Source organism: Peromyscus eremicus, chromosome X (assembly GCF_949786415.1).
Source record: "Peromyscus eremicus chromosome X, PerEre_H2_v1, whole genome shotgun sequence".
NCBI lineage: Eukaryota > Metazoa > Chordata > Mammalia > Rodentia > Cricetidae > Peromyscus > Peromyscus eremicus.
This window is the reverse complement of record NC_081439.1, coordinates 84,517,224-84,589,312: the sequence shown is the minus strand read 5'-3', so window position 1 is coordinate 84,589,312 and position 72,089 is coordinate 84,517,224. Positions and strand designations below refer to the sequence as shown.

General features: G+C 41.5%; 1 protein-coding gene and 4 non-coding genes across 5 annotated transcripts in view; 1 reads left to right on the top strand and 4 right to left on the bottom strand.

The window, feature by feature from the left end:
* Positions 1-2,302: 2,302 nt before the first annotated feature.
* On the bottom strand, positions 2,303-2,374 carry Trnaa-ggc (transfer RNA alanine (anticodon GGC)). Its single transcript has one exon. It is a non-coding gene; the product is annotated as a tRNA-Ala (tRNA).
* A 22,584-nt stretch (positions 2,375-24,958) lies between these two features.
* Positions 24,959-25,030, bottom strand: Trnaa-ggc (transfer RNA alanine (anticodon GGC)). The gene has a single exon. It is a non-coding gene; the product is annotated as a tRNA-Ala (tRNA).
* A 13,428-nt stretch (positions 25,031-38,458) lies between these two features.
* Trnaa-agc (transfer RNA alanine (anticodon AGC)) lies at positions 38,459-38,530 on the bottom strand. The gene has a single exon. It is a non-coding gene; the product is annotated as a tRNA-Ala (tRNA).
* Positions 38,531-67,707: 29,177 nt separating this feature from the next.
* Trnaa-ugc (transfer RNA alanine (anticodon UGC)) lies at positions 67,708-67,779 on the bottom strand. The gene has a single exon. It is a non-coding gene; the product is annotated as a tRNA-Ala (tRNA).
* A 2,597-nt stretch (positions 67,780-70,376) lies between these two features.
* LOC131899922 (transcription elongation factor A protein-like 4) overlaps positions 70,377-72,089 on the top strand; it is a 2,025-nt gene continuing 312 nt past the window's right edge. Inside the window, exons 1-2 of the mRNA XM_059251387.1 lie at positions 70,377-70,459; positions 71,563-72,089. The exon at positions 71,563-72,089 is cut by the window's right edge and continues 312 nt beyond it. Coding sequence (XP_059107370.1) covers positions 71,586-72,089 — 504 coding nt within the window. The 5' untranslated portion in view covers positions 70,377-70,459; positions 71,563-71,585. The remainder of the gene's footprint in view (positions 70,460-71,562) is intronic.

Here is a 72,089-nt window from a genome sequence, read left to right as displayed (position 1 = left end):
CTGTCCATACTTACACCCACACATTTACAGACCATTGCCTACTGTGCGCCAACATTTTCCTAGGTATCCCATGCTGACATCAAGCCTGTGCAGAGTCTGGGCTGAAAAGAACTGACAATATTGCTGCTGCAGCCTCTCAGGCACTGGGAATATTGGCATATGTACCATGCCTGGAATGTTGGAGAACTGGTGTTGGACAAATATGCAGAGGCATCTTGGTGCAGAAAGGATGGTCTTTCAGCAAACAATGCAGAGGCAAGTGTATATCCATATCCACAAATATAAATATAAATCATATCATGTGCAAAGACCACTCAAAATAAATTAGAGAGGTAAAAATATAAAAATAAGCCTATAAATGTCAAAGAGAACACACAGAGGAACATCCTTGTCTCTGGGACTGAGTCAAGATGTCACAGACAAGACACCAAATAAAAGCCATAATTGAAGAACTGGAGAGGGTGAATCCTTACAATTAAAATCTCCGCTCTTCCAGAGGATGGATGAGAACTGAGAAGATAACTCAATGGCTAGGAGAAAAGTTAGAAAAACATATATTCAATAAAGATTTTCTATGAATCATACAGAAAAGCTCACAAAAGTCAGGCAGAAAATAGAAATTGAGAAATGGGAAAGGTTGTAGGTTTGTTGTTCAAGGGGACATTGATAGGACTGTCCTTTTTATAAGAGATTCATTAGAAATATTAGTGCCATATGCAGAGAGTATCATGGCAGGGATTCTGAGTAAAGATCAGGGCCACCTGGAGGGTGGGTATCACAAAAATGGAAATTAAAATCCCAAACTGGTGCCAAGTACACTGTGTTCCACACCTGAAGTCCCTTCAGGAGGCAGCTGAGGCAGGAGAATGACTGAGAGTTTTCAGCCAGGATAGGACACAGGGAATTGCTATCTCAAAGCAAATAAAACCTAAAATTACTAAAAACGAAAAGGAAAATCCTCTAACCAACTGCATATTGAAATAATCATCTGAGACATGCAGGGTAATCATTGACTTCCCTTTAGGCTTTACCACTTACTGTCCCACCGATCCTGAGTGAGCAATCTCATTCCCTTCTCACAGAACAGGAAACTGGGATCAGAGTGTGCTCACACTATCTTGTGTCCCTCCTGCTTCCTCCCCCAGAACACCTAGCCCAGACAATGACTCCAGCACACCCCTGCACAGAACAGCACACTGAAGAGGCACAAGAGTCTCAAGTCTCTCTCCTTCTGGAGACACACTGGCTATAAATCTTGAAGTGGGGGTGAACCTACTTGGGTCTGGGATCCCTGCACCTGCCTCTCCACCCTCAGGAAGATTCCAGTGCTCACCTCCAGGAATCCATTAGCTCACTCAGTCCGAACACTAGGAATGCTCATTTTCCAGGACACCGCCTGGATCGACATTGGAAACAGTCACCATATTGAACCCAGTTTTCTATGACAACAGAAATGCTTCCCCTGTTCAGTAAGCAGGAATGGTTCTGCCCAGCCCTCCCTTCCTTTCTCTCAAAGCAAGAACTCTTCACCCTTGTTATCACCCGAGAAAGCACACCCACTAGAGAAACTGCCACCAGCAGGAAAGCAGAGCTTTGCTGTTTTGTTCTGTAAACCAAACATATCCCTCGAAGTGTGACCATATTCTACTCACCAGAATATGGTGGTCTCCATGGAAATGTCGTCACATTGTTGTCACTGAGAGATGAGCAATGTCTTCCAATAAATAGCTTTGCATATATAACCTCATAGAGGAAGCTAAAGTCTGGGACACCTTGTGCAGTGACATGCTGCAAAAGGAAACCTTGAACCTGGAACCTCACATATACAAAGCATACAAAGCATGCACTCTACTGCTGAGCTCCTTCATTGATGAAAGCACTTAAGAGAGAAAATGATCAGCATTCATATTGACTACAAGGTATTGGGTCAGGTCCTTTCAGGCTATTTTATAGCTTCCAGTTCAGGGTTTTGACAAGATTTTTAGGACATATAAAGAATGAGCAAACAATCTATTTTCAATAAATAATAATAACAATAATAGTACCCATTAGTGAAACTGCCCCCAGCAAGAAAGCTGAGTTTGTTATTTTTTCTGTGAACAAAACATATCCCTGCAGGCACAACCATGTTCAACTCACTAGACTATGGCGGTCTCCATGGAAAAGTAGTCACAGTCATAGATGAACATTGATGTCATGGTGACAGATGAACAATTTCAACCAATAATTAGCTAAAATTTAAAGTCTCTGGCACCTTGTGCAGAATCATCCTGAAAAGCAAAATACGAAAGTTAAAAGTACTAGGAGATGCCGGGAATCGAACCCCGGACCTCATATACGCCAAATATGTGCTCTACCACTGAGCTACACCTCCGAGTTCGAAGCACTGTTGATCAAAGCCCATATAAATGCTGAAAGACTGATCCAGCGTACATATTGACTACAAGGCTCTGCGTCAGGACATTTGAGTATATTTTATGGCTTCCAGTTTAGGGTTTTGATAAGATTTTTAGGACATATAAAGAATGAGAAAACAATCTATTTTCAATAAAAATAATTATAATAAAAATAATAGTACCCATTAGAGACACTGCTACCAGCAACAAAGCTGAGTTTGGTTGTTGTTGTTTTTTTTTTTTTCTGTGAACAAAACATATAACAAGAGGCATGACCTCATTGTACTCACTAGTCTATGGCAGTCTCCATGGAATAGTAGTCAAGGTCATAGATGAAAATTGTTGTCATGGTGACAGATTTCATCCAATAATTTCATCCAATAATTAGCTATGCATATAATTTCCCCTAACAAAAAGATAAAGTCTAGGACACCTTGTGCAGAAACATCCTGAAAAAGAAAATTCAAAAGTTAAAAAAACAAAAACTATTGGAGATGCCGGGAATCGAACCCGCGACCTCACAAATGCGAAATACGCGCTCTGCCGCTGAGCTACATCCCCCTGCCTTAACACAGTTGATTAAAGCCTATATGAATGCAGAGAGACTGAGCTACCATTCATACACACCTCAAGGGTCTCCTTCACCTACTTTGAGTATATTTTACGGCTTCCACTTTAGGGTTTTCATAGGATTTTTTAGCACATTTATTGGATGAGAAAATAATCTAGTTTCAATCAAAGCAAAAAATAATAATAAACCACCTTTATGCTATTTAAAACAAGGCAGGATAACAATAAATAATACTTTAAATTATTCAGGCCCATCAATTTTAATTCAACTTTATGTTGTAGTATTAGTTCAACTTGACACTATCATGTGGAATAAATAATTATGTCTTGCTCACTAGCAATATGATAGGATATCTGAGAGCATGTGAAGTTTCCTGAAACCTTCCTTATCACACTTCTATTCTCTTTTAAAACATGCCTTAGCTTTCATGGCTTAAAGCCGGGCAGTGCTGGCGCACGCCTTTAATCCCAGCATTCGGGAGGCAGAGCCAGGTGGATCTCTGTGAGTTTGAGGCCAGCCTGGGCTCCATAAGCGAGTTCCAGGACAGGAGCAAAGCTACACAGAGAAACCCTGCCTCAAGGAAAAAAAATATACTTTTTTTCTAATTTTGGACAGTCTGGTCACCTTGTTCCTTAACTTTCCCACACACTATTTATCACTTCATTTATTCTAAAAACTAAATTTGAGGAAACTGTTCATAAAACCCTAATGTGCTGTCACTTTCTGTAAGTTTATGTATCTCACCACATGCGCTGTAAGCTTCTGAAATATAAGGTTTGTTACATGTGTTCCCTTTTTCTCACGTCATCTGGTATATTTCTCAACACACAAAATCATTAAATAAATATTTTATATATGTATATATGTGTATATATGTGTATATGCAAGTACTATAGTCAACAAACATGGAAAGAGTGGAAACCTTTTCTTACTCCTGATTTTAGTAGAATTGCTGTGTGTTTCTCTTCCTTTAATTTGATGTTGGCTATTGGCTTGCTATATATTACCTATAATTTGTTTAGTTATGGCACGTGCATCCCTAATATCTACAGTAATTAACCTGAAATGGTGTTGAATCGGTCAAAAGATTTTCCAGAATTTCATAAGATGATCATGTGGTCTTTTTCTTTCAGTTTATTTATATATTGGATTACATTAGCTGTTTTCTGTATGTTGAACTATGCCTGCATCTCTCCAATGAAGCCTACTTAATCATGGTGGATGAACTGTTTGATATGGTATTGGATTTTGTTTGTGAGTATTTTAGTGAGTACTTTTACATCTTTGGTCTAAGGTAAATTGGTCTGTAATTCTCTTTCTTTCTTGATTCTTATGCGGTTTAGGTATATGGGAACTGTAGTCTCTTACATAGAATTGGGCAGTGTTCCATCTATTTCTACTTACTGGAATATTTTGAGGGGTATTGGCATTAACTCTTTTTGAAAGTCTGCTGTAAGTCTGTTCTAAACCTGTCTTCAGAAGATGTCTCGAACCCTCCACAGACACCCTGAGAAAACTGTCCTAAGACCACAAGTGGTTTGTGCTAGTCCTAGGATATGGCTCTAGCCTGTCTGTGTGAAACTGTTTTCACTAGATTTAGTGTTATCACAAGCCTCCGGGAAAATGAGAAGGGCATGGAATCATTTCCAATAAGCTTGAGGGGAGCCCTTTTTGGGATGGCCTAGGAGAGGTACTGTATGTCCGGTGGTCAGACACAAGCTGTGATTGGTTTAAAAGCAAAGCCTCAGTGATTGTGATTGGTGGTAAAAGGCAAGACTGCACTGGGACAAAACACAAACCTGAGTGATGGTGATTGATGCTGAGAGGCAAGGCTGTGATGTCTTCCAGATGGTTGTAGTTGGTATCAATTACAATCAGGTTGCTCAGGCTTGACTGGAAGATGCTCTCCTGTGCTGTGTGACCTGGTGTTGTAGCATTAGACACAAGAACAGGCCTCTCTTGCTTTGTCCTCCCTTACCTATGTTCAGTACCATAGCTGATGGGATGGAGTTAGCACCAGCAGAACCAAGTGTAATGGGTCACCCTTGTAATCACAGCTATCAGCGAGGGCAGCAGCAGGGTCATGTTTCAATGACCACCTGGGCTATGAAGACTGTGTCTCAGGGAAGGAGCATGAGACAGAGGTGAGGGGGAGGACAGAGAGACAGGGACAGGGTGTCAGAGGACAGGGGAATGGCTTTGAGAGTGGAGATGTAAGGCCAAGTAGAAGAGACAAGGAAACCAGCTGTCGGACGGCTGAAGAAGCAACAGCTGTAAAACATCTAGAGTTCAGGAAAGAAAGAAGGGCAAAAGAAGAGGAACGAGGTCAAGAGAGCAAGAGGGTTGATACTGAAGAAGGAGAAGGGCTGTAAGATGACAGGAAAGAGAAAATGAAAGTCCTGGCTGGGGAGGGTTCCAGAAGCCTATCTACATTTCAGTTTGTATTACGGTTTAAGGAGCACTGAGTCCCACACCTACAGAAGAGCTCTGTCAGTGGCTCCTGTTAAGGATTGAGTAGCCCTGGTACATGAACTGCCCTGAAGCTGTGGTGCAAGTTGGAGCCAGGAGCTGAGCAGTCTGCACCCTGTGGGGCCACAAGATCTGTACTATTGGCAGGGCTGAGGGACCTGTTTCTATACCAGCCTGCATATGCTCATGACTGGCAGTTGTCAAGTTCAGTGGGAAAGAAAATGTGACAAATCCAGCACTTGAATATCTCCCCATCTACCCACATTGATTTCTATGTGGGTGAATCAAATGACATCCAGCCAGCCTATTGGCAGCTCTGCCACTGTTTGAAAAAATCCTCCATAGATCGGGAAAATCAACCTTGGCAAAATCAGTGTGCAAACTCTGAACACAAGCACAGCAGTGGATTTTTTTACATGTGATATAAGCTTAAGTATTGAAAGGTATACGACTGTGTTCTTTACAGTGTATGGTGCCTTGTCGAAAAGAGTGCTAAGGTGTGTCCTTTTGTGGAAATATAAACTAGAGCACTAAGCAAACCCCATGTTCATAAAGAGACTTAAGAACTAAGAAGAGATTATGAACCTGTGACTGATGTCTCACTACCTGGCCAGACTTCCCTAACTCTTCCAGGTCAGACCATAATGCATTTTTTAAAATAATCAAATGTTGTTAAACTATGAGGAGAAAAACCCTAAACAAACAAATAATTCATCTCACCCTTATGATACATTTTAAGACATATTGAAGCGTGGCATTAATTATGGCGTGTGGAATTAATCCCAGCACTTGGGAGACAGAGGTGGGCATCTCTGTGAGTTCAGGCTTTGCATGGACTACAAAGTAATTTCTAGGATAACCAAGGATATTCCTCAGAAATTCACTGTCTATAGAAACAGAAACAATTATTAATAAGACATAATTGTTGTGGGTACCTGTTCCACCTATGATCTTGAGGTATCAGCCCACAGGGCAAAGCCTCAGACAGGCTTGAGACATGAGGGGCATGAATGCCTGGCTCTCCTCCTCCCTCTGGGCTTGGGTAGTGTGGACTGACTTAGGCAGCAAGAGGAGCGTGGGACAGGACATCAGCCTTCCAGGACTCTGAGATGATTTTGCCTTATTCTGTTTAGTGAGTTATTTCTCCAATTTATATCCTAATAAATTCCCTGTACCCCTTAAGCAGACTCCCTTGGATTTCTGGCTACATCTGGTGCCTCCAATGTGTGGGTGGGCCATCATTACAGCCCTAGTGGCTCTTTAAGAGCTCACCTGTCCATGTGGGCTTGGGAGCACATTGACGGGCTTAAAGACAAAGGCACAGGGTGACAGGGACCACAGTGTATGTCTGGGGAAGCAGGAAGTTCTGGCCTCTGCAGGTGGCAACTGAGCTGCAATTAGCAGGCCAGGGATATAACACCTGGGTGCCAATTGTAGCCACAAGTTTTCTTGTATCCCGCCTGGTCCTGCAGCCTCTCAGTCCCAAGTAAACACACAGAGGCTTATATTAATTACAGACTGTATGGCATATGGCTCAGGCTTCTTGCCAGCTACTTCTTAGAACTTAACTCAACCCATTCCTATTAACCTATGTTTGGCCACTTGGCTTCATGGCATTACCTGTTCTCTCACATCTTGCTTCTCCTGGAGGCAGCTCCCAGCATTTACTGCAACTACACCCTTCTTCACCTCCATGTTCAATCTGAATGTACTGCCTAACCTTATTCTGCCTCACCATTGGCCGAACAACTTTATTTATCAACCAATGAGACCAACATATATGCATGGCATATAGAACCACATCCCACAGCACATATTGATTCCAGAAATAACAGAAAATCCTTTTGGGTTTCTTGGGCTTATTAATAACATAATTTTAAAAAAGAATCAATGTATTTTTGATGACAATAAAAAGTTAAGATTTGTTTATAATATTATGTGTATGGGTATTTTGCCTGCATGCATACATATACAGACATTGTGTTCTGGTGTTGGAAGAGGCCAGAAGAGGATGTCATGTCCCCAGGAAATGAAGTTACACATGGTATCGATGCTGAGAACTGATCAAGGGTCTTCAACAAGAACAAGGGCTCTTAACTACAGAGACAACTCTCTAGCATCTGGAGGACAATGACATTAGAGTTTAAAAGAGAAACCCAAATGTCTTTAGAGCATTTGTTCTTGCAGAAGACCCAAGTTTGGTTCCCAGCATCCACCAGGAGGCTCCCAACCATGCACAATTCCTATTCCAGGGATCTGATGGCATTTCTGACCTCTTTGCATACCAGGCACCCAAGTGGTTCACAGACATTCATGCAGGCAAAATACTCACGCACATAGAATACAATAAATAAACCTAAGGAAGAAAATAGAGAAAGAAAAACCTGAAAAGCTCCAGGGCAGGTAATTGCAAATCTCGATCAGAAAAAGAGGAAAGCTGTCCCATCTGAATTAAGCCTGCATGGATGACACACAGGGTTCATAAGCAGCCACACGGTAGGGAGGGAGCTTTAGAAAAAGGTCACAGTGTCAGGGAAGAAAAGAGGGTTAGTGAAAGCACACCTAGAAAAGAGAGGAAAGTGGGCAGATTCTAGAGACTGCAAGATTGCAGCTCTGTGGGAGACTGCCAGAGGAGCAGGGCTTATGGAAGGGGAGGCACATTACCTCATGAAGGGATCAGTATGGCCCCTTTTGCTTTTTAGTATGGCTTTGGAGGAAGGATCCCCATTTTTGGACTCCAGGTTGGCTGACCCACCTGGATTAACTCTTACCAGGGAGAGAGTGGCCTGTCTCCATTCAGAAGGCCATTTCTGTCTTTTGGAAGAGAGGCAACATAGTCTATTAATGAGGTTTCAAGACTACTGTAAAGGAACCTCCCCAAGGCCAGGTGAAGCCAGAGAGAGGGGCATCCCACATAACAACAGGGACTCCTTGTTTACAACTTGTTAAAGTAATGGAGTCACACAACATCATTTGTTTGTCAGAGATGCAAGTGAGAGAGCTTTGTGATGGAGATCTTTTTAAAGCACCTAAGACTTCAGGAATTTCTTGAGATGATGTAACTGGAAATAAGGCATCTAGACACTAAATATGTCACAGAGTAGGGGGCATATTCAGATGGATTTAAAGGCAAGTTGGGCAGAGAAGTCAGAACTCCCTAAGTACAACTGCCTGCCTTCCACACCACACCAACATATCCAGCCTGCCCTCTGTGCCTCTTCTCTGCCACACTTGAGAGTCCTAGTCTCAGACCCAATCATGGAGAAGCCCTGGAAGAGAGGGCATGGAAAATCTCATTTCGCACCCCAGGGAGATGTTAATCTTCAAGGTGGGGTCTAGAGTTGCTGTCAGAACTGAGAAAGCCACAGACTCCAAAAGAGCATCCACATTTGGAGCCCAAGACAGGAGAAGAAATGGTGGCTGAGGAGCAGGGAGGGTGGTGGAGGAGAAGGTGGAGGCCGGTGCTGGATTCAGGACAGGTACCCAGTCACGGCCTTCCACTGAGTGCACAGACCCTGCTTGTGTGCCCAGTCTGCATATCTGAACCTGCTCTTCCCAGCTCATCTTGACACTTGAAAAGGAGGGGGACCAGAGTTGTATTCTTGCAGGTCAGTACACAGCAGCAGAATTGGTAGAAAAAATATGTTTCCATATAGTCCACATTTCCTTGTCCCTTTAACATCTCTCACTTCTGTGTGATTTTTGAAGCAACAAGTATAAGTGATGTAATATGATACAGTCCTCTATACACATAAAGAAAATGTATTGGAGACTGTCCTTACAAGGGGTATTTGTGAATGAACGATATTAACAATAACATCAAAAAGAGTTAGACATGCAGGCACACATCATGTTTAAGTACAAATAATCAAAACCTACCATGCAGTTCTGGGACAGCTGATGTAATATACTTACTCCAGAGTGCCTTGGTCCTTCCATCCATCTGAGATGACCGTGCATTTTTGCACATGGGAACACATTTACCCTGAAAGCATTGTAAATGAAGACAGGATGGGATATTGTTAGCATACTGATGGAGAAGGATGGGGGAAGGGAAATAAGTTACCCATAATACCTCTTATTCTTTTCACCCTGTCTGTCAGGCACATGTCACAGCACATGTCATGGATTCTTCTCTAGGACTTCCTGCTTCTGGGATGCAGAGAATAAACCCTTCCCTTTTAGACTAGAGGTAGCATAGGGGGAAAGAAAACACATGAAATAGAGGAATCCAGAATGAGAAAGCAATAAAACCCAGGGGATGGAATGGCGGTGCCTTACCTGTGCAGACTCCATCAGTGGAAGGTATGCAATGACGCTTTTCCTCTTCCCAGCTCATCACAACACCATGGACACACACAGTGATACCTAGGACTGGGTACACATAATGGAAGTGAGAGCTTGTTCATTTGCCATTACCTTGCCAAGTGCTCTCTCTTGTGTGTACTCATGGACTACTTCCATGCCAGAGTCATCACACTGACTGCATGAAAGAGGCAAGGGAAATTTGACTTACTGACACACACAACATGTGTCTGCTTTCTGTCTCTTCAGGCCTCAAAATGATTCTTTGAGGTGGGCATCAGTAATTCCTTTCTATACAAGGGCTCAGACAGTGCAATGTTTAGACTCAGGAAATGCTCCAGAGGCATCTTTAATGGACTCCTCTGGCCAATAGTGGGACAAATTGAGCATCAAAACACAGAATGCCAGTATGACAGGGTAATTGTATTAGGTATTCTCAGACATTCTGAGATAAATCCATACATGAATAAATAACTATGGAGAATAAGTAAGCAATATATTAAACACCAGATCATCATGAAGAGGCAGTAGTAGAATTATAACACATCAAACCCATCACAGTAATAATAGATTTAACTAACTTTAACGAATATATTATTAGTATCTGCTATATCACACAGAAATCATTTAGGCACTGGGGTAATGATGTTAGCTAAGCAATAACTAGAAAAATACACACCACACTTGAGCTTAATATGCTCTTTTTTTTTTTTTTTTTTTTTTTTTTTTTTTTTTTTTTGGTTTTTCGAGACAGGGTTTCTCTGTGTAGCTTTGCGCCTTTCCTGGAACTCACTTGGTAGCCCAGGCTGGCCTCGAACTCACAGAGATCCGCCTGGCTCTGCCTCCCGAGTGCTGGGATTAAAGGCGTGCGCCACCACCGCCCGGCCCCTTAATATGCTCTTAATCAATGAATGACATGAGCACATTATTTAACATTCAGTGATAACTATGCCTGGCAACTTCAGAGACATATTCACACATGTATAACAGTATACACTGTGGGAGCCCGTTTTCAGGTTCCTCGTGGCTTTACCCAGCAGGTCCGCATAGAGAGGATGATTAGGATCATGGGCCTGAGTTCAGGTGTCTGAGATGGTATACACTTGGCTGTGCTGGGGGGAGGTCTTTTGCTCCACCCCTTGTCATTTCTATAAATGCCCTAGGGAAGAGACTGTCGGGGCCCATTGAAATAGGTTCCCGGTCCTCTCAAAGCTATCCAATATTTTCTGTTTACTTCCACAATATAAATCCTTCTATCTAACATTTCCTGCTACTCTCACTCAAGATAACTCTTGTGGTGTTGGTGAGTAGTTGTCTCCCAATACACAAATTCACACTTACATATGTCAATGCAAAAACGCAGCTCTCACCCCAAAGGAAGAAAAGAGAGTTTATTCTGGAATCAAATATGGGTGAGAAAATATGAGTGGGACAGATTTAGGTTAGAACAAATTTCATGTCACAATGTGGAAACAGTTGCGTGCAGTTTGTCTAGTAACAGAATGAAGAAAATTATGAATCAAGGCACTCCTTAAGTGCATTGGTGGAGATATTAAGTAGGCTACTATGGTAAAGCAGAGAAACCTCAGCTACAGGCATTAGTTGCCTTGTGATGACACTCAGTCCTTTGGAAGAAAATTAAAGCTTTGTTAAATTGATATTTTCTGACTTTTATTAAATGTCAGGTCCAACTTCATCTGTTAGTGACAAGATGCTAGGTCAGTCCAACACAGAGGGGCCGAGTTAGAGAACAGAATTGCCTAATAGGAGTACTCCATTTGAACCTACAGTAATTGGACCAGCATGCTATTAGTATCAACATTGGCAAGTAAAAGACCAAAATCTACTGTCCGTGCTTACACCCACACATTTACAGACCATTGCCTACTGTGCACCAACATTTTCCTATGTATCCCATGCTGACATCAAGCCTGTGCAGAGTCTGGGCTGAAAAGAACTGACAATAATGCTGCTGCAGCCTCTCAGGCACTGGGAATATTGGCATATGTACCATGCCTGGAATGTTGGAGAACTGGTGTTGGACAAATATGCAGAGGCATCTTGGTACAGAAAGGATGGTCTTTCAGCAAACAATGCAGAGGCAAGTGTATATCCATATCCACAAACATAAATATAAATCATATCATGTGCAAAGATCATTCAAAATAGATTAGAGAAGTAAAAATATAAAAAAATAAGCCTATAAATGTGAAAGAGAACACACAGAAGAACATCCTTGTCTCTGGGACTGAGAGAAGATTTCACAGACAAGACACCAAATAAAAACCACAACTGAAGAACTGGAGATGGTGAATCCTTACAATTTAAAATCTCACAGAAAAGCTCACAAAAGTCAGGCAGAAAATAGAAATTGAGGAATGGGAAAGGTTTCAGGTGTATTGTTCAAGGGGACATTGATAGGACTGTCCTTTTTATAAGAGATTCATTAGAAATATTAATGCCATGTGCAGAGAGCATCATGGCAGGGATTCTGAGTAAAGATCATTGCCACCTGGAGGGTGGGTATCACAAAAATGGAAATTAAAATCCCAAACTGGTGCCAAGCACACTGTGTTCCACACCTGAAGTCCCTTCAGGAGGCAGCTGAGGCAGGAGAATGACTGAGAGTTTTCAGCCAGGATAGGACACAGTGAATTGCTGTCTCAAAAGCAAATAAAACCTCAAATTACTAAAAACGAAAAAGAAAATCCTCTAACCAACTGCATATTGAAATAATCATCTGAGACATGCAGGGTAATCATTGACTTCCCTTTTGGCTTTACCACTTAATGTCCCACCGATCCTGAGTGAGCAATCTCATCCCCTTTTCACAGAACAGGAAACTGGGATCAGAGTGTGCTCACAATGTCTTATGTCCCTCCTGCTTCCTCCCCCAGAACACCTAGCCCGGACAATGACTCCAGCACACCCCTGCACAGAACAGCACACTGAAGAGGCACAATAGTCTCAAGTCTCTCTCCTTCTGGAGACACACTGGCTACAAATCCTGATGTGGTGGTGAACCTACTTGGGTCTGGTATTCCTGCATCTGCCTCTCCACCCTCAGGAAGATTCCAGTGCTCACCTCTAGGAATCCATATGCTCAGCTTAGTCCAAACACCAACAATGCTCATTTTCCAGGACATCACCAGAGTCGCCATTGAAAACAGTCTTCATAATGAACCCAGGTTTCTATGACAACAGCAATGCTTCCCCTGTTCAGTAAGCAGGAATGGTTCTGCCCAGCCCTCCCTTCCTTTCTCTCAAAGCAAGTACTCTTCACCCTTGTTATCACCCGAGAAAGCACACCCACTAGAGAAACTGCCACCCGCGGGAAAGCAGAGCTTTGCTTTTTTGTCTATAAACCGAACATATCCCTCGAAGCGTGACCATATTCTACTCACCAGAATATGGTGGTCTCCATGGAAATGTCGTCACATTGTTGTCACAGTGAGAGATTAGAAATTTCATCCAATAATTAGCTATGCATATATAACCTCATAGAGGAAGATAAAGTCTGGGACAACTTTGCAGAGACATGCTGCAAAAGGAAACCTTGAACTTCGCACATATAAAGCATGTACTCTACTGCTGAGCTACATCCCCATGTTCTCAGGTTGGTTGTTGAAAGCACATGTGAATGCAGAGAGAATGATCACCATTCATATTGACTGCAAGGTACTGCGTCAGGTCCTTTGAGTGTATTTTATGGCTTCCAGTTTAACGTTTTGATAAGATTTTTAGGACATATAAAGAATGAGAAAACAATCTATTTTCAATAAATAATAATAATAACAACAATAATAGTACCCATTAGTGAAACTGACACCAGCAAGAAAGCTGAGTTTGCTATTTTTTCTGTGAACAAAACATATCCCTGCAGGCATGACCTCGTTCTACTCACCAGACTATGGCAGTCTCCATGGAAGTCACAGTCATAGATGAACATTGATGTCATAGTGACAGATGAACAATTTCATCCAATAATTAACTATGCATATATGATCTCCTAAAAAAAATTTAAAGTCTGTGATACTTTGTGCAGAAACATCCAGAAAAGGAAAACTCGAAGGTTAAAAGTACTTGGAGATGCCAAGAATCAAGCCCAAGACCTCATATATGCCAAATATTCGCTCTACCTCTGAGCTACATCCCTGCCTTCCCAGTTTTGTTGATCAAAGCACATATGAATGCAGAGAAACTGATCCAGCATTCATAGAGACTGCGAGGGTCTGCCTTAGGATTTTTTAGTATATTTATGGCATCCACTTTAGGGTTTGATAAGATTTTTAGGACATATAAAGAATGAGAAAACAATCTATTTTCAATAAAAAATAATAATAACAATAATAGTAGCCATTAGTGAAACCACCACCAGCAAGAAAGCTGAGTTTGCTTTTTCTTATATGAACAAAACCTATCCCTGCATGCACAACCACATTCTACTCACCACATTATGGTGGTCTCCATGGAAAAGTAGTCACAGTCAGAGATGAACATTGATGTCATGGTGACAGATGAACAATTTCATCCAATAATTAGCTATGCATATATGATCTCCTAAAAAAAAAAGTTGAAGTCTCTGACACCTTGTGCAGAAACATCCTGAAAAGCAAAATACAAAAGTTAAAAGTACTAGGAGATGCCGAGAATCGCAAAATACGAAAGTTAAAAGTATAGGAGATGCCGAGAATCGAACCCGGGACCTCATACACGCTAAATAGTTGCTCTACCACTGAGCTACATCCCCACGCTCTAAGCTCTGTTGATCAAAGCCTATATGAATGCTGGAAGACTGATCTGGCATGCATATTGACTTCAAGGTTCTGCGTCGGGCTTTTGAGTATATTTTATGGCTTCCACTTTGGGTTTTGATAAGATTTTTTTTTGGTTTTTTTTTTTTGGTTTTTTGAGACAGAGTTTCTCTGTGTAGCTTTGCGCCTTTCCTGGAACTCACTTGGTAGCCCAGGTTGGCCTCGGACTCACAGAGATCCGCCTGGCTCTGCCTCCCGAGTGCTGGGATTAAAGGCGTGCGCCACCACCGCCCGGCAGGATTTTTATGACATATAAAGAATGAGAAAACAATCTATTTTCAATAAAAATAATAATAGTAACAATAATAGTATTAGAGACACTGCTACCAGCAAGAAAGCTGAGTTTGCTTTTATTTTGTGAACAAAACATACACCAGGAGGCATGACCTCATTCTACTCACCAGTCTATGGCGGTCTCCATGGAAAAGTAGTCACAGTCATAGATGAACATTGTTGTCATGGTGACAGATTTCATCCAATAATTAGCTATGCACATAATTTCCCCTAACAAAAAGTTAAAGTCTAGGACACCTTGTGCAGAAACATCCTGAAAAAGAAAATTCAAAAGTTAAAAAAACAAAAACTGTTGGAGATGCCGGGAATCGAACCCCGGACCTCATAAATGCGAGCTATGAGCTCTACCGCGGAGCTACATCCCCTTCGCCTTAGCATAGTTGATCAAAGCCTAGATGAATGCAGAGAGACTGAGCTACCATTCATAGAGACTGCAAGTGTCTGCTTTACGTACTTTAAGTATATTTTACAGCTTCCACTTTAGAGTTTTGATAGGATTTTCATGTCATTTAATGGATGAGAAAATAATCTATATTTTTAATCATAGGAAAATAATAATAAACCACCTTATGCTCTTTAAAACAAGGCAAGCTAACAATAAATAATACTTTGAATTATTCAGGCCCTTCAATTTTAATTCAACTTTATGTTGTAGTATTAGTTCAACTTTACACTATCATGTGGAATTAATAATTATGTCTTGCTGACTAGCAATATGCTAGGATATCTGAGAGCATGGATAGTTTCCTGAAGCATTCCCTATCATACCTCTATTCTCTTTTAAAACATGCCTTAGCTTTCATGGCTAAAAACGTATTTTTTTCTAATTTTGAACAGACTGGTCATCTTGTTCCATAACTTTCCCACCCACTATTTACCACTTCATTATTCAAATAAATTTGAGGGAACTGTTTGTTCATAAAACCCTAATGTGCTGTCACTTTCTGTATGTTTATGTATCTCTCTACATGCTCTGTAAGCTTCTGAAATGAGAGGTTTGTTACATTGTTTCCCCTTTTTCTCATGTCATCTGGTATATGTCTCAACACACAAAATCATTAAATAAATATTTTATATGTGCAGGTGAGTGAAAAGTAATAAATACAACCAGAGAAGATGCCAGATTATAGATGACCAAGTCTACAATTAAGGACATTGCACAACCTCAACAATTATTGGAATACTACAAAGTATGTGATCAAAATAAGACTTTACTATATAACTCCTAGATAAAGACAAAGAGTAATAGCAAACAAGTAAAAGTAGCATAGGAGAATGAGAGCAACCTAAATAAAATGAAGACAAAATCAAAAAGAGAGGGGAGGAAGGAAGGAACAAAAAGTCAGATGAGGGGAAGGGGAGAAGCAATAACATTTCACTGCTGATTGTGGTCTAGCTTTGGGGCATTGGTGGATAAGTACTGAAGTGACCTACTAGTAACAAAATAAGAGTCAGTATATCTCTGTGAACCATGATTCCTTTGTGTTATACTTCAGTCTGGGAAGCTTCCTTCCATGATTTTTATTCACAATAGGCTTTTCTCCGTAATAGATCCTGATTAGAGTTTCCCTCCCCTCTACTCCTCCCTGTTCCACTCCACCTCCCCTCCCATCCGGATCCACTGTGGTTCTGTCTCTCATTAGAAAAGAACAGACTTCTAGGAGATAACAGCGAAACACAGCTAAATAAATCAGAATAAGACGAAACACAACTATCAAATACAATTGGACCAGGCAAACCAACAGGAGGAACAGAGCCCACAAGGAGACACAAGAATCAGAGACCACTGGTTCATTCACTCAGGAGTCCCATAAAAATATGAATAAAAGGCCCCCCAAAATACGGAAAGGTAGAATATATACATAGAGGACATGGTGAAGACCCATGGACCCAAAGTGCTTGCTACTTTACTCTCTGTGAGTTTCTGTGAGTTGATTTAAAAGGACTTGTACTCCAGATGGAAATTACTCTACCTCAAATTCCAGAAATACCACTCTTGGGCTTATACCCCAAGCAAGCTTCATCCTATCATAAGGACACTTGCTTGGGCACAAAGCTAATTAATCTTTTTTTTTTAACTTTACTGAGTTTATTTCACACGTATATTTGTCTCCCTACCATTTCCACATCTGACCACCACTATTACTAGTATACTATCATAACATTCCATACATACTTAAAACCAAGTAAAGGGTGGAGTTCGATCCTTGAAAACTAAACAGGCATTTTAGACAACACATTCTTGGCAATGGAACCTGGACATTTATCAAACACAGTAGGGAAACTTTTCACTTTGCATTATAAAAAGGACAGCCAGATATATCAACTGTTACAGAAATTAAGTAAGACGAAATTATTTCAAACTGTTTAAACCATTTTCTTAAAGAGACTTCCTCCACTTCCAGAGATCTTGAATAGTCTCCTGGTCAGTCATCCAGAATCAATTCTTCACATAATTAATCAACTTGGCTTCGACTTTGGGAAGAGAACCACCTTTTTCTATACTTGCTTGCATTTTCGCCTTAATGTCTTCTACAGAACTAGGTTCTTTTGGTGTTTTAGGAGTTTTCTCCTGTTTTTTTTTAAAGACTCTTGACGCTTTGATCTTGGTGTTGATGGTTTTAAGGTTTTTCCATTTTGGTTTGATTTTTGTGCATTTTTGGCTGGGGTATCTCGTACAGATTTCTTCTTAAAACCAGAGTCAGATATCAGGGTGAAAGCTGAGAGATCAGAAAAGCCATTGAGCAGGCACAATCAACTCTTACCTCTCTAACTATTCAGACTGAAAAGGGAGAAGCTCCTGTCCCCTCCCTGCCTCATCACTTCCTCTCTCTGTCCAGCCATAGCATTTCCTGTCTTCTCTCTGTACAGACCTCCAGACCTCTATGGTTAACTAGTGGATGGTTCCACCCTCTGATCTTCAGGCAAGCTTTATTTGTCAGAACAAAAACAAAATATCAAAACACTTGCTCAACCATGTTCATTGTTACTCTCTTCATAAGAGCCAGAAACTGGAAACAACCTAGATGTCCCTCAACAGAAAAATGCAGAAAGAAAACCGGGTACAATTATACAATAGAACATTACTCAGCTACTTAAAAAATGACATCATGAAATTTGCAGAAGAATGGGTGGAGCCAGAAAAAAATCCTGAGTGAGGTAATTCAGACTCAGAAAGATAAATATGGTATACATTCACTTGTATGTGGATATTATAGGTTGAATAAATGATAACCTAGCTACAATCCACAGTCCCAGAGAGATTAGGTATACTGGGAGGGACTGGGGGGAAACTATAATAGATTTTATGGGAGGACTGGAGGAGTCTAGAGCAGCAGGATCAGCTTGAGAGAGGGAGGGGAAATGGGGTTGAGTAAGAGAATGCAAGGAGACACAGGTAGAATTGAGGGTCATCTGAGGGGTGGTATGGACACCTAGTGCAGTGGAAACTTTCTAAAATATATGAAGGCAAGCCTAATGAAGTCTCCTATAATGAGGGAGACAGAGTCCCAACTGGCAATCTCTTGTCATCAAACAACACTTCCGTTACCAGGACTGGGTCACATGCATTGGAGATGTTAGAAAAAGGGGTCCCATGGAAATCCCCAAACAACCCAGGCTGTTGTCAAGACAATAGGTTGCTCTCCACAAACTGAAAGCAAGGCCCCATTGCTGAAGGATACTCACACACAACTCATTGAATATGGAGAAGTCAAGCTGGTGCCTACATAGAACCTTCATTCCTACATCCTAGTGTCTTTAGAGTAGGAAGGTACTCTGTGGGCTACCAAAAGACAAATAGAACATTAATCCAGCCAAAAGTCCTCTTATCTACACTGCTCTCCTGCTTGCAAAATATGGTAGGGCAATAGTGGCACAAAGCTTGTGGGAGTAACCAATCAAGATTTGATTTGACTGAAGCAGAGAACAAGCTGGAAGTAGAACAAGTCTGTAACCTGTCAAGGGTGCTCCCTGTGATGCACATCCTCCAGGAGGGCTGCATCTTTCCATGACCTCCCAAAACAAAGTTATCAACTGGAGAGCAAGTGTTCAAATACCTGAGCCTACTACAGAAATTCTCTTCTAGTCCACCTCAGAAAGGTTGATAAAGGGCTAGAGAGATGGCTCAGTGATTAGGAGTACTTTGTGCTCTCCCAGAGGACCCAAGTTCAGTTCCTAGCACCCATGTCAGGTGGCTTACAACCACCTGTAACTCCAGCTCTAGGGTGTGTGACCACTCCCTTCTGCCTTCTGTAGATACATTCATGTACAAGTAATTGATAAAGTATCCAAAAGTCACAACCACATAATCAGACAATGGATCATATTCTATAGATGGAAATGAGTCTTGCTGCAAGTGGCAGAGATCTTATGTCTTTCCCAAAAACATGACTAAATCTTCACTGCATCTTCAAGTACTATATTCAACAGACACGGAGAGAGTGGAAACCTTTTCTTACTCCTGATTTTAGTAGAAATGCTTGGTGTTTTAGGTCACTTAATTTGATGCTGTCTATTGGCTTGCTGTATATTGCCCTTTTTATGTTTAGATATGGGCTTGGATCAAGAATATCTCTAGTACTTTTATCATGAATGTGTGCTGGGTTTTGTTAAAAGGTTTTCCAGAATTTCCTAAGATGATCATGTGGTCTTTTTCTTTCAGTTTATTTATATATTGGATTACATTCACTGTTTTCTGTATGTTGAACTATGCCTGCATCTCTCCAATGAAGCCTACTTAATCATGGTGGATGAACTGTTTGATATGGTATTGGATTTTGTTCGTGAGTATTTTAGTGAGTACATTTACATCTTTATTCTAAGGGAAATTGGTGTGTAATACTCTCTCCTTCTTGATTCTTATGCAGTTTGGGTATCTGGATAACTGTAGTCTCTTAAATAGAGTTGGGCAATGTTCCATCTTTTTCTACTTACTGGAATATTTTGAGGGGTATTGGCATTAACTCTTTTTGAAAGTCTGCTATAACTCTGTTCTAAAACTGTCTTGCCCTGTGTTGTGAAATATTACTTAAAGATGTGCTACACTTGTTTATGCTGTGGAACATTTGTTTAATGATGTATAGATGGGTTGCATTCTTTTAGGTTGTATTTGTTTAACTCCACGAAGCTGTGTTACTGTGCCTGTCTAAAGCACCTGATTGCTCTACTGTAGAGCTGAAGGGCCAGTAGCTACGCAGGAGAGATAATAGGCTGGACATCCAGGGAGCGAAAATACATAGAAGAGAGCAGAATGAGGGTAGCCAGGGGAGAGCAAAGGAGAAGGACAGGAGGATGCCAGGGGCCAGCCACCCAGCTACCCCGCCACACAGCCAGACACAGAATAAGAAAGAAACAAAAGACATACAGAAATAGAGAAGGGTAAAATCTCAGAGGAAAAAGGGAGATGGGACAATTTCAGTTTAAAAAGCTGGCTAGAATAAGCTGAGCTAAGGCAGGGCATTTATAAGTAATAATAAGTCTCTGCGAGATTATTTGGGAACTGGGTGGTGGGCCCCCTAAAGTGTAAATAGTAAAATAACGAACTACAGACCTCAGCTTTTTAGTTGGCAGACTTTTAGTGACTCCTTCTATTTCTCTAGTGATTATAGGTCTATTTGAATTATTTATATGATTTTGATTTAACTTTACTATAGAAAATTCAGGACAAATGAGAGCTTCCTGAGCTCTACACCAGTTTGAGGATACCATTTGAGAAGCAGCATTGCAGAGGAAACCGCCACTATTCAACCCAGTGTGTTAGTTTGAAGGACACTGGCCCTGATGGACACGTCATTTTGAATATTTGGTCTCCAGGTGGTGGTAAGGTTTAGGAAGGATTAAGAAGTTTGGACATTTGGGGGATGTGTGTCACTGTGCATGGTCTTGAGGTTTCAAAAGACTTGTGCCATTCCCAGGGTTTCTCTGTTTCTGCCTTCTGTTTGTGGGTCAAATTGTGAATTGTTCTCAGCTGTTCCTACTGCCATGCCTTTACTCAGACATCATCGGCTGTAACCCTCTGGATGTGTAAGTTCAATTAAACATGCTTTTTTATAATTTGCTTTCTTTGTGGTGTTTTATCATGGCAGTATAAGAGTAACTAAGACACCCAGGGGATAGAATGGCGGTGCCTTACCTGTGCAGACTCCATCAGTGGAAGGTATACAATGACGCTTTTCCTTTTCCCAGCTCATCACATCACCATGGACACTCACAGTGATACCTAGGGCTGTGCACACATAATGGAAGTGAGAGCTTGATCATTTGCCATTACCTTGCCAAGTGCTCTCCCTTGTGTGTACTCATGAACTACTTCCATGCCAGAGTCATCACACTGACTGCATGAAAGAGGCAAGGGAAATTTGCCTTACTAGACACACACAACATGTGTCTGCTTTCTGTCTCTTCAGGCCTCAAAATGATTCTTTGAGGTGGGCATCAGTAATTCCTTTCTATACAAGGGCTCAGACAGTGCAATGTTTAGACTCAGGAAATGCTCCACAGGCATCTTTAATGGACTCTTCTGGGCAATAGTGGGACAAATTGAGCATCAAAACACAGAATGCCAATATAACAGGGTAATTGTATTAGGTATTCTCAGACATTCTGAGATAAATCCATACATGAATAAATAACTATAGAGAATAAGTAAGCAATATATTAAACACCAGATCATCATGAAGAAGCAGTAGTAGAATTATAACACATCAAACCCATCACAGTAATAATAGATTTAATTAACTTTCACAATATATTATTAGTATCTGCTATAGCACACAGAAATCATTTAGGCACTGGGGTAATGATGTTGGCTAAGCAATAACTAGAAAAATACACACCATACTTGAGCCTAATATGCTCTTAATCTATGAATGACATGAGCACATTATTTAACATTCAGTGATAACTATGCCTGGCAACTTCAGAGACATATTCATACATGTATAACAATATACACTGTGGGAGCCCGTTTTCAGGTTCCTCGTGGCTTTACCCAGCAGGTTCACATAGAGAGGATGATTGGACCATGGGCCTGAGTTCAGGTGTCTGAGATGGTCTGCATTTGGCTGTGCTGGGGGGAGGTCTTTTGCTCCACCCCTTGTCATTTCTATAAATACCCTAGGGAAGAGATTGTCAGGGCCCATTGAAATAGGTTCCCAGTCCTCTCAAGGCTATCCAATATTTTCTGTTTACCTCCACAATGTAAATCCTTCTATCTAACATTTCCTGCTACTCTCACTCAAGAAAACTCTTGTGGTGTTGGTGGGTAGCTGTCTTCCAATACACAAATACATGCTTACAAATGTCAATACAAAAACACAGCTCTCACCTCAAAGGAAGAAGAGAGAGTTTATTCTGGAATCAAATATGAGTGTGAAAATATGAGTGGGACAGATTTAGATTAGAACAAATTTCATGTCACAATGTGGAAACAGTTGCGTGCAGTTTGTCTAGTAACAGAATGAAGAGAACTATGAATCAAGGCACTCCTTAAGTGCATTGGTGGAGATATTAAGTAGGCTACTATGGTAAAGCAGAGAAACCTCAGCTACAGGCATTAGCTGCCTTGTGATGACACTCAGTCCTTTGGCAGAAAATTAAAGCTTTCTTAAAGTGATATTTTCTGATTTTTATTAAATGTCAGGTCCAACTTCATCTGTTAGTGACAAGATGCTAGGTCAGTCCAACACAGAGGGGCCGAGTTAGAGAACAGAATTGCCTAATAGGAGTACTCCATTTGAACCTAGAGTAATTGGACCAGCATGCTATTAGAATCAACATTGGCAAGTAAAAGACCAAAATCTACTGTCCATGCTTACACCCACACATTTACAGACCATTGCCTACTGTGCGCCAATATTTTCCTATGTATCCCATGCTGACATCAAGCCTGTGCAGAGTCTGGGCTGAAAAGAACTGACAATATTGCTGCTGCAGCCTCTCAGGCACTGGGAATATTGGCATATGTATCATGCCTGGAATGTTGGAGAACTGGTGTTGGACAAATATGCAGAGGCAATTTGGTGCAGAAAGGATGGTCTTTCAGCAAACAATGCAGAGGCAAGTGTATATCCATATCCACAAATATAAATATAAATCATATCATGTGCAAAGACCACTCAAAATAAATTAGAGAAGTTAAATATATAAAAATAAGCCTATAAATGTCAAAGAGAACACACAGAAGAAAATCCTTGTCTCTGGGACTGAGTGAAGATTTCACAGACAAGACACCAAATAAAAACCATAATTGAAGAACTGGAGAAGGTGAATCCTTACAATTTAAAAACTCTTGCTCTTCCAGAGGATGGATGAGAACTGAGAAGATAACTCTATGGCTAGGAGAAAAGTTAGAAAAACATATATTCAATAAAGAATTTCTATGAATCATACAGAAAAGCTCACAAAAGTCAGGCAGGAAATAGAAATTGAGAAATGGGAAAGGTTTCAGGTATGTTGTTCAAGGGGACATTGATAGAACTGTCCTTTTTATAAGAGATTCATTAGAAATATTAGTGCCATATGCAGAGAGTATCATGGCAGGGATTCTGAGTAAAGATCAGGGCCACCTGGAGGGTGGGTATCACAAAAATGGAAATTAAAATCCCAAACTGGTGCCAAGTACACTGTGTTCCACACCTGAAGTCCCTTCAGGAGGCAGCTGAGGCAGGAGAATGACTGAGAGTTTTCAGCCAGGATAGGACACAGGGAATTGCTATCTCAAAAGCAAATAAAACCTCAAATTACTAAAAACGAAAAGGAAAATCCTCTAACCAACTGCATATTGAAATAATCATCTGAGACATGCAGGGTAATCATTGACTTCCCTTTAGGCTTTACCACTTACTGTCCCACCGATCCTGAGTGAGCAATCTCATTCCCTTCTCACAGAACAGGAAACTGGGATCAGAGTGTGCTCACACTATCTTGTGTCCCTCCTGCTTCCTCCCCCAGAACACCTAGCCCAGACAATGACTCCAGCACACCCCTGCACAGAACAGCACACTGAAGAGGCACAAGAGTCTCAAGTCTCTCTCCTTCTGGAGACACACTGGCTATAAATCTTGAAGTGGGGGTGAACCTACTTGGGTCTGGGATCCCTGCACCTGCCTCTCCACCCTCAGGAAGATTCCAGTGCTCACCTCCAGGAATCCATTAGCTCACTCAGTCCAAACACTAGGAATGCTCATTTTCCAGGACACCTCCTGGATCGACATTGGAAACAGTCACCATATTGAACCCCGTTTTCTATGACAACAGAAATGCTTCCCCTGTTCAGTAAGCAGGAATGGTTCTGCCCAGCCCTCCCTTCCTTCCTCTCAAAGCAAGAACTCTTCACCCTTGTTATCACCCGAGAAAGCACACCCACTAGAGAAACTGCCACCAGCAGGAAAGCAGAGCTTTGCTGTTTTGTTCTGTAAACCAAACATATCCCTCGAAGTGTGACCATATTCTACTCACCAGAATATGGTGGTCTCCATGGAAATGTCGTCACATTGTTGTCACTGAGAGATGAGCAATGTCTTCCAATAAATAGCTTTGCATATATAACCTCATAGAGGAAGATAAAGTCTGGGACACCTTGTGCAGTGACATGCTGCAAAAGGAAACCTTGAACCTGGAACCTCACATATACAAAGCATACAAAGCATGCACTCTACTGCTGAGCTCCTTCATTGATGAAAGCACTTAAGAGAGAAAATGATCAGCATTCATATTGACTACAAGGTATTGTGTCAGGTCCTTTCAGGCTATTTTACAGCTTCCAGTTCAGGGTTTTGACAAGATTTTTAGGACATATAAAGAATGAGAAAACAATCTATTTTCAATAAATAATAATAACAATAATAGTACCCATTAGTGAAACTGCCCCCAGCAAGAAAGCTGAGTTTGTTATTTTTTCTGTGAACAAAACATATCCCTGCAGGCACAACCATGTTCAACTCACTAGACTATGGCGGTCTCCATGGAAAAGTAGTCACAGTCATAGATGAACATTGATGTCATGGTGACAGATGAACAATTTCAACCAATAATTAGCTAAAATTTAAAGTCTCTGGCACCTTGTGCAGAATCATCCTGAAAAGCAAAATACGAAAGTTAAAAGTACTAGGAGATGCCGGGAATCGAACCCGGGACCTCATATACGCCAAATATGTGCTCTACCACTGAGCTACACCTCCACGTTCAAAGCACTGTTGATCAAAGCCCATATAAATGCTGAAAGACTGATCCAGCATACATATTGACTACAAGGCTCTGCGTCAGGACATTTGAGTATATTTTATGGCTTCCAGTTTAGGGTTTTGATAAGATTTTTAGGACATATAAAGAATGAGAAAACAATCTATTTTCAATAAAAATAATTATAATAAAAATAATAGTACCCATTAGAGACACTGCTACCAGCAACAAAGCTGAGTTTGGTTGTTGTTGTTGTTGTTTTTCTGTAAACAAAACATATAACAAGAGGCATGACCTCATTGTACTCACAAGTCTATGGCAGTCTCCATGGAAAAGTAGTCAAGGTCATAGATGAACATTGTTGTCATGGTGACAGATTTCATCCAATAATTTCATCCAATAATTAGCTATGCATATAATTTCCCCTAACAAAAAGATAAAGTCTAGGACACCTTGTGCAGAAACATCCTGAAAAAGAAAATTCAAAAGTTAAAAAACAAAAACTATTGGAGATGCCGGGAATCGAACCCGCGACCTCACAAATGCGAAATACGCGCTCTACCGCTGAGCTACATCCCCCTGCCTTAACACAGTTGATTAAAGCCTATATGAATGAAGAGAGACTGAGCTACCATTCATACAGACCTCAAGGGTCTCCTTCACCTACTTTGAGTATATTTTACGGCTTCCACTTTAGGGTTTTCATAGGATTTTTTAGCACATTTATTGGATGAGAAAATAATCTAGTTTCAATCAAAGGAAAAAATAATAATAAACCACCTTTATGCTATTTAAAACAAGGCAGGATAACAATAAATAATACTTTAAATTATTCAGGCCCATCAATTTTAATTCAACTTTATGTTGTAGTATTAGTTCAACTTGACACTATCATGTGGAATAAATAATTATGTCTTGCTCACTAGCAATATGATAGGATATCTGAGAGCATGGATAGTTTCCTGAAACCTTCCTTATCATACCTCTATTCTCTTTTAAAACATGCCTTAGCTTTCACGGCTTAAAGCCGGGCAGTGCTGGCGCACGCCTTTAATCCCAGCATTCGGGAGGCAGAGCCAGGTGGATCTCTGTGAGTTTGAGGCCAGCCTGGGCTCCATAAGCGAGTTCCAGGACAGGAGCAAAGCTACACAGAGAAACCCTGCCTCAAGGAAAAAAAATATACTTTTTTTCTAATTTTGGACAGTCTGGTCATCTTGTTCCATAACTTTCCCACACACTATTTATCACTTCATTTATTCTAAAAACTAAATTTGAGGAAACTGTTCATAAAATCCTAATGTGCTGTCACTTTCTGTAAGTTTATGTATCTCACCACATGCGCTGTAAGCTTCTGAAATATAAGGTTTGTTACATGTGTTCCCTTTTTCTCACGTCATCTGGTATATTTCTCAACACATGAAATCATTAAATAAATATTTTATATATATATGTATATATATATATGTGTATATGCAAGTACTATAGTCAACAAACATGGAAAGAGTGGAAACCTTTTCTTACTCCTGATTTTAGTAGAATTGCTGTGTATTTCTCTTCCTTTAATTTGATGTTGTCTATTGGCTTGCTATACATTACCTATAATTTGTTTAGTTATGGCACATGCAAGATGATCATGTGGTCTTTTTCTTTGAGTTTATTTATATATTGGATTACATTCACAGTTTTCTGTATGTTGAACTATGCCTGCATCTCTCCAATGAAGCCTACTTAATCATGGTGGATGAACTGTTTGATATGGTATTGGATTTTGTTTGTGAGTATTTTAGTGAGTACTTTTTACATCTTTGGTCTAAGGGAAATTGGTCTGTAATTCTCTTTCTTTCTTGATTCTTATGCGGTTTGGGTATATGGGAACTGTATTCTCTTAAATAGAGTTGGGCAATGTTCCATCTTTTTCTACTTACTGGAATATTTTGAGGGGTACTGGCATTAACTCTTTCTGAAAGTCTGCTGTAAGTCTGTTCTAAACCTGTCTTCAGAAGATGTCTCCAACCCTCCACAGACACCCTGAGAAAACTGTCCTAAGACCACAACTGGTTTGTGCTAGTCCTAGGATATGGCTCTAGCCTGTCTGTGTGAAACTGTTTTCACTAGATTTAGTGTTATCACAAGCCTCAAGGAAAGTGAGAAGGGCATGGAATCATTTCCAATAAGCCTGAGGGGAGCCCTTTTTGGGATGGCCTAGGAGAGGTACTGTATGTCTGGTGGTCAGACACAAGCTGTGATTGATTTAAAAGCAAAGCCTCAGTGATTGTGATTGGTGGTAAAAGGCAAGACTGCACTGGGACAAAACACAAACCTGAGTGATGCTGATTGATGCTGAGAGGCAAGGCTGTGATTGTCTTCCAGATGGCTGTAGTTGGTACCAATTACAATCAGGTTGCTCAGGCTTGAGTGGAAGATGCTCTCCTGTGCTGTGTGACCTGGTGTTGTAGCATTAGACTCAAGAACAGGCCTCTCTTGCTTTATTCTCCCTTACCTCTGTTCAGTACCATAGCTGATGGGATGGAGTTAGCACCAGCAGAACCAAGTGTAATGGGTCACCCTTGTAATCACAGCTCTCAGCGAGGGCAGCAGCAGGGTCATGTTTCAATGACCACCTGGGCTATGAAGACTGTGTCTCAGGTAAGGAGCATGAGATAGAGGTGAGGGGGAGGACAGAGAGACAGGGACAGGGAGACATAGAGGACAGGGGAATGGCATTGACAGTGCGGATGTAAGGCCAAGTAGGAGAAGAGACAAGAAAAACAGCTGTCGGACGGCTGAAGAAGCAACAGCTGTGAAACATCTTGAGTTCAGGAAAGAAAGAAGGGCAAAAGAAGAGGAACGAGGTCAAGAGAGCAAGAGGGTTGATACTGAAGAAGGAGAAGGGCTGTAAGATGACAGGAAAGAGAAAATGAAAGTCCTGGCTGGGGAGGGTTCCAGAAGTCTATCTACATTTCAGTTGGTATTAAGGGTTAAGGAACACTGAGTCCCACACCTACCGAAGAGCTCTGTCAGTGGCTCCTGTTAAGGATTGAGTAGCCCTGGTACTTGAACTGCTCTGAAGCTGTGGTGCAAGTTGGAGCCAGGAGCTGAGCAATCTGCACCCTGTGGGGGCACAAGATCTGTAACATTGGCAGGGCTGAGGGGCCGGTTTCTATACCAGCCTGCATATGCTCATGACTGGAAGTTGTCAAGTTCAGTGGGAAAGAAAATGTGACAAATCCAGCACTTGAAGATCTCCCCATCTACCCACATTGATTTCTATGTGGGTGAATCAAATGACATCCAGCCAGCCTATTGGCAGCTCTGCCACTGTTTGAAAAAACCTCCACAGATCAGGAAAATCAATGATAGAAAATCAGTGTGCGAACTCTGAACACAAGAACAGCAGGGGATTTCCTTACATGTGATATAAGCTTAAGTACTGAAAGGTATATGACTGTGTTCTTTACAGTGTATGGTGCCTTGTCGAAAAGAGTGCTAAGGCGTGTCCTTTTGTGGAAATATAAACTAGAGCACTAAGCAAACCCCATGTTCATAAAGAGACTTAACAACTAAGAAGAGATTATGAACCCATGACTGATGTCACACTACCTGGCCAGACTTCCCTAACTCTTCCAGGTCAGACCATAATGCATTTTTTAAAATAATCAAATGTTGTTAAACTATGAGGAGAAAAACCCTAAACAAGCAAATAGTTCATCTCATCCTTATTATACATTTTAAGATATATTGAAGCTTGTAGTTAATTAATTATGTTGCATGAGATTAATCCCAACATTTTTGAGGCACAGGTGGGCATTTCTGTGAGTTCAAGCCTTGCATGGACTACAAAGTAATTTCCAGGATAGCCAAGGCTATTCCTCAGAAAATCACTGTCTATAGAAACAAAAACAATTATCAACAAGACATATTTGTAGTGGTTACCTGTTCCACCTAGGGATGGCCTAGGCCAGGCTTGAGACCTGAGGGGCATGAATGCCTGGCTCTCCCCATCCCTCTGGGCTTGGATGGTGTGGACTGACTTAGGCAGCAGGAGGAACGTGGGACAGGACATCAGCCTTCCAGGACTCTCAGATGATTTTGCCTTATTCTGTGTACTGAGTTATTTCTCCAATTTATATCCTAATAAGTTCCCTGTACCCCTTAAGCAGACTCCCTTGGATTTCTGGCTACATCTGGTGCCCCCAACTTGTGGGTGGGCCATCATTACAGCCCTAGTGGCTCTTTAAGAGCTCACCTGTGCATGTGGGCTTGGAAGCACAGTGACGGGCTTAAAGACACAGGCACAGGGTGACAGGGACCACAATGTATGTCTGGGGAAGCAGGAAGTTCTGGCCTCTGCAGGTGGCAACTGAGCTGCAATTAGCAGGCCAGGGATATTACACCTGGGTGCCAATTGTAGCCACAAGTTTTCTTGTATCCCGCCTGGTCCTGCAGCCTCTCAGTCCCAAGTAAACACACAGAGGCTTATATTAATTACAAACTGTATGGCATATGGCTCAGGCATCTTGCCAGCTAGCTCTTAGAACTTAACTCAACCCATTCCTATTAATCTATGTTTGGCCACTTGGCTTTATGGCATTACCTGTTCTCTCACATCTTGATTCTCCTAGAGGCAGCTTCCAGCATTTGCTGCAACTACACCCTTCTTCACCTCCATGTTCAGTCTGAATATACTGCCTAACCTTATTCTGCCTCATCATTGGCCAAACAGTATGGTGATATTTTATTTGTAATGAAATGTGATTTTATTTGTATTTTAATAAATAAAGTTGCCTGGGAGTCAGAGTTAATAGCAAGCCATAGCAGAAGCTGGGCGGTGGAGTTGCATGCCTTTAATCCCAGCACTTGAGAGGCAGAGCTAGGCAGATCTCTGTGTGTTCAAGGATACAGATAGCATGGAGACACATGCCTTTAATCTCAATACCAACCATAGAAAACCTGGAGGTCTCTATAGATGGGCAGTGATGAGGTGGTCACGTGGTTCAGTTTACATCCAATGAGAAGGCAGAATAGAAAGTCAATAAAAAGGACAAACACACAGGAAGTAGGTCTCTGGCTGAGGAAGACAGCAGAGGCAGTGAAGGGTAAGGTTTTTAGCTCTTAGCTATTGCTCTGACCTCTTGGGCATTTTAACTCTGCAATCAGGTCTGTGTTTCTTATTTAAAAAGACGGTTACATCTACAAATGGCACCCAACGGATTGAGTTTCCACCTTAAACCTGAGAATATTTAATAAGCTATCCTAAATGGAGCCAAAACCAGGTTCCTGATTCATGTCTCATACGGGCAGCTAGCTGCAACATGCGTGTTTGAGCTACTATGACGGGTTCCTGGTGTGTGCGTTTGACCGGCACTATGGCGGGATTGAGGCGTCCACAAGAGGCACATTATGCTGCTGCATGGTGGATTTAGTCTTTGCTAGTACAAAAAAAAGAGGTTTCTGGGCAACACACTGCTTTGATAAAAGCATAGACTCACTATTTCTAGGAATTGATGGCTCCCAGAGCTGGTGGAAAACGTATCACTGCCATGTTGGTAAGCTGAGGTGGGCAGAGACAGCAGCCACAGCAGCTGTTTCGGTTTTACAATTGCTGCAGTTTAAAACAATAGATTCACAATAAGATTCAAATGGAATAAACCTCTAAACGGTTTACAATATGTATAAAAATGTATGTAGGCTTGAAGGAAAAAATATATATACAGTTATATTTTAAAAATAAGTTTTAAAAATAGTCTTTAAAGAGACAATAAAGGTAATATAAAATATAAGCCACATAAAGATGGATATCACACAGAGAATCTGGATTATGTTCTCTTTGATATTCATAACTGAAGAAAAACTTTTGATTGTAAAAGCTGTTGAGTTAAGCCAAAATGTATACTTTAAAGGTGGCTTGACTTCAAAATTTGGATGTAAGGATATGTTGCTTTGGAAAGAAGGTTCTGCTTCTGTTTCCACAGACAGCAAGAGGCTATGGATTTGTTCCAGATTAAGATACATCAGGTTTGACCAGCCAAGACCCCCTGAAAGGTCTCCGCTGACACCATGGCCCAGATGATCCAACATCCAGAATGGTTTGAAGGCAACTGGTTCAGACAATACAGACTCATGAACTACTCCATAATCCTAAAATTTTCTTTGTGTCCCCATAAGATACAGCGCCCCCTTCCAGCAGGAAATAGTAAGACAAGCTATGCCCAAATTCCCAAATATACCAATCTGTCTTTGGAGATGGAATTGGCTCACTCCTTCTCTAAACCCAAACATATTGCTAAAAAAAAAAAAAAAAGGTTAAGAGATTCTTTTGTCCCATATCAAAAGAGCCCTCTGGTGTGGGACAGAGAAAAACCAATATTTTTATTTAAAACAGGTTGATTATAAATGTGATTTCTTTCTAAAGAAGAAGAGGGGATATGATATAGATATAATAGGATGAAAGGGTAGATTAATGAACCTACTTTTAAAGAGTAACAACTTGTTTAGCAATGTTTTACATTGGTATAGATTTTACTTTATTGATACAAGTTTAAACTTAATTTTGTTATACTGTATATATATTTCTATTCTTGTTTGAGGTATTATGATTATGTAACTTATTTAGATTGTAATGGATAATTAAGAAATACATATTAATAATTAGTCTTCTATAATAATGAAACTTGTCGTGTTAGTTTAGTTTTCTAGGTATATATAGATATAATTCAGATAGATAAGTAATCTTCAAATACTTCAAAGACCTACAGAATATGGCATTTAAAATGTTTTAAAAATTTAGACTTTCTAGACAGTGAGACATGTCTGCTCCTGGCAGCACCGATTTACTTCAGAGAGGAGGATGGGCATCTAAGACACTCTATATAGAGTTTATCTTCACATTGACAAAAATAGCCATTTGGATAAGAAACTGTTCTTGCCTGGACTGCTTGATCGACTGGACATGCAGGACCCATAGGAAGGTGACCACTGAACTTTGCTTGGCAAAATGGTCCTTCGGGGTCCTGTTTTGCAGAGGAAACTGCCAGACATTCTACAGGACACAGAGAGAAGTGACTGAGAGATTCTAGGACTATGGGCTGAAGACAGATGCCCCAACTTTACAGAAGAACATCAGGTGACTGTCCAGGCTGCCAGCTGACTCTGTCTACTATCGCAAGACTCCCGAAAGTTGCTTGCATCCTTCTCCCATTTCTCAGGTAGTATTATATCCTTCTGAGGTCTTTGATGTAGTTGAAGACTAGTTATAATTTTCTTTGGATATGATAAAAGACATGTTAGATAAAAAACCTTAGACTCACAAATATAAGATAGATAGAATATCTTCTTTAATTTTGCCAAATACAAATAGACTAGATATTGTAAATAGACTAGATATTATAACTGTAATTCTTGCTAGATAACTGTTTTATCATATGTAATTTTACTATATGAAAGTTAAAACCTTCCTTTTTAAAAAAAAAAAAAAGAAAAGGGGAAGTACTGTGGATATCACTCTGTATAAATAAAATGCTGATTGGCCAGTAGCCAGGCAGGAAGTATAGGTGGGACAAGCAGAGAAGAGAATTCTGGGAAGTGGAAGGCTGAGGCAGAGAGACACTGCCAGCTGCCATGAGGAGAAGCAACTTGTTAAGATACTGGTAAGCCACAAGCCACATGGCAACTTATATATTAATCGAAATGGGTTAATTTAAGATATAAGAACAGTTAGCAAGAAGCCTGCTATGGCCATACAGTTTGAAAGCAATTTAAGTTTCTGTGTGTTTACCTGGTTGGGTCTGAGCAGCTGTGGGACTGGCAGGTGAGAGAGATTTGTCCTGACTGTGGACCAGGCAAGAAAACTCTAGCTACAAAACAGCTTTATTTATCAACCAATGAGACCAACACGTATGCACAGCATGTAGAACCATATCCTACAGCACATATTGATTCCAGAAATAACAGCAAATCCTCTTGCTGTTCTTGGGCTTATTAATAACAATTTTTAAAAAGACTCAATGGAAATTTGATGACAATAAAAAGTTAAGATTTGTTTATAATTTTTACATGTATGGGTATTTTGCCCACATGCATACATGTACAGATCTTGTATTGTTGTGCTGGAAGAAGTCAGGAGAGGATGTCAGATCTCCAGGAACTGAAGTTACAGTTGGTTATGATCTTCCATATGGGTTCTGAGAACTGACCAAGGGTCTTCAGCAAGAACAAGGGTTCTTAACTACAGAGATATATCTCTAGCTTCTGGAGGACAATGGAATTAGAGTTTAAAACAGAAACCCTAATGTCTTTAGAGCACTTGTTCCTGCAGAAGACCCAGGTTTGGTTCCCAGCATCCACCAGGAGTCTCAAACCATGCACAACTCCAATTCCAGGGGATCTGATGGCATTTCTGACCTCTTTGCATACCAGGCACCCAAGTGGTTCACAGACATTTATGCAGGGAAAACTCTCACACACAGAGAATAAAATAAATAAACCTAAGGAGGAAAACAGAGAAAGAAAAAACTGAAAAGTTCCAGGGCAGGTAATTGCAAATCTCCTCAGGTGCCCTGAGGAAAGAGATGAGCAGAAAAAGAGGAAAGCTGTCCCATCTGAATTAAGCCTGCATGGATGACACACAGGGTTCATAAGCAGCCACATGGTAGGGAGGGAGCTTTAGAGGAAGGTCACAGTGTCAGGGAAGAAAATGAGTTAGTTAAAGCACACCTAGAAAAGAGAGAAAAGTGGGCAAATCCTAGAGGCTGCAAGATTGCTGCTATGCTTGAAATTGCTAGAAGAATGGGCTTATGGGATGGGAAAGCACAAAGAATAAACTGTTCCCTTTAGACTAGAAGGTAACATGGGGGAAAGAAAACACATCAAATCTAGGAATCCAGAATGAGAAAACAATAAAACCCAAGGGATGGAATGGCGGTGCCTTACCTGTGCAGACTCCATCAGTGGAAGGTATGCAATGACGCTTTTCCTCTTCCCAGCTCATCACATCACATGGACACACACAGTGATACCTAGGACTGTGCACACATAATGGAAGTGAGAGCTTGTTCATTTGCCATTACCTTGCCAAGTGCTCTCTCTTGTGTGTACTCACGGACTACTTCCATGCCAGAGTCATCACACTGACCGCATGAAAGAGGCAAGGGAAATTTGACTTACTGACACACACAACATGTGTCTGCTTTCTGTCTCTTCAGGCCTCAAAATGATTCTTTGAGGTGGGCATCAGTAATTCCTTTCTATACAAGGGCTCAGACAGTGCAATGTTTAGACTCAGGAAATGCTCCAGAGGCATCTTTAATGGACTCCTCTGGCCAATAGTGGGACAAATTGAGCATCAAAACACAGAATGCCAGTATGACAGGGTAATTGTATTAGGTATTCTCAGACATTCTGAGATAAATCCATACATGAATAAATAACTATAGAGAATAAGTAAGCAATATATTAAACACCAGATCATCATGAAGAGGCAGTAGTAGAATTATAACACATCAAACCCATCACAGTAATAATAGATTTAATTAACTTTCACAATATATTATTAGTATCTGCTATATCACACAGAAATCATTTAGGCATGGGGTAATGATGTTAGCTAAGCAATAACGGAGAAAAATACATACCACACTTGAGCTTAATATGCTCTTAATCAATGAATGACATGAGCACATTATTTAACATTCAGTGATAACTATGCCTGGCAACTTCAGAGACATATTCACACATGTATAACAGTATACACTGTGGGAGCCCATTTTCAGGTTCCTCGTGGCTTTACCCAGCAGGTCCGCATAGAGAGGATGATTAGGATCATGGGCCTGAGTTCAGGTGTCTGAGATGGTATACACTTGGCTGTGCTGGGGGAGGTCTTTTGCTCCACCCCTTGTCATTTCTATAAATACCCTAGGGAAGAGACTGTCGGGGCCCATTGAAATAGGTTCCCGGTCCTCTCAAGGTTATCCAATATTTTCTGTTTACCTCCACAATATAAATCCTTCTATCTAACATTTCCTGCTACTCTCACTCAAGAAAACTCTTGTGGTGTTGGTGAGTAGTTGTCTCCCAATACACAAATTCACACTTACAAATGTCAATGCAAAAACACAGCTCTCACCTCAAAGGAAGAAAAGAGAGTTTATTCTGGAATCAAATATGGGTGAGAAAATATGAGTGGGACAGATTTAGGTTAGAACAAATTTCATGTCACAATGTGGAAACAGTTGCGTGCAGTTTGTCTAGTAACAGAATGAAGAAAATTATGAATCAAGGCACTCCTTACGTGCATTGGTGGAGATATTAAGTAGGCTACTATGGTAAAGCAGAGAAACCTCAGCTACAGGCATTAGCTGCCTTGTGATGACACTCAGTCCTTTGGCAGAAAATTAAAGCTTTGTTAAAGTGATATTTTCTGATTTTTATTAAATGTCAGGTCCAACTTCATCTGTTAGTGACAAGATGCTAGGTCAGTCCAACACAGAGGGGCCGAGTTAGAGAACAGAATTGCCTAATAGGAGTACTCCATTTGAACCTACAGTAATTGGACCAGCATGCTATTAGAATCAACATTGGCAAGTAAAAGACTAAAATCTACTGTCTGTGCTTACACCCACACATTTACAGACCATTGCCTACTGTGCGCCAATATTTTCCTATGTATCCCATGCTGACATCAAGCCTGTGCAGAGTCTGGGCTGAAAAGAACTGACAATATTGCTGCTGCAGCCTCTCAGGCACTGGGAATATTGGCATATGTACCATGCCTGGAATGTTGGAGAACTGGTGTTGGACAAAGAAGAAAAGGCAATTTGGTGCAGAAAGGATGGTCTTTCAGCAAACAATGCAGAGGCAAGTGTATATCCATATCCACAAACATAAATATAAATCATATCATGTGCAAAGATCATTCAAAATAGATTAGAGAAGTAAAAATATAAAAAAATAAGCCTATGAATGTAAAAGAGAACACACAGAAGAACATCCTTGTCTCTGGGACTGAGTGAAGATTTCACAGACAAGACACCAAATAAAAACCATAACTGAAGAACTGGAGATGGTGAATCCTTACAATTTAAAATCTCACAGAAAAGCTCACAAAAGTCAGGCAGAAAATAGAAATTGAGGAATGGGAAAGGTTTCAGGTGTATTGTTCACGGGGACATTGATAGGACTGTCCTTTTTATAAGAGATTCATTAGAAATATTAATGCCATGTGCAGAGAGCATCATGGCAGGGATTCTGAGTAAAGATCATTGCCACCTGGAGGGTGGGTATCACAAAAATGGAAATTAAAATCCCAAACTGGTGCCAAGCACACTGTGTTCCACACCTGAAGTCCCTACAGGAGGCAGCTGAGGCAGGAGAATGACTGAGAGTTTTCAACCAGGATAGGACACAGGGAATTGCTGTCTCAAAAGCAAATAAAACCTCAAATTACTAAAAACGAAAAGGAAAATCCTCTAACCAACTGCATATTGAAATAATCATCTGAGACATGCAGGGTAATCATTGACTTCCCTTTAGGCTTTACCACTTACTGTCCCACCGATCCTGAGTGAGCAATCTCATCCCCTTTTCACAGAACAGGAAACTGGGATCAGAGTGTGCTCACACTATCTTGTGTCCCTCCTGCTTCCTCCCCCAGAACACCTAGCCCGGACAATGACTCCAGCACACCCCTGCACAGAACAGCACACTGAAGAGGCACAATAGTCTCAAGTCTCTCTCCTTCTGGAGACACACTGGCTACAAATCCTGAAGTGGGGGTGAACCTACTTGGGTCTGGTATTCCTGCATCTGCCTCTCCACCCTCAGGAAGATTCCAGTGCTCACCTCTAGGAATCCATATGCTCAGCTTAGTCCAAACACCAACAATGCTCATTTTCCAGGACATCACCAGAGTCGCTATTGAAAACTCTTCATAATGAACCCAGGTTTCTATGACAACAGCAATGCTTCCCCTGTTCAGTAAGCAGGAATGGTTCTGCCCAGCCCTCCCTTCCTTTCTCTCAAAGCAAGAACTCTTCACCCTTGTTATCACCCGAGAAAGCACACCCACTAGAGAAACTGCCACCCGCGGGAAAGCAGAACTTTGCTTTTTTGTCTATAAACCGAACATATCCCTCGAAGCGTGACCATATTCTTCTCACCAGAATATGGTGGTCTCCATGGAAATGTCGTCACATTGTTGTCACAGTGAGAGATTAGAAATTTCATCCAATAATTAGCTATGCATATAAAACCTCATAGAGGAAGATAAAGTCTGGGACAACTTTGCAGAGACATGCTGCAAAAGGAAACCTTGAACTTCGCACATATAAAGCATGCACTCTACTGCTGAGCTACATCCCCATGTTCTCAGGTTCGTTGATGAAAGCACATGTGAATGCAGAGAGAATGATCACCATTCATATTGACTGCAAGGTACTGCGTCAGGTCCTTTGAGTGTATTTTATGGCTTCCAGTTTAACGTTTTGATAAGATTTTTATGACATATAAAGAATGAGAAAACAATCTATTTTCAATAAATAATAATAATAACAACAATAATAGTACCCATTAGTGAAACTGACACCAGTAAGAAAGCTGAGTTTGCTATTTTTTCTGTGAACAAAACATATCCCTGCAGGCATGACCTCGTTCTACTCACCAGACTATGGCAGTCTCCATGGAAGTCACAGTCATAGATGAACATTGATGTCATAGTGACAGATGAACAATTTCATCCAATAATTAACTATGCATATATGATCTCCTAAAAAAAACTTAAAGTCTGTGATACTTTGTGCAGAAACATCCAGAAAAGGAAAACTCGAAGGTTAAAAGTACTTGGAGATGCCAAGAATCAAGCCCAAGACCTCATATATGCCAAATATTCGCTCTACCTCTGCGCTACATCCCTGCCTTCACAGTTTTGTTGATCAAAGCACATATGAATGCAGAGAAACTGATCCAGCATTCATAGAGACTGCGAGGGTCTGCCTTAGGATTTTTTAGTATATTTATGGCATCCACTTTAGGGTTTGATAAGATTTTTAGGACATATAAAGAATGAGAAAACAATCTATTTTCAATAAAAAATAATAATAACAATAATAGTAGCCATTAGTGAAACCACCACCAGCAAGAAAGCTGAGTTTGCTTTTTCTTATATGAACAAAACCTATCCCTGCATGCACAACCACATTCTACTCACCACATTATGGTGGTCTCCATGGAAAAGTAGTCACAGTCAGAGATGAACATTGATGTCATGGTGACAGATGAACAATTTCATCCAATAATTAGCTATGCATATATGATCTCCTAAAAAAAAAAAGTTGAAGTCTCTGACACCTTGTGCAGAAACATCCTGAAAAGCAAAATACAAAAGTTAAAAGTACTAGGAGATGCCGAGAATCGCAAAATACGAAAGTTAAAAGTATAGGAGATGCCGAGAATCGAACCCGGGACCTCATACACGCTAAATATGTGCTCTACCACTGAGCTACATCCCCACTCTCTAGGGTCTCTTGATCAAAGCCTATATGAATGCTGGAAGACTGATCTGGCATGCATATTGACTTCAAGGTTCTGCGTCAGGCTTTTGAGTATATTTTATGGCTTCCACTTTGGGTTTTGATAAGATTTTTTTTTTGTTTTTTTTTTGGTTTTTCGAGACAGGGTTTCTCTGTGTAGCTTTGCGCCTTTCCTGGAACTCACCTGGTAGCCCAGGCTGGCCTCGGACTCACAGAGATCCGCCTGGCTCTGCCTCCCGAGTGCTGGGATTAAAGGCGTGCGCCACCACCGCCCGGCAGGATTTTTATGACATATAAAGAATGAGAAAACAATCTATTTTCAATAAAAATAATAATAGTAACAATAATAGTACTAGAGACACTGCTACCAGCAAGAAAGCTGAGTTTGCTTTTATTTTGTGAACAAAACATACACCAGGAGGCATGACCTCATTCTACTCACCAGTCTATGGCGGTCTCCATGGAAAAGTAGTCACAGTCATAGATGAACATTATTGTCATGGTGACAGATTTCATCCAATAATTTCATCCATTAATTAGCTATGCACATAATTTCCCCTAACAAAAAGTTAAAGTCTAGGACACCTTGTGCAGAAACATCCTGAAAAAGAAAATTCAAAAGTTAAAAAGACAAAAACTGTTGGAGATGCCGGGAATCGAACCCGGGACCTCACAAATGCGAGCTAGGAGCTCTACCGCGGAGCTACATCCCCTTCGTCTTAGCATGGTTGATCAAAGCCTAGATGAATGCAGAGAGACTGAGCTACCATTCATAGAGACTGCAAGTGTCTGCTTTACGTACTTTAAGTATATTTTACAGCTTCCACTTTAGGGTTTTGATAGGATTTTCATGTCATTTAATGGATGAGAAAATAATCTATATTTTTAATCATAGGAAAATAATAATAAACCACCTTATGCTCTTTAAAACAAGGCAAGCTAACAATAAATAATACTTTGAATTATTCAGGCCCTTCAATTTTAATTCAACTTTATGTTGTAGTATTAGTTCAACTTTACACTATCATGTGGAATTAATAATTATGTCTTGCTGACTAGCAATATGCTAGGATATCTGAGAGCATGGATAGTTTCCTGAAGCATTCCCTATCATACCTCTATTCTCTTTTAAAACATGCCTTAGCTTTCATGGCTAAAAACGTATTTTTTTCTAATTTTGAACAGACTGGTCATCTTGTTCCATAACTTTCCCACCCACTATTTACCACTTCATTATTCAAATAAATTTGAGGGAACTGTTTGTTCATAAAACCCTAATGTGCTGTCACTTTCTGTATGTTTATGTATCTCTCTACATGCTCTGTAAGCTTCTGAAATGAGAGGTTTGTTACATTGTTTCCCCTTTTTCTCATGTCATCTGGTATATGTCTCAACACACAAAATCATTAAATAAATATTTTATATGTGCAGGTGAGTGAAAAGTAATAAATACAACCAGAGAAGATGCCAGATTATAGATGACCAAGTCTACAATTAAGGACATTGCACAACCTCAACAATTATTGGAATACTACAAAGTATGTGATCAAAATAAGACTTTACTATATAACTCCTAGATAAAGACAAAGAGTAATAGCAAACAAGTAAAAGTAGCATAGGAGAATGAGAGCAACCTAAATAAAATGAAGACAAAATCAAAAAGAGAGGGGAGGAAGGAAGGAACAAAAAGTCAGATGAGGGGAAGGGGAGAAGCAATAACATTTCACTGCTGATTGTGGTCTAGCTTTGGGGCATTGGTGGATAAGTACTGAAGTGACCTACTAGTAACAAAATAAGAGTCAGTATATCTCTGTGAGCCATGATTCCTTTGTGTTATACTTCAGTCTGGGAATCTTCCTTCCATGATTTTTATTCACAATAGGTTTTTCTCCATAATAGATCCTGATTAGAGTTTCCCTCCCCTCTACTCCTCCCTGTTCCACTCCACCTCCCCTCCCATCCGGATCCACTGTGGTTCTGTCTCTCATTAGAAAAGAACAGGCTTCTAGGAGATAACAGCGAAACACAGCTAAATAAATCAGAATAAGACGAAACACAACTATCAAATACAAGTCGGACCAGGCAAACAACAGGAGGAACACAGCCCACAAGAAGACACAAGAATCAGAGACCACTGGTTCATTCACTCAGGAGTCCCATAAAAATATGAATAAAAGGCCCCTCCAAATACGGAAATGTAGAATATATACATAGAGGACATGGTTAAGACCCATGGACCCAAAGTGCTTGCTTCTTTACTCTGAGTTTCTGTGAGTTGATTTAGAAGGACTTGTACTCCAGATGGAAATCAGTCTACCTTAAATTCCAGAAATACCACTCTTGGGCTTATACCACAAGCAAGCTTCATCCTTCCTTAAGGACACTTGCTTGGAGTGCAAAGCTAATTAGTCTTAATAATACAAACCCAGAGTCAGATATCAGGATGAGAGCTGAGAGATCAGAGAGTCAATGTGCAGCCACAGTCAACTCTTACCTCTCTGATTGCTCTGAACTAAAGGGGCAAAGCTCCTGTCTCCTCTCTTGTGGGGCGTTTACCCACCATCCCCACAGCTCTCCAGAGTTTTCTTGAGTGCGAGCAGCAGGAAATATTAGATAGAAGGATTTATTGCTGAGAATATTGTGGAGATAAACAGATAGAAAATTAAGGATAGCCTCGAAAGGGCCTAGAACCTATTCCAAGGGGCCCCGACTGTCTCTGCCCCAGGGTTTTTATAGAGATGCCAAAGGGTGGAGCAAAAGACCTCCTCCCCCAGCACAGCCAAGTGCAGACCATCTCAGACACCTGCAATCAAGCTTGTGGTCCTAATCATCCTCTATGTGGACCTTCTGGGTAAAGCCACGAGGAACCCGAAAACGGGCTCCCACCTTCTCTGCCTCATCACTTTCTCTCTCTGCCCAGTCATAGCATTTCCTGTCTCCTCTTTGTACAGAACTCCAGACCTCTATGGTTAACTAGTGGATGGTTCCACCCTCTGATCTTCAGGCAAGCTTTATTTGTCAGAACGAAAACAAAATATCAAAACACTTGCTCAACCATGATCATTGCTGCTCTATTCATAAAGGCCAGAAACTGGAAACAACCTAGATGTCCCTCAACAGAAAAATGGGTAAAGAAAACCTGGTACATTTAAACAATAGAATATTACTCTACTATGAAAAAATGACATCATGAAATTTGCACGAGAATGGATGGAGCTGGAAAAAGGATCCTGAGTGAAGTAACCCAAACTCAGAAAGGTAGATATGGTATACATTCCCTTGTACGTGGATATTATTGTTCAAATAAATGATAACCTAGCTACAATCCACAGTCCCAGAGAGACTAGGTATAGTGGAAGGGACTGGGAGGACACAAGGATCTCCCTGGAAGGGGGAACTAGAATAGATTTTATGGGTGGACTGGAGGAGTCTAGAGCAGCAGGATCAGCTTGGGTAGTGGGGGGAATGGGTTTGAGTGAGAGAATGCAGGGAGACACAGGTAGAATTGAGGGTCATCTGAGGGGTGGTATGGACACCTAGTGCAGTGGAAACTTTCTAAAATATATGAAGGCAAGCCTAATGAAGTCTCCTATAATGAGGGAGACAGAGTCCCATCTGGCAATCTCTTGTCATCAAACAACACTTCCGTTACCAGGACTGGGTTACATGCAATGGAGATGTTGGAAAAAGGGGTCCCATGGAAATCCCCAAACAACCCAGGCTGTTGCCAAGACAATAGGTTGCTCTCCACAAACTGAAAGCAAGGCCCATTGCTGAAGGATACTCACACACAACTCATTGAACACGGAGAAGTCAAGCTGGTGCCTACATAGAACCTTCATTCCTACATCCTAGTGTCTTTAGAGTAGGAAGGTACTCTGTGGGCTACCAAAAGACAAATAGAACTATCAATCCAGCCAAAAGTCCTCTTATCTACACTGCTCTCCTGCTTGCAAAATATGGTAGGGCAATGTTGGCAAGAAGCTTGTATCTGATTTGAGTGAAGGCCCACTCTACCAGATGGAACCCATACCTGATACTGCCTTGGTGACTAATAACCAGAGACTAGATAGCCCTGAGACCTAGTCTTAAAGCAAATACTACTGTTTTGGGTTTTTTTTTTTTTTGGTAGTGAAAAAAATGAGTTCTAATGATGTTAAGCTATACTCATAGATCAGAGCCTTGGTCTGACCTCATCAGATAGGCTTCCTCCCGCAGCAGACAGAAACTACTACAGAGACCCACATGCAGACGTGTGTGTGTGTGTGTGTGTGTGTGTGTGTGTGAGAGAGAGAGAGAGAGAGAGAGAGAGAGAGAGAGAGAGAGAGAGAGAGACAGATGCAGAGAGAGACAGAGACATAGCCAGAGTGACAGAGAGAGAGAGAGAGAGAGAGAGAGAGAGAGAGAGAGAGAGAGAGAGAGAGAAAGTTTGGAATTTAGACAGAGGTCTAAATAAGATGTGTCCATCAAATCTATCCAGTCAAGGAAACCTGAGGAAGAGGAAGCAGAAAGAGTGTAAGAGCAAGAGATGATGGAGGACACCAGGAGACCATCAACTGAGAAGGTTCATATGCAGTCACAGGGACTGAAGCAGCGTGCACAGGGCCTGCATGGCTCTGCACCAGGTCCTCCGTTTCTACATTACAGCTTTCACCTCATATTTTTATGGGACTCCCGACTGAGTGACAGAGTAGGTCTCTGACTCTTTGGCCTTCCTTGGGTTCTTGTTTCCTTGGGTTGGTTTGCCTTGTCTAACTTCTATGTGATAGTTGGATTTTATCTTAGTCTAATTAGTTTTGTTATGTTTTCTTGTATCTCTTAGAAGCCTGTTCTTCTCTAACAAGAGACAGAAAGGGGGTGGATCTGGATGTTGTCGGAGCAAGGGAGGAACTGGAGGGATTAGAGGGAGAGGAAACTAACCAGGATATAAATGAGAAAAGAAAGTATTTTCAATAGAGGAGGAAAATAAGCAATGTTGTCCCGGTAGCTGTTAGGATACCATGCTTCTGTCAAACGTGGTGTGCAACTGTTCCTGCACACAGGAAATGCCTCTGGAGATACAGTCCTCCCTTCTCACCTTACTTTTCATTCAATGCAAAAAATGTCTTCCTTAGAAGGCCACCAAATGAGAAGCATAACTACAAGGATCTAGGTGGAGACAATCAACAGAACTCAGGTTTTGGAAATAACTATCTCTTGTCAGGAATTTAGCATATTATGGTAGTGAGCTTATGGAACTACCAGCAATGTATAGCAAGGGATATATGGTAGAACTATGGGACATGGACATTCCTCTAAAGAGGAATACACAATCCATCCATGGCAGAAAACTGCAAGATTTTCCTCCAACACCTTCACTAAATAGCCTAGGACACTAAAATACCAAAATAAAACAAACCTCCAAAAAAAATCCCCCCAAAAAACCAAAAAACTACTTTTAGCCCAGATTGGTGGCATATGCCTACAATCCCCTAACTTCCTAAGTGGAGAAAGGAAGACCAGGAGTCCAAGACCCTCCTCCTTACAATGTAAGTTTGAGGCCAGTGTAAGATACAAGAGACCAAAAAAGTCACCAAAGGAATCTCAAAATTATTTGAAAGAAGCTGAGTTGGCATATTATACTTATCTTAGTAAAGAGAAACTTAGCTACTTAGTTGAACCACATTGAATGATCTTGGAAACTCCTTCATTCCATTTTTCTCCCCTGGGTCATCCAAGACCACAATACATCTAGACTCTCTACAACAAACATTAACCTCATCATTAGTTTAGAAGGAAACAAGGGAGTACATAGTCCAGTCATGTGCCGTTAAATCTCACGGGTGATATCTTGTCTTAGCCATCAAATGTGCTGCTGTGCCCTTGAGGGTAGATTTGAAAAAGGGCCAACAGATTTTTCCTCAGCCTGTCTCCTTGGATCCCCAATTTCACTATGGTCTTTTTCCAGAAATGTTTGAGTATGTCAGGAGTCCTCCTAATACTTCCCTCTTCAAGTCCCAGAACTCAACTAACTTAAAATCATGACAAAACAATAAGAAGATATATGACTGAATTCTTCATATATGGTAATAGAAATACAAACATATGAGAATATTCTTAACATAAATGTAATAATTCACACATGTATCAACAGTCTCTTTCTTTATCAAGGAGAATCATGATATAAGATTACGTATGGAAGGTAGTTATGAGTAATTTCTCAGTTCTGAGAGGCAGGTGAAAAGGAAATATAACAAAACTTCCTCATGGAAATCCCTTTAAGAAGTTGCATTAGTTACTTTTTTTGTTACTGTGATAAAAGATCATGACACAAAGCAACTTATAGAAGGAAGAGTTTGTCTGGTTTATGGTCCCTGAAGGATAAGAGTACACCATGGCTTGGAGATGAGGGGATCATGGCAATAGGAGCAGGAAGCTGAGAGGTCATGTCTGCAACCACGAACATGTAGCAGAGAGCACACTGGAGAGGGAGAAAGGCTATAAGTTCCCTAAGCTTCCTCCCGCTGATGTACATCCTGCCGGGGAGATGAGCTATCCTTCTGTAGAGGAATATCTAAGATGCACAACCCATCTGCAAGGTAGCACCTCCATGGAACCTCTCAAAGAGTACCACCTGCTGGAGACCAAGTATGAAAATGCCAGAGCCCATGGGACACATTTTCATTCAAATTTCTACATTCTAGCTTAGGGCCATATCATGAAGCAAAATGCATTAAGCGCAACTTTAAGATTCCTCATCCTCTTTTGCACTCTCAATACTATTTAAAATGCTAGTCTCTTTGAGAGGTAAGGCAATCCCTTAAATATCAAACCCTGAAAAATAAAAAAAAAAAGGAAATTACATACTTCCAACATATCATAGCACACCGTACACATTCCCATTCCCATGAGAGGAATGATGGAAGAGAGAGGGAATATCTCACAAAAGTGGAACATAGGAAGGCAAATGCCAAATCCAGTAGTTTTATGTCCATTGCCTAGGACCTTAGTTCCTGTGGTGATCTGAATAAAAATGGAGCCCAAAGGCACATCCATGTCAGCACTAGGTCAACTGGGAGTGGAACTACTTGAGAAGGGTTAGGAGGTGTGGCTCTGTTGGAGTAGCTGTGCCTTGTTGAAGGAAGTATGGCACCGGAGGTGGACTTTGGGGCTTCAAAGGTTTCAAAAACTCAAGCCAGTCCCAGTTCTCTCTCTCTCTCTCTCTCTCTCTCTCTCTCTCTCTCTCTCTCTCTCTCTCTCTCTCCTCTCTCTCTCTCTCTCCTCTCTCCTCTCTCCTCTCTCTCTCTCTCTTCCTGATGCCCAGAGATCTGGATATAGAATTCTTAGCTACTTCTCCAGCACCAGGTGCATGCCATCATGCTTTCCTCCAGGATGACAATGAACTAAACCTCTGAAACTGTAAGCAAGTCCCACTTACAATTGCTTTCCTTTAGAAGAGTCACCTTGCTCATGGTGTCTCTTCACAACAATAGAACACTGACTAAGACAGATCCCAAGGGCTTAGGTGGCTCAGCCGATTCAGCTTCGCTGCCTGCAACATACACTTCTCTCAGACTGGTTCCACTACCTGCATGCTGCTCTCCTTAACAGATGTCTCGTGGTTCTAATATCTACAACATCCTGAGATCTCTACCACACCCCAGGCTTTAGATTCACAGCTTTCACACAATGGCCTCTGAGGGCATTCTAACCCGTTAGGGCCCTCTTCTCACAGTGACCTCAGCACTGCTACACATGTTACTTGGCTTCAGTTGTTCACAGTTGGAGGAAGAATCCACAACTCTCTCACTCTAGCATCTTTCATGCCTCCAAAGGCAGTACCACAAAATGACACTATGGGGTTCTCTGCCAGTTTAGGACAGACCCTGATGCCTCTGAATCACATTTGTTTCAGCCTGTGTTTACAACTGATTTCTAGAAGCAGCAAAGTCCTCTTAGACTCTGCTTCCACATGATGGAGGCTTATTTGGTTGGGGGTGGTAGGCTTTTGCCTTTGGATCAGCTTTCTTATTGTTCCAGTGCAGAGCAGGAGGCCACTCTGAAATGCACCAATCTCATTAACAGTTCCAGCCTCTCCTCTTTCAGGACAAACTTTGGCTAAAACATGGTTTCCTAGTGTTCTTTGTCTCTGCCAACTGTACGTTCTGTATTTATTTCTATGCCATTTGCTCTTTCACATTGTAGAACTGCATAAGTGTGATGAGTATCAATAATGCCACAGATTAAATGCCATGCTCTCTTGGAACTTCCTTTGCCAGAGAAATTAGTCCATTACTTTCTAATTTAGTCTCAGACAAGTTCTTAGGAATGTCCAGGACACAGCAACATTCTTATTCAAAACATCCAGGAAATGGCTTCTAACCATCTGCTCTTAAATTCTTTGCTTCTCTCTGAAAAGTCTTGGCTCAGGCCTTGACATTCACCATTGTTCTCAGCACCACACCTCCCAGGCTGCCAGCAAAAGAGCCCATTAAATTCTGCTGACAGCATTCAATCACTTTTGTGTCCAAAGTTCCAGTCTACTACACTCCTCCAAGAAACCACAAGATCATGGTCTTCATAGCAACAGTCCACTCTCTGATACCAACTTCTACCTTAATTACTTTCCTATTACTCTGACCTAATACATCTTAAGGAAGAAAGGGTTTGTTTTGGTTTGCATCATGGTGGGGTGGGGAAGCATGGCAGCTCATGGCATGCATGGAAACAAGTTAAGATTTCATATCTTCCTCAAAAACCATGAAGCAGAGAACAAGCTGTAAGTGGAACAAGTCTATAAACTCTCTTTCCTCCAGGAGGGCTGCACCTTTCTGTGACCTCCCAAAACAAAGTCATCAACTGGAGAGCAAGTGTTCAAATACTTGAGCCTACTACAGAAATTCTCTTCTAGTCCACCTCAGAATGGTTGATAAAGGGCTAGAGAGATGGCTCAGTGATTAGGAGTACTCTGTGCTCTCCCAGAGGACTGAAGTTCAGTTCCTAGCACCCATGTCAGGTGGCTTACAACCACCTGTAACTCCAGTTCTAGGGTGTGTGACCACTCCCTTCTGCCTTCTGTAGATACATTCATGTACAAGTAATTGAGAAAGTATCCAAAAGTCACAACCACATAATCAGACAATGGATCATATTCTATAGATAGAAACGAGTCTTGCTGCAAGTGGTACAGATTTTATGTCTTTCCCAAAACATGACTAAATCTTCAAGTACTATATATTCAACAAACATGGAAAGAGAGGAAACCTTTTCTTACTCCTGATTTTAGTAGAATTGCTGTGAGTTTCTCTTCCTTTAATTTGATATTGGCTATTGGCTTGCTATACATTACCTATAATTTGTTTAGTTATAGCCCTTGCATGCCTAATATCTCCAGTAATTAACCTGAAATGGTGTTGAATTTGGTCAAAGGATTTTCCAGAATTTCATAAGATGATCATGTGGTCTTTTTCTTTCAGTTTATTTATATATTGGATTACATTCACAGTTTTCTGTATGTTGAACTATGCCTGCATCTCTCCAATGAAGCCTACTTAATCATGGTGGATGAACTGTTTGATATGGTATTGGATTTTGTTTGTGAGTATTTTAGTGAGTACTTTTACATCTTTGGTAGAAGGTAAATTGGTCTGTAATTTTCCTTCTTTCTTGATTCTTATGCGGTTTAGGTATATGGGAACTGTAGTCTCTTACATAGAATTGGGCAGTGTTCCATCTTTTTCTACTTACTGGAATATTTTGAGGGGTATTGGCATTAACTCTTTCTGAAAGTCTGCTGTAAGTCTGTTCTAAACCTGTCTTCAGAAGATGTCTCCAACCCTCCACAGACACCCTGAGAAAACTGTCCTAAGACCACAACTGGTTTGTGCTAGTCCTAGGATATGGCTCTAGCCTGTCTGTGTGAAACTGTTTTCACTAGATTTAGTGTTATCACAAGCCTCAAGGAAACTGAGAAGGGCATGGAATCATTTCCAATAAGCCTGAGGGGAGCCCTTTTTGGGATGGCCTAGGAGAGGTACTGTATGTCTGGTGGTCAGACACAAGCTGTGATTGGTTTCAAAGCAAAACCTCAGTGATTGTGATTGGTGGTAAAAGGCAAGACTGCACTGGGACAAAACACAAACCTGAGTGATGCTGATTGATGCTGAGAGGCAAGGCTGTGATTGTCTTCCAGATGGCTGTAGTTAGTACCAATTACAATCAGGTTGCTCAGGCTTGACTGGAAGATGCTCTCCTGTGCTGTGTGACCTGGTGTTGTAGCATTAGACACAAGAACAGGCCTCTCTTGCTTTGTCCTCCCTTACCTCTGTTCAGTACCATAGCTGATGGGATGGAGTTAGCACCAGCAGAACCAAGTGTAATGGGTCACCCTTGTAATCACAGCTCTCAGCGAGGGCAGCAGCAGGGTCATGTTTCAATGACCACCTGGGCTATGAAGACTGTGTCTCAGGGAAGGAGCATGAGACAGAGGTGAGGGGGAGGACAGAGAGACAAGGACAGGGAGTCAGAGGACAGGGGAATGGCATTGACAGTGGGGATGTAAGGCCAAGTAGAAGAGACAAGGCAACCAGGTGGCTTACAGCTGAATAAGCAACAGCTGAAAAACCTCAAGGGGCCAGGAAAGAAAGAAGGGCAGGGGAAATAGAAAGAGATCAAGAGAGCTAGTAGGGTTGATACTGAAGGAGAAGGGATGTACGGTCACGGGAAAGAAAAAATGAATGTGGAGGGTTCCAGAAGCCTATCTACATTTCAGTTTGTATTAGGGTTTAAGGAGCACAGAGTCCCGCACCTACCGAAGAGCTCTGTCAGTGGCTCCTGTTAAGGATTGAGTAGCCCTGGTACTTAGACTGCCCTGAAGCTGTGGTGCAAGTTGGAGCCAGGAACTGAGCAATCTGCACCCTGTGGTGCCACAAGATCTGTACTATTGGCAGGGCTGAGGGACCTGTTTCTATACCAGCCTGCATATGCTCATGACTGGCAGTTGTCAAGTTCAGTGGGAAAGAAAATGTGACAAATCCAGCACTTGAATATCTCCCCTCTACAAACATTGATTTCTATGTGGGTGAATCAAATGACATCCAGCCAGCCTATTGGCAGCTCTGCTACTGTTTGAAAAAACCTCCATAGATCAGGAAAATCAACAATAGAAAATCAGTGTGCGAACTCTGAACACAAACACAGCAGGGGATTTTCTTACATGTGATATAAGCTTAAGTATTAAATGGTTTACAACTGTGTTCTTTACAGTGTATGGTTCCCTGGCGAAAAGAGTGATAAGGTGTGTCCTTTTGTGGAAATACAAACTAGAGCACTAGGCTAACCCATGTTAATAAAAAGACTTAAGAACTATGAAGAGATTATCAACCATGACTGATGTCACACTACCTGGCCAGACTTCCCTAACTCATCCAGGTCAGACCATATGCATTTTTTAAAATAATCAAATGTTGTTAAACTATGAGGAGAAAAACCCTAAACAAGCAAATAATTCATCTCATCCTTATGATATATTTTAAGACATATTGAAGCCTGTCATTAATTATGGTGCATGAGTTTAATCCCAGCACTTGGGAGGCAGAGATGAGTTCAAGCCTTGCATGGACTACAGAATAGTTTCCAGGATAGCCAAGGTTATTCCTCAGAAAATCACTGTCTATAGAAACAAAAACAATTATCAAAAAAGACATATTTGTAGTGGTTACCTGTTACACCTAGGAAGGCTAAGACCTGAGGGGCATGAATGCCTGGTTCTCCTCCTCTCTCTGGGCTTGGATGGTGTGGACTGACTTAGGCAGCAGGAGGTGTGTGGGACAGGACATCAGCTTTCCAGGACTCTGAGATGATTTTACCTTATTCTGTTTAGTGAGTTGTTCTCTCCAATTTATATCCTAATAAATTCCCTGTACCCCTTAAGCAGACTCCCTTGGATTTCTGGCTACATCTGGTGCCTCCAATGTGTGGGTGCGCCATCATTACAGCCCTAGTGGCTCTTTAAGAGCTCACCTGTCCATGTGGGCTTGGGAGCACAGTGACGGACGGGCTTAAAGACACAGGCACAGGGTGACAGGGGCCACAGTGTATGTCTGGGGAAGCAGGAAGTTCTGGCAACTGCAGGTGGCAACTGAGCTGCAATTAGCAGGCCAGGGATATTACACCTGGGTGCCAATTGTAGCCACAAGTTTTCTTGTATCCCGCCTGGTCCTGCAGCCTCTCAGTCCCAAGTAAACACACAGAGGCTTATATTAATTACAAACTGTATGGCATATGGCTAAGGCATCTTGCCAGCTAGCTCTTAGAACTTAACTCAACCCATTCCTATTAACCTATGTTTGGCCACTTGGCTTCATGGCATTACCTGTTCTCTCACATCTTGATTCTCCAGGAGGCAGCTCCCAGCATTGGCTGCAACTACACTCTTCTTCATCTCCATGTTCAGTTTGAATATACTGCCTAAAATTATTCTGCCTCACCATTGGCCAAACAACTTTATTTATCAACCAATGAGACCAACATATATACACAGCATATAGAACCACATCCCACAGGACATACTGATTCCAGAAATAACAGCAAATACTCTTGGGGTTAATGGGCTCATTAATAACATAATTTTTAAAAAGACTCAATGGATATTTGATGGCAATAAAAAGTTAAGATTTGTTTTTAATTTTTATGTGTGTGGGTATTTTGCCCGCATGCGTACATGTACAGATCTTGTATTGTTGTGCTGGAAGAGGTCAGTAGAGGATGTCAGATCCACAGGAAATGAAGTTACAGATGGTTGTGACATTCCATATGGAGAACTGACCAAGGGTCTTCAATAAGAACAAGGGTTATTAACTACAGAGATATCTCTCTAGCTTTTGTAGGACAATGGCATTAGAATTTAAAAGAGAAACCCTAAAGTCTTTAGAGCACTTGTTCCTGCAGAAGACCCAGGTTTGGTTCCAGCATCCACCAGGAGGCTCACAACAATGCACACCTCCAATTCCAGGGGATCTGATGCCATTTCTGACCTCTTTGCCTACCAGGCACCCAAGTGGTACACAGACATTTATGCAGGCAAAACACTCACACATAGAGAATAATATAAATAAACCTAAGGAGGAAAACAGAGAAAGAAAAAACTGAAAAGCTCCAGGGCAGGTAATTGCAAATCTCAGCTGTACCAAGGAAAGAGATGAGCAGAAAAAAGAGAAAAGCTGTCCCATCTGAATTAAGCCTGCATGGCTGACACACAGGGTTCAGAAACAGCCACACGGTAGGGAGGGAGCTTTAGAGGAAGGTCACAGTGTCAGGGAAGAAAAGAGAGTTAGTGAAAGCACACCTTGGAAAAGAGAGGAAAGTGGGCAGATCCTAGAGGCTGCAAGATTGCTGCTATGCTTGAGATTGCTAGAAGAGTGGGCTTATGGGATGAAAAAGCACAGAGAATAAATCCTTCTCTTTAAATTACAAGGTAGCATGGGGGAAAGAAAACACATCAAATCTAGGAATCCAGAATGAGAAAACAATAAAACCCAGGGGATGGAATGGCGGTGCCTTACCTGTGCAGACTCCATCAGTGGAAGGTATGCAATGATGCTTTTCCTCTTCCCAGCTCATCCCATCACCATGCACACTCACAGTGATACCTAGGACTGTGTACACATAATGGAAGTGAGAGCTTGTTCATTTGCCATTACCTTGCCAAGTGCTCTCCCTTGTGTGTACTCATGAACTACTTCCATGCCAGAGTCATCACACTGACTGCATGAAAGAGGCAAGGGAAATTTGCCTTACTAGACACACACAACATGTGTCTGCTTTCTGTCTCTTCAGGCCTCAAAATGATTCTTTGAGGTGGGCATCAGTAATTCCTTTCTATACAAGGGCTCAGACAGTGCAATGTTTAGACTCAGGAAATGCTCCACAGGCATCTTTAATGGACTCTTCTGGGCAATACTGGGAAAAATTGAGCATCAAAACACAGAATGCCAATATGACAGGGCAATTGTATTAGGTATTCTGAGACATTCTGAGATAAATCTATATATGAATAACTAACTATGGAGAATAAGTAAGCAATATATTAAACCCCAGATCATCATAAAAAGCAGGAGTAGAATTATTACACATCAAACTCATCACAGTAATAATAGACTTAATTAACTTTCACGAATATATTATTAGTATCTGCTATAGCACACAGAAATCATTTAGGTATGGGGTAATGATGTTGGCTAAGGAATAACAGGGAGAAAAATACATACCACACTTGAGCCTAATATGCTCTTAATCTGTGAATGACATGAGCACATTATTAAACATTCAGTGATAACTATGCCTGGCAACTTCAGAGACATATTCACACATGTATAACAGTATACACTGTGGGAGCCCGTTTTCAGGTTCCTCGTGGCTTTACCCAGCAGGTCCGCATAGAGAGGATGATTAGGACCACGGGCCTGAGTGCAGGTGTCTGAGATGGTATACACTTGGCTGTGCTGTGGGGAGGTCTTTTGCTCAACCCCTTGGCGTCTCTATAAAAACCCTGGGGGCTGGAGAGATGGCTCAGAGGTTAAGAGCACTGTCTGCTCTTCCAGAGGTCCTGAGTTCAATTCCCAGCACCCACATGGTGGCTCACAGCAATTGGTAATGAGATCTGGTGCCCTCTTCTGGCCTGCTGTCATACATGCTGTATACATAGTAAATAAATAAATCTTTAAAAAAAACAAAAACAAAAACAAAAACCCTGGGGCAGAGAGAGTCGGGGCCCATTGAAATAGGTTCCCGGTCCTCTCAAGGCTATCCAATATTTTCTGTTTACCTCCACAATGTAAATCCTTCTATATAACATTTCCTGCTATTCTCACTCAAGATAACTCTTGTGGTGTTGGTGAGTAGTTGTCTTCCAATACACAAATTCACACTTACAAATGTCAATGCAAAAACACAGCTCTCACCTCAAAGGAAGAAAAGAGAGTTTATTCTGGAATCAAATATGAGTGTGAAAATATGAGTGGGACAGATTTAGGTTAGAACAAATTTCATGTCACAATGTGGAAACAGTTGCATGCAGTTTGTCTAGTAACAGAATGAAGAGAACTATGAATCAAGGCACTCCTTACGTGCATTGGTGGAGATATTAAGTAGGCTACTATGGTAAAGCAGAGAAACCTCAGCTACAGGCATTAGCTGCCTTGTGATGACACTCAGTCCTTTGGCAGAAAATTAAAGCTTTGTTAAATTGATATTTTCTGATTTTTATTAAATGTCAGGTCCAACTTCATCTGTTAGTGACAAGATGCTAGGTCAGTCCAACACAGAGGGGCCGAGTTAGAGAACAGAATTGCCTAATAGGAGTACTCCATTTGAACCTACAGTAATTGGACCAGCATGCTATTGGAATCAACATTGGCAAGTAAAAGACCAAAATCTACTGTCCGTGCTTACACCCACACATTTACAGACCATTGCCTACTGTGCGCCAATATTTTCCTATGTATCCCATGCTGACATCAAGCCTGTGCAGAGTCTGGGCTGAAAAGAACTGACAATATTGCTGCTGCAGCCTCTCAGGCACTGGGAATATTGGCATATGTATCATGCCTGGAATGTTGGAGAACTGGTGTTGGACAAATATGCAGAGGCAATTTGGTGCAGAAAGGATGGTCTTTCAGCAAACAATGCAGAGGCAAGTGTATATCCATATCCACAAATATAAATATAAATCATATCATGTGCAAAGACCACTCAAAATAAATTAGAGAAGTTAAATATATAAAAATAAGCCTATAAATGTCAAAGAGAACACACAGAAGAAAATCCTTGTCTCTGGGACTGAGTGAAGATTTCACAGACAAGACATCAAATAAAAACCATAATTGAAGAACTGGAGAAGGTGAATCCTTACAATTTAAAAACTCTTGCTCTTCCAGAGGATGGATGAGAACTGAGAAGATAACTCTATGGCTAGGAGAAAAGTTAGAAAAACATATATTCAATAAAGAATTTCTATGAATCATACAGAAAAGCTCACAAAAGTCAGGCAGAAAATAGAAATTGAAAAATGGGAAAGGTTTCAGGTGTGTTGTTCAAGGGGACATTGATAGAACTGTCCTTTTTATAAGAGATTCATTAGAAATATTAGTGCCATATGCAGAGAGCATCATGGCAGGGATTCTGAGTAAAGATCATGGCCACTTGGAGGGTGGGTATCACAAAAATGGAAATTAAAATCCCAAACTGGTACCAAGCACACTGTGTTCCACACCTGAAGTCCCTATAGGAGGCAGCTGAGGCAGGAGAATGACTGAGAGTTCTCAACCAGGATAGGATACAGTGAATTGCTGTCTCAAAAGCAAATAAAACCCCAATTACTAAAAACGGAAAAGAAAATCCTCTAACCAACTGCATATTGAAATAATCATCTGAGACATGCTGGGTAATCATAGACTTCCCTTTAGGCTTTACCACTTAATGTCCCACCGATCCTGAGTGAGCAATCTCATCCCCTTTTCACAGAACAGGAAACTGGGATCAGAGTGTGCTCACACTATCTTGTGTCCCTCCTGCTTCCTCCCCCAGAACGCCTAGCCCGGACAGTGGCTCCAGCACATCCCTGCACAGAACAGCACACTGAAGAGGCACAATAGTCTCAAGTCTCTCTCCTTCTGGAGACACACTGGCTATAAATCTTGAAGTGGGGGTGAACCTACTTGGGTCTGGGATCCCTGCACCTGCCTCTCCACCCTCAGGAAGATTCCAGTGCTCACCTCCAGGAATCCATTAGCTCACTCATTCCAAACACTAGGAATGCTCGTTTTCCAGGACACCGCCTGGATCGACATTGGAAACAGTCACCATATTGAACCCAGTTTTCTATGACAACAGAAATGCTTCCCCTGTTCAGTAAGCAGGAATGGTTCTGCCCAGCCCTCCCTTCCTTCCTCTCAAAGCAAGTACTCTTCACCCTTGTTATCACCCGAGAAAGCACACCCACTAGAGAAACTGCCACCAGCAGGAAAGCAGAGCTTTGCTGTTTTGTTCTGTAAACCAAACATATCCCTCGAAGTGTGACCATATTCTACTCACCAGAATATGGTGGTCTCCATGGAAATGTCGTCACATTGTTGTCACTGAGAGATGAGCAATGTCTTCCAATAAATAGCTTTGCATATTATAACCTCATAGAGGAAGATAAAGTCTGGGACACCTTGTGCAGGGACATGCTGCAAAAGGAAACCTTGAACCTGGAACCTCACACATACAAAGCATACAAAGCATGCACTCTACTGCTGAGCTACTTCATTGATGAAAGCACTTAAGAGAGAAAATGATCAGCATTCATTTTGACTACAAGGTATTGTGTCAGGTCCTTTCAGGCTATTTTATGGCTTCCAGTTCAGGGTTTTGACAAGATTTTTAGGACATATAAGAATGAGAAAACAATCTATTTTCAATAAATAATAATAATAACAATAATAGTACCCATTAGTGAAACTGCCACCAGCAAGAAAGCTGAGTTTGTTATTTTTTCTGTGAACAAAACATATCCCTGCAGGTACAACCATGTTCAACTCACTAGACTATGGTGGTCTCCATGGAAAAGTAGTCACAGTCATAGATGAACATTGATGTCATGGTGACAGATGAACAATTTCAACCAATAATTAGCTAAAATTTAAAGTCTCTGACACCTTGTGCAGAATCATTCTGAAAAGCAGAATACGAAAGTTAAAAGTACTAGGAGATGCCGAGAATCGAACCCGAGACCTCGTATACGCCAAACATGTGCTCTACCACTGAACTACATCTCCACATTCGGAACACTGTTGATCAAAGCCCATATAAATGCTGAAAGACTGATCTAGCATATGTATTGACTACAAGGCTCTGCGTCAGGACATTTGAGTATATTTTATGGCTTCCAGTTTAGGGTTTTGATAAGACTTTTAGGACATATAAAGAATGAGAAAATGATCTATTTTCAATAAAAATAATTATAACAAAAATAATAGTACCCATTAGAGACACTGCTACCAGCAGCAAAGCTGAGTTTGGTTGTTTTTTTTTTTTCTGTGAACAAAACATATACCAAGAGGCATGACCTCATTGTACTCACTAGTCTATGGCGGTCTCCATGGAAAAGTAGTCAAGGTCATAGATGAACATTGTTGTCATGGTGACAGATTTCATCCAATAATTTCATCCAATAATTAGCTATGCACATAATTTCCCCTAACAAAAAGTTAAAGTCTAGGACACCTTGTGCAGAAACATCCTGAAAAAGAAAATTCAAAAGTTAAAAAAACTAAAACTATTGGAGATGCCGGGAATCGAACCCGTGACCTCACAAATGCAAAATACGCGCTCTGCCGCTGAGCTACATCCCCCTTACCTTAACACGGTTGATTAAAGCCTATATGAATGCAGAGAGACTGAGCTACCATTCATACAGACCTCAAGGGTCTCCTTCACCTACTTTGAGTATATTTTACGGCTTCCACTTTAGGGTTTTCATAGGATTTTTTAGCACATTTATTGGATGAGAAAATAATCTAGTTTCAATCAAAGGAAAAAATAATAATAAACCACCTTTATGCTATTTAAAACAAGGCAGGATAACAATAAATAATACTTTAAATTATTCAGGCCCATCAATTTTAATTCAACTTTATGTTGTAGTATTAGTTCAACTTGACACTATCATGTGGAATAAATAATTATGTCTTGCTCACTAGCAATATGATAGGATATCTGAGAACATGTGAAGTTTCCTGAAACCTTCCTTATCATACCTCTATTCTCTTTTAAAACATGCCTTAGCTTTCACGGCTTAAAGCAAGACGGTGGTGGCGCACGCCTTTAATCCCAGCACTCGGGAGGCAGAGCCAGGCGGATCTCTGTGAGTTTGAGGCAAGCCTGGGCTCCATAAGCGAGTTCCAGGACAGGAGCAAAGCTACACAGAGAAACCCTGCCTCAAGGAAAAAAAAATATACTTTTTTTCTAATTTTGGACAGTCTGGTCACCTTGTTCCATAACTTTCCCACACACTATTTATCACTTCATTTATTCTAAAAACTAAATTTGAGGAAACTGTTCATAAAATCCTAATGTGCTGTCACTTTCTGTAATTTATGTATCTCACCACATGCGCTGTAAGCTTCTGAAATGAGAGGTTTGTTACATGTGTTCCCTTTTTCTCACGTCATCTGGTATATTTCTCAACACACGAAATCATTAAATAAATATTTTATATATGTATATATGTATATATATGTGTATATGCAAGTACTATAGTCAACAAACATGGAAAGAGTGGAAACCTTTTCTTACTCCTGATTTTAGTAGAATTGCTATGTGTTTCTCTTCCTTTAATTTGATGTTGGCTATTGGCTTGCTATACATTACCTATAATTTGTTTAGTAATGGCACGTGCATTCCTAATATCTCCAGTAATTAACCTGAAATGGTGTTGAATTTGGTCAAAGGATTTTCCAGAATTTCCTAAGATGATCATGTGGTCTTTTTCTTTGAGTTTATTTATATATTGGATTACATTCACAGTTTTCTGTATGTTGAACTATGCCTGCATCTCTCCAATGAAGCCTACTTAATCATGGTGGATGAACTGTTTGATATGGTATTGGATTTTGTTTGTGAGTATTTTAGGGAGTACTTTTACATCTTTGGTCTAAGGTAAATTGGTCTGTAATTCTCTTTCTTTCTTGATTCTTATGCGGTTTAGGTATATGGGAACTGTAGTCTCTTACATAGAATTGGGCAATGTTCCATCTTTTTCTACTTACTGGAATATTTTGAGGGGTATTGGCATTAACTCTTTCTGAAAGTCTGCTGTAAGTCTGTTCTAAACCTCTCTTCAGAAGATGTCTCGAACCCTCCACAGACACCCTGAGAAAACTGTCCTAAGACCACAAGTGGTTTGTGCTAGTCCTAGGATATGGCTCTAGCCTGTCTGTGTGAAACTGTTTTCACTAGATTTAGTGTTATCACAAGCCTCAGGGAAACTTAGAAGGGCATGGAATCATTTCCAATAAGCCTGAGGGGAGCCCTTTTTGGGATGGCCTAGGAGAGGTACTGTATGTCTGGTGGTCAGACACAAGCTGTGATTGGTTTAAAAGCAAAGCCTCAGTGATTGTGATTGGTGGTAAAAGGCAAGACTGCACTGGGACAAAACACAAACCTGAGTGATGCTGATTGATGCTGAGAGGCAAGGCTGTGATTGTCTTCCAGATGGCTGTAGTTGGTACCAATTACAATCAGGTTGCTCAGGCTTGACTGGAAGATGCTCTCCTGTGCTGTGTGACCTGGTGTTGTAGCATTAGACACAAGAACAGGCCTCTCTTGCTTTGTCCTCCCTTACCTCTGTTCAGTACCATAGCTGATGGGATGGAGTTAGCACCAGCAGAACCAAGTGTAATGGGTCACCCTTGTAATCACAGCTATCAGTGAGAGCAGCAGCAGGGTCATGTTTCAATGACCACCTGGGCTATGAAGACTGTGTCTCAGGGAAGGAGCATGAGACAGAGGTGAGGGGGAGGATAGAGAGACAGGGACAGGGAGTCAGAGGACAGGGGAATGGCATTGACAGTGGGGATGTAAGGCCAAGTAGGAGAAGAGACAAGGCAACCAGCTGTCGGACGGCTGAAGAAGCAACAGCTGTGAAACATCTAGAGTTCAGGAAAGAAAGAAGGGCAAAAGAAGAGGAACGAGGTCAAGAGAGCAAGAGGGTTGATACTGAAAAAGGAGAAGGGCTGTAAGATGACAGGAAAGAGAAAATGAAAGTCCTGGCTGGGGAGGGTTCCAGAAGTCTATCTACATTTCAGTTTGTATTAAGGGTTAAGGAGCACAGAGTCCCGCACCTACCGAAGAGCTCTGTCATTGGCTCCTGTTAAGGATTGAGTAGCCCTGGTACTTGAACTGCTCTGAAGCTGTGGTGCAAGTTGGAGCCAGGAGCTGAGCAATCTGCACCCTGTGGGGGCCACAAGATCTGTAACATTGGCAGGGCTGAGGGGCCGGTTTCTATACCAGCCTGCATATGCTCATGACTGGCAGTTGTCAAGTTCAGTGGGAAAGAAAATGTGACAAATCCAGCACTTGAAGATCTCCCCATCTACCCACATTGATTTCTATGTGGGTGAATCAAATGACATCCAGCCAGCCTATTGGCAGCTCTGGCACTGTTTGAAAAAACCTCCACAGATCAGGAAAATCAATGATAGAAAATCAGTGTGCGAACTCTGAACACAAGCACAGCAGGGGATTTCCTTACATGTGATATAAGCTTAAGTATTGAAAGGTATTCGACTGTGTTCTTTACAGTGTATGGTGCCTTGTCGAAAAGAGTGCTAAGGTGTGTCCTTTTGTGGAAATATAAACTAGAGCACTAAGCAAACCCCATGTTCATAAAGAGACTTAAGAACTAAGAAGAGATTATGAACCCGTGACTGATGTCACACTACCTGGCCAGACTTCCCTAACTCTTCCAGGTCAGACCATAATGCATTTTTTAAAATAATCAAATGTTGTTAAACTATGAGGAGAAAAACCCTAAACAAACAAATAATTCATCTCATCCTTATGATACATTTTAAGACATATTGAAGCGTGGCATTAATTATGGCGTGTGGAATTAATCCCAGCACTTGGTAGACAGAGGTGGGCATCTCTGTGAGTTCAGGCTTTGCATGGACTACAACGTAATTTCTAGGATAACCAAGGATATTCCTCAGAAAATCACTGTCTATAGAAACAGAAACAATTATTAATAAGACATAATTGTTGTGGGTACCTGTTCCACCTATGATCTTGAGGTATCAGCCCACAGGGCAAAGCCTCAGACAGGCTTGAGACATGAGGGTCATGAATGCCTGGCTCTCCTCCTCCCTCTGGGCTTGGGTAGTGTGGACTGACTTAGGCAGCAAGAGGAGCGTGGGACAGGACATCAGCCTTCCAGGACTCTGAGATGATTTTGCCTTATTCTGTTTAGTGAGTTATTTCTCCAATTTATATCCTAATAAATTCCCTGTACCCCTTAAGCAGACTCCCTTGGATTTCTGGCTACATCTGGTGCCTCCAATGTGTGGGTGGGCCATCATTACCTAGTGGCTCTTTAAGAGCTCACCTGTCCATGTGGGCTTGGGAGCACATTGACGGGCTTAAAGACAAAGGCACAGGGTGACAGGGACCACAGTGTATGTCTGGGGAAGCAGGAAGTTCTGGCCTCTGCAGGTGGCAACTGAGCTGCAATTAGCAGGCCAGGGATATTACACCTGGGTGCCAATTGTAGCCACAAGTTTTCTTGTATCCCGCCTGGTCCTGCAGCCTCTCAGTCCCAAGTAAACACACAGAGGCTTATATTAATTACAGACTGTATGGCATATGGCTCAGGCTTCTTGCCAGCTACTTCTTAGAACTTAACTCAACCCATTCCTATTAACCTATGTTTGGCCACTTGGCTTCATGGCATTACCTGTTCTCTCACATCTTGCTTCTCCTGGAGGCAGCTCCCAGCATTTGCTGCAACTACACCCTTCTTCACCTCCATGTTCAATCTGAATGTACTGCCTAACCTTATTCTGCCTCACCATTGGCCAAACAACTTTATTTATCAACCAATGAGACCAACATATATGCACGGCATATAGAACCACATCCCACAGCACATATTGATTCCAGAAATAACAGAAAATCCTTTTGGGTTTCTTGGGCTTATTAATAACATAATTTTAAAAAAGACTCAATGTATTTTTGATGACAATAAAAAGTTAAGATTTGTTTATAATATTATGTGTATGGGTATTTTGCCTGCATGCATACATATACAGACATTGTGTTCTGGTGTTGGAAGAGGCCAGAAGAGGATGTCATGTCCCCAGGAAATGAAGTTACACATGGTATCGATGCTGAGAACTGATCAAGGGTCTTCAACAAGAACAAGGGCTCTTAACTACAGAGACAACTCTCTAGCATCTGGAGGACAATGACATTAGAGTTTAAAAGAGAAACCCAAATGTCTTTAGAGCATTTGTTCTTGCAGAAGACCCAAGTTTGGTTCCCAGCATCCACCAGGAGGCTCCCAACCATGCACAATTCCTATTCCAGGGATCTGATGGCATTTCTGACCTCTTTGCATACCAGGCACCCAAGTGGTTCACAGACATTCATGCAGGCGAAATACTCACGCACATAGAATACAATAAATAAACCTAAGGAAGAAATTAGAGAAAGAAAAACCTGAAAAGCTCCAGGGCAGGTAATTGCAAATCTCGATCAGAAAAAGAGGAAAGCTGTCCCATCTGAATTAAGTCTGCATGGCTGACACACAGGGTTCATAAGCAGCCACACGGTAGGGAGGGAGCTTTAGAAAAAGGTCACAGTGTCAGGGAAGGAAAGAGGGTTAGTGAAAGCACACCTAGAAAAGAGAGGAAAGTGGGCAGATTCTAGAGACTGCAAGATTGCAGCTCTGTGGGAGACTGCCAGAGGAGCAGGGCTTATGGAAGGGGAGGCACATTACCTCATGAAGGCCCCTTTTGTGTTTTTGGTATGGCTTATAAGAAGGATCTCCATTTTTGAGAAGGGGTCCTTTGGACTCCTGGTTGGCTGACCCACCTGGATTAACTCTTACCAGGGAGAGAGTGGCCTGTCTCCATTCAGAAGGCCATTTCTGTCTTTTGGAAGAGAGGCAACATAGTCTATTAATGAGGTTTCAAGACTACTGTAAAGGAACCTCCCCAAGGCCAGGTGAAGCCAGAGAGAGGGGCATCCCACATAACAACAGGGACTCCTTGTTTACAACTTGTTAAAGTAATGGAGTCACACAACATCATTTGTTTGTCAGAGATGCAAGTGAGAGAGCTTTGTGATGGAGATCTTTTTAAAGTACCTAAGACTTCAGGAATTTCTTGAGATGATGTAACTGGAAATAAGGCATCTAGACACTAAATATGTCACAGAGTAGGGGGCATATTCAGATGGATTTAAAGGCAAGTTGGGCAGAGAAGTCAGAACTCCCTAAGTACAACTGCCTGCCTTCCACACCACACCAACATATCCAGCCTGCCCTCTGTGCCTCTTCTCTGCCACACTTGAGAGTCCTACTCTCAGACCCAAGCATGGAGAAGCCCTGGAAGAGAGGGCATGGAAAATCTCATTTCGCACCCCAGGGAGATGTTAATCTTCAAGGTGGGGTCTAGAGTTGCTGTCAGAACTGAGAAAGCCACAGACTCCAAAAGAGCATCCACATTTGGAGCCCAAGACAGGAGAAGAAATGGTGGCTGAGGAGCAGGGAGGGTGGTGGAGGAGAAGGTGGAGGCCGGTGCTGGATTCAGGACAGGTACCCAGTCAGGGCCTTCCATTGAGTGCACAGACCCTGCTTGTGTGCCCAGTCTGCATATCTCAACCTGCTCTTCCCAGCTCATCTTGACACTTGAAAAGGAGGGGGACCAGAGTTGTATTCTTGCAGGTCAGTACACAGCAGCAGAATTGGTAGAAAAAATATGTTTCCATATAGTCCACATTTCCTTGTCCCTTTAACATCTCTCACTTCTGTGTGATTTTTGAAGCAACAAATATAAGTGATGTAATATGATACAGTCCTCTATACACATAAAGAAAATGTATTGGAGACTGTCCTTACAAGGGGTATTTGTGAATGAACGATATTAACAATAACATCAAAAAGAGTTAGACATGCAGGCACTCATCATGTTTAAGTACAAATAACCAAAACCTACCATGCAGTTCTGGGACAGCTGATGTAATATACTTACTCCAGAGTGCCTTGGTCCTTCCATCCATCTGAGATGACCGTGCATTTTTGCACATGGGAACACATTTACCCTGAAAGCATTGTAAATGAAGACAGGATGGGATATTGTTAGCATACTGATGGAGAAGGATGGGGGAAGGGAAATAAGTTACCCATAATACCTCTTATTCTTTTCACCCTGTCTGTCAGGCACATGTCACAGCACATGTCATGGATTCTTCTCTAGGACTTCCTGCTTCTGGGATGCAGAGAATAAACCCTTCCCTTTTAGACTAGAGGTAGCATAGGGGGAAAGAAAACACATGAAATAGAGGAATCCAGAATGAGAAAGCAAAAAAACCCAGGGGATGGAATGGCGGTGCCTTACCTGTGCAGACTCCATCAGTGGAAGGTATACAATGACGCTTTTCCTCTTCCCAGCTCATCACATCACCATGGACACACACAGTGATACCTAGGTCTGTGTACACATAATGGAAGTGAGAGCTTGTTCATTTGCCATTACCTTGCCAAGTGCTCTCTCTTGTGTGTACTCATGAACTACTTCCATGCCAGAGTCATCACACTGACTGCATGAAAGAGGCAAGGGAAATTTGACTTACTGACACACACAACATGTGTCTGCTTTCTGTCTCTTCAGGCCTCAAAATGATTCTTTGAGGTGGGCATCAGTAATTCCTTTCTATACAAGGGCTCAGACAGTGCAATGTTTAGACTCAGGAAATGCTCCAGAGGCATCTTTAATGGACTCCTCTGGCCAATAGTGGGACAAATTGAGCATCAAAACACAGAACGCCAATATGACAGGGTAATAGTAATAGGTATTCTGAGACATACTGAGATAAATCCATACATGAATAAATAACTATGGAGAATAAGTAAGCAATATATTAAACACCAGAGCATCATGAAGAAGCAGGAGTAGAATTATAACACACAAAACCTATCACAGTAATAATAGATTTAACTGACTTTCATGAATATATTATTAGTCTCTGCCATATCCCACAGAAATGATTTAGGCACTGAGGTAATGATGTTGGCTGAGGAATACAAGGGAGAAAAATACATACCACACTTATTTTTCATAAGCTCCTAATCTATGAATGACATGAGCACATCATTTAACGTTCAGTGATGAATATGCCTGGCATCTCAGAGACATATTTAGTAAGTATACATACAAATACACACTTACAAATGTCAATGCAAAAACACGGCTTTCAGCTCATAGGAACAGTTTATTCTGGAGTCAAATTAGTGAGAAAATACAGCTGGGACAGATTTAGATTAGAACAAATTTCATGTCACAATGTGGAAACAGTTGCGTGCAGTTTGTCTAGTAAGAGAATGAAGAGAACTATGAATCAAGGCACTCCTTAAGTGCATGGGTGGAGATATTAAGTAGGCTACTATGGTAAAGCAGAGAAACCTCAGCTACAGGCATTAGCTGCCTTGTGATGACACTCAGTCCTTTGGCAGAAAATTAAAGCTTTGTTAAAGTGATATTTTCTGATTGTTTTTAAATGTCAGGTCCAACTTCATCTGTTAGTGACAAGATGCTAGGTCAGTCCAACACAGAGGGGTCGAAGAACAGCTCCTCATGGGCTAAAGAGAGCACAAAATTAAATGTAATTAGGCTCTGGGCCTACAACATTCTATGGTCTCCTCCATATTACTGAAGTTCTATCAGTCAATCACCAGTCATTGCAGACCCAGGTTCTGTCTAGGAATTCCTTTTCACGCATTCACAACATCTCACTCACACTATCCTAGCTCCCTGGTATTCATTAAGGTGTTTACTGAGAGGTCAAGAGGTAAAGCCACATCTTCAACAGATTCATCTCTAACACGGGATGCTGAAAGCTACTAAATGGTGCTCTTTCATGTGATTCCTGTGATAATGGCCCATTTACATGTCTCTGGGACATTTCTCTCATTTCTTCCAATAGACTGCCAATAACCTCTAAATGCTGAGAAGGAAATGGGGACAAACTGCAATAATCATCAAATAAATTTTCCATCACAGCATAATCAATGCTTTCAACCAAAGGGATCCTTCATAAGTATCATTGACATTTTGTTCTTAATGCATCACAGAGAATTTAATAATTACTTCACAGAAAATACAAGAATTGGGAATTGTATTTTAAAAATAGTACCAGGTGTAGTGGAAACAAAAAGTGCAAAAATTTAGTGAACAATCTGGGCACATAGATCTACAGTGTCTATCGACTGAAACATCTCAAAACATTGCTGAACTGGAGATTACCTATATATATGGAGGACATATCATATTCATGGGCCAGACAATCCATTATCGGTAAGATGTCTATTGATTCAAAGATGTCTACAGATTCAATGCAATAACAATAAAATTACACTAAGTTTTTGCAAACTTGGACAACTAATTCTAATCTTTATAGATAAAAATATAGTTTGGGGGAAAACCTTAGACACAGAACGAAGTTAGAGAACAGCGTTGACTGATAGGATATCTCCATATGAACCTATAGCTATTGGGCCAGCATGCTATTGGAATCAAGGTTGGCAAGTGAAAGACCAAAATCTACTGTCCGTGCTTACACCCACACATTTACAGACCATTGCCTACTGTGCGCCAACATTTTCCTAGGTATCCCATGCTGACATCAAGCCTGTGCAGAGTCTAGGCTGAAAAGAACTGACAATATTGCTGCTGCAGCCTCTCAGGCACTGGGAATATTGGCATATGTATCATGCCTGGAATGTTGGAGAACTGGTGTTGGACAAAGAAGAAAAGGCAATTTGGTGCAGAAAGGATGGTCTTTCAGCAAACAATGCAGAGGCAAGTGTATATCCATATCCACAAATAAAAATAAAAATCATATCATGTGCAAAGACCACTCAAAATAAATTAGAGAGGTAAAAATATAAAAATAAGCCTATAAATGTCAAAGAGAACACACAGAAGAACATCCTTGTCTCTGGGACTAAGTGAAGATTTCACAGATAAGACACCAAATAAAAACCATAATTGAAGAACTGGAGAAGGTGAAATTCTTACAATTTAAAATCTCCCGCTCTTCCAGAGGATGGATGAGAACTGAGAAGATAACTCTATGGCTAGGAGAAAAGTTAGAAAAACATATATTCAATAAAGAATTTCTATGAATCATACAGAAAAGCTCACAAAAGTCAGGCAGAAAATAGAAATTGAGGAATGGGAAAGGTTTCAGGTGTATTGTTCAAGGGGACATTGATAGGACTGTCCTTTTTGTAAGAGATTCATTAGAAATATTAATGCCATATGCAGAGAGCATCATGGCAGGGATTCTGAGTAAAGACCAGGGCCACCTGGAGGGTGGGTATCACAAAAATGGAAATTAAAATCCCAAACTGGTGCCAAGTACACTGTGTTCCACACCTGAAGTCCCTTCAGGAGGCAGCTGAGGCAGGAGAATGACTGAGAGCGCTCTGCCAGGGTAGGACACAGGGAGTTGTTGTCTCAAAAGCAAATAAAACCTCAAACTACTAAAAACGAAAAAAGAAAATCCTCTAACCAACTGCATATTGAAATAATCATGAGACATGCAGGGTAATCATTGACTTCCCTTTAGGCTTTACCACTTACTGTCCCACCGATCCTGAGTGAGCAATCTCATTCCCTTCTCACAGAACAGGAAACTGGGATCAGAGTGTGCTCACACTATCTTGTGTCCCTCCTGCTTCCTCCCCCAGAACACCTAGCCCGGACAATGACTCCAGCACACCCCTGCACAGAACAGCACACTGAAGAGGCACAATAGTCTCAAGTCTGTCTCCTCCTGGAGACACACTCCAACAAATCCTGAAGTGGGGGTGAACCTACTTGGGTCTGGGATCCCTGCATCTTCCTCTCTACCCTCAGGAAGAATCCAGTGCTCACCTCCAGGAATCCATAAGCTCAGCTCAGTCCAAACACCAACAATACTCATTTTCCAGGACACCTCCTGGATCGACATTGAAAACAGTCTTCATAATGAACCCAGGTTTCTATGACAACAGCAATGCTTCCCCTGTTCAGTAAGCAGGAATGGTTCTGCCCAGCCCTCCTTTCCTTTCTCTCAAAGCAAGAACTCTTCACCCTTGTTATCTCCCGAGAAAGCATACCCCTTAGAGAAACTGCCACCAGCAGGAAAGCAGAGCTTTGCTTTTTTGTTTTGTGAACAAAACATATCCCTGGAGGCATGACCACGTTCTACTCACCCGACTATTTTGGTCTCCATGGAAATGTCGTCACATTGTTGTCACTGTGAGAGATGAGCAATTCCATCCAATAATTAGCTCTGCATTTATAGCCTCCTGGAGGAAGTTAAAGTCTGGGACACCTTTTGCAGGAACACTCTGCAAAAGAAAAAGGAAGTGTTGGAGATGCCGGGGCTCGAACCCGGGGCCTCATACATGCAAAGCATGTACTCTACCGCTGAGCTACATCCCCAGGCTGTGCGACTCCCTGATAAAAGCCTATATGAAGCAGACATAGTACACCGGCATTCTTAAGAGTCTGCAAGAGTCTGTATGTATCTGGTCCTTTGAGTATATTTCATGGCTTCTGTGTTCATAGGATTTTTAAGACGTTTAGTGGATAAGAAAATAACCTATATTCAATTAGAAATAATGAAATCAATAATAATGATAATAACAATAATAATAATAAGCCTTAAGCTTTTTAAAACAAGGCAGGATAACAATAAATAATATTTTGAATTGTTCAGGCCCATCAATTTTAATTCAACTTTATGTTGTAGTATTAGTTCAACTTGATACTATCATGTGGAATTAATAATTATGTCTTGCTCACTAGCAATATGCTATCATATCTGAGAGCATGAGTAGTTTCCTCAAACCTTCCTTATCATATCTCTATTCTCTTTTAAAACATGCCTTAAAAAGTATTTTTTTCTAATATTGGCCGGGCTGGTCATCTTATTCCATAACTTTCCCACATACTATTTATCACTTCATTTATTCCAATAACTAAATTTGAGGAAACTAGTTCTTTATAAAACCCTAATATGCTCTTTCTTTCTATACGTTTATGTATCTCATAAAGATATTAAAAACAAAAACAATTATAAAATCGACATATTGAGTCCAGAAAAATCCACAAATCTTCTTGAGGTATTTGGTCTCTTTAATAATGCAATTTTTAAAAAGACTCAATGGATATTTGATGACAATAAAAGTTTAGATTTATTTATGTTGTTTTATGTGTAGCGGTATTTTGCCTGAATGCATACATGTATAGCCTTTGGGTGTCTGGTACTGGAATAGGTCTGAAGAGTGTGTTAGATCTCCAGAAACTGAAGTTACAGATGATTATGATCTTCCATACGGGTTCTGAGAACTGACCAAGGGTCTTCAACAAGAACAAGGACTCTTAACTACAGAGAGATCTCTCTAGCCTCTGGTGAATAATGACATTAGAGTTTAAAAGAGAAACCCTAATGTCTGTAGAGCACTTGTTCCTGCAGAAGACCCAGGTTTGGTTCCCAGCATCCACCAGGAGTCTCAAACCATGCACAACTCCAATTCCAGGGGATCTGATGGCATTTCTGACCTCTTTGCATACCAGGCACCCAAGTGGTTCACAGACATTTATGCAGGGAAAACTCTCACACACAGAGAATAAAATAAATAAACCTAAGGAGGAAAACAGAGAAAGAAAAAAACTGAAAAGTTCCAGGGTAGGTAAATTGCAAATCTCCTCAGCTGCCCTGAGGAAAGAGAAGAGCAGAAAAAGAGAAAAGATGTCCCATCTGAATTAAGCCTGCATGGCTGACACACAGGGTTCATAAGCAGCCACACGGTAGGGAGGGAGCTTTAGAGAAAGCTCCCAGTGTCAGGGAAGGAAAGAGGGTTAGTGAAAGCACACCTAGAAAAGAGAGGAAAGTGGGCAGATTCTAGAGACTGCAAGATTGCACCTCTGTGGGAGACTGCCAGAGGAGCAGGGCTTATGGAAGGGGAGGCACATTACCTCATGAAGGGATTAGTATGGCCCCTTTTGCTTTTTAGTATGGCTTTGGAAGAAGGATCCCCATTTTTGGACTCCAGGTTGGATGACCCACCTGGATTAACTCTTACCAGGGAGAGAGTGGCCTGTCTCCATTCAGAAGGCCATTTCTGTCTTTTGGAAGAGAGGCAACATAGTCTATTAATGAGGTTTCAAGACTACTGTAAAGGAACCTCCCCAAGGCTAGGTGAAGCCAGAGAGAGGGGCATCCCACATAACAACAGGGACTCCTTGTTTACAACTTGTTAAAGTAATGGAGTCACACAACATCATTTGTTTGTCAGAGATGCAAGTGAGAGAGCTTTGTGATGGAGATCTTTTTAAAGCTCCTAAGGCCTCAGGAATTTTTTGAGAAGATGGAGCAGGGGACCAGGCAGCTGGATGCTGGGCATGGAACATCATAGATAGAGGGCAGATTAGATATATTTAATGGGAAGGTGATTAGTCTTTCAGTCCAGAAGATTGGTGCAGAGGTGTGCTTTGGTTACTCAAGCTGTGTGCTGGAAGGATGGCTGATGACGGTTGTTTTCATCCAGGGTCACATCATTGCCTCTTGCATACTCCATTTCCCGTTTAAATGAATCATTCTTTCACTTAGCTCAAATATAAGTACTTTTCCTTTTCCATTAGAAAATGCACGAAAGTCAGACAATAAAATTAGGAATTGTCATATGGTGAGACAAATTTCTACTTTATTCTCAAAAGTGAAATATCCTACTGTCCACACATTCAATTCAGTTACAGGACTTGCCTCTGTGATTCTGATCTTGTAATAGAATTGAAAGCCACATTGTCAAGGTTCTTGCATCACAATGCCCAGTACAAATGAAGAAAAAAAAACTGGTATTGAATAAAATTCTTTGTAAAAGCAACTTTCCCATCAGAGAAACAGACACACCCAAGAGGTGAGGGACACCAGATTCAAGGAGGTGCTGTGTGACTGACACACTGACTCTTGCTAGTATGCAAGAGCAGGGAAGGCTGGTGCTGGGATGCTGTCACATGACTTGCCAGCTGGAGTGCCCCGCCCTCGCTCCCCAGGGCTCTGTCCCAGAGCCATCTCTCAAGTCCCTGGGCTCCTGGTTACTGTTCTTGCTTCTCTCAGGTCAGTGTGAGGCTTTGCTCCTAGAGGCGAATGCTGCGGGGTGAGGCCAGCTGGGCGCTAGGAGGGAAAGATTGGAGGTGGAGTTTGGGACAAGGGAGGAGGGCTTGGGTGTAGACGGAAGAGGCAATGGGAAATGGAGGCTACTGGGGAGCTTGCAGCCGCTGGGCAGAGGGCAGAGGAGGCAGACATCCCCCAAGTATCCCAGCCTGCCTGCTACACCCCACCCAATATCTTAGCTGCCTTCGCTGCCCCTTCTCTGCCCCTCTTTGGAGTCTCAGTTCTGGACCGGGGCTAGGAGGAGCCCTCTAAGAGAGAGCGTGGAAAGAAAGAAAGAAAGAGAGAAAGAGAGAAAGAGAGAAAGGAAGGAAGGAAGAAAGGAAGGAAGGAAGGAAGGAAGGAAGGAAGAAAGAAAGAAAGAAAGAAAGAAAGAAAGAGAGAAAGAAAGAGAGAAAGAAAGAAAGAAAAACAACCTTCTGCCATGCCTGACCCAAACGCTGTTCAGCGCCAAGGTGGGCTCTTGAGTTCCAGCCAGGGCAGGGAGACACAGACCCCAAAGTAGTTAGAAGAGTGTCCTCCTTTTGAGCTCAAGGCTTGAAAAGAAATGGCTGCTGGGGAGCAGGGAGGGATGGAGGAGGACAAGTCCTGAATCCAGGACAGTTTCCTGGTCACAGCTTTTCACTGAGTGCACAGACCCTGCCCTGTGCCCTGTCAGCATATTGGAGCCTGCTGATGCCTGCTTGCCGGGACCCCTGGAAAGCAGGGGCGATCTGTTCTGAACCCCTGCAGGTCAGTGTACAGCAGCTGCCTGGACAGGGAAACAGGCAGAATCGGGGCTCCACTGCGCACCCCCGCCCTATTCCACAGTGTTTGCTACAGTGGAGGGGCACAGAGAAGGTGGCAGCTCCTGCAGGTGTGTCCTTCCCTCACCTGTGCGGGTGGGGTGCAGGCAGAAGGCACACTTGGAGGGCAGACAGGCTTGGTTAGAGAACCATTCTCAAGGGCAAGATGCAAAGACCAGATGCATGTGCCTTCCGTGCTGCTCCTCAGTCTCGGTGTCCTCTCTATTTCCTCTTTCCCCACCCCACCCCCTCCTAAACCCCCAGGACAGGAAAATAAAAATCTGGACATGGAAGAAGTCTCGAGGGAGAAGGAAGGAATGCCTTTGATGCAAGGACAGATGGAAAAGGGTAAAGCGCCACAGGAGGACGGACAGACAGAAGTAGCCTTTTCTCTGGGAGACAAAGAAATGTCAGAAAGCCAGGCAAAGGCAGGAGATGAGGGGATGCTGCCAAAGCGCCAGGAGCAGCCAGAGCCTGAGAGAAAAGCAAAACAGGAAGGAAGACCAGAGAGCCAGGCAAAGCCAGAAAGTAAAGGAAGTTCTGCAGGCAAGCGCCCAGCTGAGGACCTCCTGCCCAGAAAAGCCAAAAGAAAAACCAACAAGGGGCTGGCCCATTGCCTCAAGGAGTATAAAGAGGCCATCCACGATATGCACTTCAGCAATGAGGACATGATTAGAGAATTTGACGACATGGCAAGGGTAAAGGAGGAGGAGAGAAAGAACAAGCAGAAGATGGGGCGGATCTTTTGGATGCAAAGAAGTTTGCAGGACCCCTTCTACCCAAGGGGCCCG